Source organism: Astatotilapia calliptera, chromosome 14, assembly GCF_900246225.1.
Source record: "Astatotilapia calliptera chromosome 14, fAstCal1.2, whole genome shotgun sequence".
NCBI lineage: Eukaryota > Metazoa > Chordata > Actinopteri > Cichliformes > Cichlidae > Astatotilapia > Astatotilapia calliptera.
The window spans coordinates 31,914,857-31,986,945 of NC_039315.1; the positions used below are offsets into that span (position 1 = coordinate 31,914,857).

A 72,089-nucleotide genomic window follows, 5' to 3' on the forward strand; every position below is an offset into this window, starting at 1 on the left:
TCACTTTATTACCTTGTGGGCAAGTGCTAATTTATGCACATAAATTATGATGCTCAAATTATTTAAAAAAAAAAAAGTCAAATAAATCTGGCCACGGGTTAACCAACAAGAGAGCAGTACGTAGCATCTGATATGCCAAAATTAATTAAGACCCTGCGTTAGGACCCTCTGGTACCGTGACAACGTGCTGGTGTGTTGGCTCAGAAGAAAGTTAACACCCCAGAGCGCCTCTCTTCGTTCTTGGAAAGTGCCTTGGAGCTCTGCTGGGCTCTGTCAGGCTCAATGGGAGTCAGCCGCTGATAAATTTTTCTCATTAATATGCCAGAGGCATCAGGCCCGCAGACTGATCACAGACCAGTGGCTATTGATCCGCTCTTGCTGCCTGAGGTGGAGCAACCTGCTTGTTAATTAACACGGCTTCTAGAGCTGAGGGGCCAGTGATAGGGGGATCTAATGACTCTCACAGGCACTCTGTGGTTATATTAGAAGCACACTTCGATAATAAAGGGAGCTTTAATCCAATGCCTGTATTTTCTTTTCTTTAATAGAGTTGTTTCTTTGCTAAGTTTTGGTAACAAAATGAAAACAAAAGACTGTCAACTCTCACCTTGATCCTCCATCGTTTTCTTTTTCTTTCTTTGAATATTTCCTGACGCCGATGAATCTTTCTGCATCCCTGTTGCCCCCCGTGTCCGATAACGTCTTGGCAAATTTCTTCATCTCACATTCCGCTTATAAAACCAACTCATGTGGTCCAAATGGGCGTCCGTCAAAAGTGGTGTGGAAGAGTTGGTTGGTCCTGCAGTAGTGATGGGGATGGGACTTCGATCCACGTGGGGAGATGGATGGGAGAATCCGAACTGCGTGTTTATTGAAGGTGTAGCAGGGTGGGATTTTATTTTATTTTTTTGACTGTGTTTTTTTTGTTTTTGTTTTTGTTTTTTTGGGAAGACAGGGGAGTGGAAAGGCTCCTCTGGAAGATCAAAGACATTCTCAGAAATGTCCTGAGGGCAACATAATACAGCGATCTGGGAGAAAAAAAACAGGCCAGAACAGAGCAAAAAACAAAAAAACGCAACACAAATAGCTCCTTAAAATAAGCCCTCCCTGCACAGCCATCTTGACCCCTCCCCCCCCCCCCCCCCGAAGAATCCAACCCCCAGCCTGTCAGAGATTCACTGTTTATATCTGACGGCTAGGATTGTCCATTTTTTCTGGAAGATATCAAACAGTTCCAGCTGAGAGAGAGAACAATGGTGGCCGGGGCAGCCTCTGAGTCCCACAGAAACAATTCATGTACAATAAACACAGAAAATCAAAAAAAAAAAAAAATGCTCTGTGGATTATTCCAGAGAGAAAGTTCCAGAAATAACACTCTCTGCAAAAGGAGGAAGAAAAGGTACGATCCCCCTCCCCCGCTTTTCATTCCAGACCATTAAAGGCACTCCAGATTGGCCTCTCGGAAGCACTTTTCCAGCCGTCCCCTCCATCTATCCATAAATGCTGCAGATAGAAGTGTCCCATTCTCCAAAAACAACTAAAAGGGCAAGGTAAAGGTATGATTTTTGAAAAAAAGGTGCCATTTGCAACACTTTTTCCCTTCTTCATCAATGTCTTCTTTTCTTTTAGATCCAATTTAAAGTGCATGGATGAGGTAAACTATTTCTTCATAGTTGATTTGTCTCTTTTTTTAATATTTAATCTTTTTTTGTTATTTGTTTTTTTTTCATAAGAAACAAAGTCGTTTTGCTTCCTTTTTTCTTTGTTTTAATCTTCTCAGACGGGAACCATTCTGCCTTGCATCTGTTGCATTTGGGATAGCATTCCCTGGACACTGGTCAGGATCTTGTTCTGGTGCGCTGCGGAGGAGATGCCTATGCGTGCCATGTCCCTGAAAAGGATTGGGAGAAGAGGCCTTTTAGGACCGAGGACAACAATAACATGCACACGGAGGCCTGATCCACATGATGAATTTTACAGCCTACCAGTGGAAACTGGTCTGACAGTTTAACTGCTGTATAAGGAATTTCACTTGCCAACACGGCAACTCTAATCGTGTAATCTTAGCAGAAGAAAAATGTGGATATAATAAAGAAGTGACAAATTTAACTCATGTTTTCCTTTCTAAATGTGTCACAGAATACCTTAATAAGGGGATAACAGAAACTGTGTGCTAAAAATGAAGCAGAGACACCGGGGGAACCGCTTAACTTGACTAAAAACTTAAGCAGAGGGAAACAGCCAAAAACATGCTCCAATTACTTGAGCTAACTAGCATAGCTTAGCTTATCCTTAACATCTGAAGCAAAGTTAAGTCGCTAGCAGTGTGCTCAAATTATTTGAGGTGACTGGATTAGATTCATTTAGTTTATTTTAGTTCATATATAACTGAAGCAGAGGTAACATAGTAGCTTAATTCCTTGAATTATTTTTGAAAACTAGCTTTGCTTATTTTAGTGTAAATTCTAAAAGCACAGTTTGCCAGGATTATTTCAGGAAATTAGCTTATTTTTGCCTGACGTAAAACCGAGTGTTTGCGTATGAACACAACATGTTTCTAAGCTGTTACATTTGGAAACAGCAGGTTGGCTGTTTTCATGTTTTATGCTCAGCTTAGCTTTATATTTATGAAGGTGTTTTAATCTGTCTCTCTTTGAAAAGGTTTAATGAGAAAATGTGATTTCACCGTTTTGTCATAAAATAATAGATAAACACAGTTGTTGCTAATCATGTCTCCTAAGATCTCTAGTAATGTCTAAATAGGATCCCAGTGACACCACTTGCCCCAGCCAGTTGGCAACTGTGTTCCCAAACAGCTTTGTAATGCTGCCCTAAAACCTCTTCACAGTTGTTTTGGTTGTGAGGATATTCCTGCAGGCACGGGTAGTTTGCGTGGAAATCACTGACTTGCCTGCAAACTCTCACCAACTACTTGCAAACTGGATGGCAAACTGAAAGGGGAGACCATTCATCTTAAAAGTAGATGTTTCATCTTTTGAAACAACTTTCACTTACTCTGTTTCCGGTTTGTGCCACACTTTTGCAGGTTTTTCTTCTGCTCTGTGGTAGATAAGTGGGTGTTTGCAAACAAGTCACCGTCTGCCATGGAAACTAAGAGCGACCTGTCGACCCACTAGTAACCAAAACAATCACAAGGAGGTGGTGCAGCACCCTCTTTGTAAACTGTTTGTAATGGTTTGTGTGAGCTATTACAAACTCAATAATAGCGTAACAAGTTAAAGAAAAATCATAAAATTGCCTACTTTTACAAAAACTTTCCTATTTCACTGTGATGCTTGGCATTTCCTTTAGTTTTCTGTTTCATTCTCCTCATCCTTCAAAATCACTTGCAGCATGGTAAAAGTATGATTGTGGGCAAAGTGCTTACTCTTGCGTCATGTGGACCACGGCCTCTGGAGTTGTGTAGCCGGCGGCCGTGAAGTTATCGCAGTATCTCTCCATGCCGATGGCCTGCAGCCAGTCCTCCACTGTGCCCACAGCCGCGGACACCTCGGGACTCCCTGGCTCAAGCAGGGTGGTAGTGGGCCTGTAATAGGTGGAGAAAAGTGACGAGGTTATTTCACGAAATCAAACTCCTCGTTGTGTTTAAAGCTACTGCACTGTATGCAGCTGTTTGCATGTAGATGATGAAAGCCAGTTGTTCAAGTGCTTTTTACTTGAAGCATAATCATCTCCATCTTTGATTACCTCCGATTCACCTCAACTGCAGCAACGGCCACATTGCGGGAATTATTCCATAATTCTTAACTATGCTTCTGTGCTGTAGTGTCAAAAATGTGTGACAATTACAAGCTGTAAAAAGCACCGAGCTACACTTCTCCCTAGCTTGTCCTCCCTGATTGAAACACCAAATGTGTCAGCTTAGCAATTTTGTATTTTTTTTGTGTCTGTATTTTGCAGGCTGCACCCAAAAACTGAGCCAAGTCAAACACAGCTCCTCCTCTGGTGTCACCGATACAGTTAGTTAATCCTTATTTCACGGAAAACACACAACCTGGGCACACTTCGGTGAATTTTACAGTGTGCTTGGAGTCCCTCTTCACATTCAGATATTCATCAGCATATTTGTCCTCCCTCTTTTTTCCCTGCCTTTCTCCCTTTCTGTGGCAGCAGCTGTGAAACATTTACACGAGGCCGGTGAGTCTGAGTCACACTTGTCCCGCTTGGGTAAGTCTTGCGCTCTCGGCCTCTTTATCGTTCTCTCCTTTTTAAAAAGGATGTCGAGTAGAGCTGTGAGAACTGGATGTCAGGCTCTTTATTAAGTCGTCACTTCTAAGTAGGTGGAAAAGATTATGCGCAGGGATACCTTCCCACACACACACATACTCTTCTTTCCTTTTTGTAACCGTAGAGCTGCAGTTATAGGATTCAGCTCTGCTAATTACTCTACACAGACTCCACGCTTGCTCTCGCTGTATCCTATTAGGAGTGCGCATCTGTGTGCGATCGCGCAACCCGCTCGTGTGCGCTCGCACACTCGTTAAACTCAAACAGACTCCCGTCGGCCTGCGTCGAGTCTGTAAACACACAAAGGTCATCCTTAACACGTTTGGCTGCTCAAGAGTAATGGTGTTGGAGACGTAGGGTCGTGTTTGTTTTTAACTCGGTGTAACGTTGTAATTCCTCCCCCTGTTAGAGCGCCTAGATTCCTGTGTGTAAAGCACCATTAAAGCTAGTTTGCAGAGAAAGCCATTATGGAGGTTGTTTGCGTTGTAACGAGCCACACGGTGCTGGCAGATAATGTTTAATGGTGAATGTAAATAGCGGTGACAGAGTGGGACGCTGTGTGTGTGCGCGTGTCAGTACGTTGGTGTGGCTTCTCAAATATTATGTGTTATGGAAATTTTGATGCTCTCATACAGAACTGTATGTAGACGAGAAGCAGATGATGAAGAGTATAAAATACAGATGCATTAATTATGAATGTCAACGTGATATCGAGGTTGACAGGTGAACGCACGTGTTACAGCAGGCAGTCACCTCACTCTCAGACTCTGCTCTCACACAGAGCATCTTAACTTGTCTCAGGCCCACTCTCAACATACGGCTCTCATTTTCCTGCAGCTGGCCGGTCCTCGAGAACCATCATAGAGCCCAAACAGAAAATAACCCATTGAAGTATCCAAACAGTATTTGTATTACTTTTATACAATTTGCTGTACTTTGCAAATGTGGCAGTGAATGTGTGACTAGCACATTTCCAGGCTGTTTAATTAAACTAAATGGGAAATTCCTGTAACACAATTGCCAATTTATTTTAAATTAAGTGTAATAAACCTATATAATTGTCAAATTTCCTGATAATGTTAATTAGCTCATTCAGTGGATTCCAGAGCGATCTTCCCTTAACAGCCACAAGGCAGCAAGCTGATTATTAATAATTAATTCCTATTACGCAATCAGAGCAATCTTAGAAGTCTGACAGAGAAAACTGTTTTAAGATGTTGCTTTTTATTTTATCTTCACTCTCCTGCTTTTATGCATATGGACTGATACTGTTTAAGCCCGAGACTGTGTGACCAATATTGGGACTGCTCATTGCTAAGATTAAAATATCCTCTGAAAACACACTCAACACTAACTCAACCATCACCTTATGATATTTCCTGTCATCGTTCATTTTCCAAAGCACAAACGGAACTGAAAACTCTTCCTCTTTTCAGCCCCTTGCGTCATTCTCCTTCCTCTCACCTGACGGTGGTCTCTCCCCCGGTCCTCTTCAGGGTGTTGGGGTTGCGGATCAGTTTGTCCAACATGTTGACTATTTGCCCAAACTTTGGCCGGTCGGCCCTCTCTCTCTGCCAGCAGTCTAGCATGAGTTGGTGGAGTGCCACGGGGCAGTCCATGGGCGGGGGCAGTCGATAGCCCTCATCAATGGCCTTGATCACCTGGATAGCAGATAAATGTGGCTGTAAGACTTTATGACTGAGCAGAAGTGTTATAAAAACTTCAGGCAGTTTGATTACTTTGTCATTTTTATAACTTTTTTCTTAATTACTGTACTTTACACACCTACACAATACATTATCTTTTTTTTTCCCTTTTTCATAATTAGTGGAACCACACATGTGAGCTCACTGCAATAAGGAAGAGGAACGCTCTGCTGGTGTTTCATCACAGCTGCAGGTAATTGTATAACTACGTTAAAATGATGAAGCATTCTTATAAAGTTGTTTGACATTACCCAGCCTTAATATCTCACAGTAATTCACCCTGTGCATTATTCATGACTATCTGCATATGATTACGTTGCTTCTGACTTACATCTTGGTTGCTCATGTCCCAGTATGGCCGCTCGCCGTATGACATCACCTCCCACATGACGATGCCGTAGCTCCACACGTCACTGGCCGAGGTGAACTTCCTATAAGCGATGGCCTCCGGGGCCGTCCAGCGGATGGGGATCTTTCCTCCCTGTAATTGAAAGCTGGGCTGATTAATGAAAGCCGACAAGTGAGGGTACAGACAGCCCGCTGACCCGCTGACTCAGTCAGACAGATGCTCGCCAACACACAAACATGCTTGCACTCACCCTGGTAGTGTATGCGGCCTCGGGGTCGTCCTCCAGGACTCGGGACATGCCGAAGTCGGACACCTTGCACACCAGGTTGCTGTTAACCAGGATGTTGCGAGCGGCCAGGTCACGGTGGACGTAGCTCATGTCTGACAGGTACTTCATGCCGGAAGCGATGCCACGCAGAATGCCGACCAGCTGGATGACAGTGAACCGACCGTCGTTCTTCTGCGGGGGAAAAAAGAGAAACGCTCATCCTTATTACTGTTAAATGTCCACACTGTGACAAAAATGTCTGCTAAGTAAATACAGGGACACTTGTGAAGGGTCACTCCTAATAGCTCATTGGGTATAGTAATAAGTAATAGTCTTAAGGTTTAACTTTATAGCGTAAAGATCCGTAAGATTAGAAAAGACCTATAAAAAGTCCACTCCATTCCACATCTCCCTTTAACTAGCACTGTGCAACTGGTTAAGATGTATAGTGGACCTGTAGTGCTGTGAACCTGAGAAACACAAAGTTTCACCTGTTTCAACCTCATTGTCAGGAGAAAAGCGAGACGATAAATGGGAAGGACAAAGTGTGAATGTTTGTGAACCGACACTTGTAAATTTGGTGGATAACATGGGATCAGCGTTGATGCACAAACACGCATGAACACGTGTGTGTGGAGACAGAAACGCATGACTTACCCTCAGGAATGCATCCAGGGATCCATTTTCCATGTACTCTGTGATAATCATCACCGGTTTACCTAGAAAGAGAGAGAGAGAGTGGGAATAAGAGTGAGAGAAGGAAAGGCAGATGATTATAGAGGTAAACGACGCACATCACAGCTCAACGCAGCAGGAGGGGGCTCTCCAGGGAAAATGCATGTGTGTCTGTGTGTGTGAGGCCATCCATCTCTGTCCCATAGTGATTTAATTAGCTGTGTGTTACCGTTGCCCTGACGTCCCCCGTTTTTCCCTTAACATGCAAAGGCATCTCCACTGAAACAAAACACCACACACACACACACACACACACACACACACACACACACACACACACACACACACACACACACACACACACACACACACACCATCTTGTGTTTATGCAAATATGATCTGACTCTGGGCGTATTATCCAAAGTCTCATCACAGTCACCCACCCAGAATCCCCCTAACTCGCTATTTCTGTCACTCACTGTCCCTTTGCCCTCTTTCTCCTCTGCCAACTTTCGACGCATCTGTCACTCTCCTGCTAGCTCATCTCTGTTGCTCTCTTTTTTCCCCCACTCCTCCCTCGCTCATTCCCTCTCCTCGTTTTTATCCTCCGTGAACCCTGCCAATCCTCTCTGGCCTTTTTTCACCCCATCCCTCTCTGTCTCTCTTGGGGGAGCGTCTGCGTCTTTATCTGAGCCGGGGCAGGCGGCGGGGAGGGTGGACATTCCCTGGTGGGTCTCTGTCTGTCTGTCTTTGTCTCTTAGGACGGAGGGAGGGAGGGGCATATCAGAGGAGAAGAGAGATAAAAAAGGGAAAGGAAGGGCGACCCGCTTGTTTTTGTCCCAAAACTGCAGCAAGCTGGTGCCTAACCAGCCACGGCAACAACACATGCTGAAAAGTGCTGCCACACATTCGCCTCCTAGAACAGCGTCGCTCTTTGTGCTCCATTTCGAGTGGCACAGTTAAGGTGGACTTAAAAGCTTACAGCCTTATAGAAAACTGCTGACTTAAAGCCTCCGCCTTAAGGGGAGCTTGTATGAAGCCTCTCGAGTGCTCCAGCAGAATGTCGAGAGCTGCAGAAGCCCGCTGAGAAGGTGAAGTTCCTCTGCTCTGCTGCGGGTCTCTGGCCGTGCCAAGAGGCCGTCAGTCACTGCCTTACCCGCTGCGTGATTGGCACTCCATTAATTACGGGGCACTCCGGCGATGCCCTAAAAAGAGGAAGTTCGGCGAAAGTTGTATGAGAGCAGAGGGGGCCGTCTTTGTCAGCCATCTTTGTTCCCTTTGTTGCGTGCCTCTGCCTCAGGGCCGCCGGTGATTGACAGCTCCGCAATCAAGTCTGAGGAGAGTCTGACCTGCGACCTTAAACTCTCGCCTTCCCAGCCCCGCCCTCTTCCTTCCAGTCCATTTGCATGCTAATTCCTTGTTTACTGAATACGCCCTGCCGCCTTTGGCAATGAACTCTGGGCGAGGAACCCACCAGTGGGCCGATTATCACCTGCCAACAAAACAGGGAGATGGCAGAGGGGGGAAAAAAAACGTGTCAGGGGGACAATATTGGGGGAACGTTGGGCAAATGTCCTCCGGAGGCCCTGGCGTTAGCAGCAAACAAAGATCTGGGTTTTAAAAGCGGACCTTTTTAAAAAAAAAAACCAGCACGCTCTTACTTCATGTAAATCACCCATTAAGAACATCACGTCTGATTTCAAGCTTTAATGGATGCTCGATTTTTAATTACACACCAACGTGATAGAAACATTAAATATAGCCTTCAAGATGGTGGACCACAGCCAGCAAGTCTTCAGCGAGAGATTTTTGCACATTTATGTATTTTAGTCCCTATTTGGAGTTCCTCCATAATTAATAAGCCTTAATTGGCTCTGTTGGACATGCCAGCAAACTGAGGCCAGATTGAGAATTCCTTTTAACTTGATTGTAATGGAGAGTGGGGCGCAATTCAAATAATGGATTTTTAATAGATTCCACTGACACACTCAAGTGTGAAGGACTAATTTGCCCAAACCTCGTGTCAAGCTCTCAAAAGTAAGAGTGGAAGGAGGTGGAGTGGGAGTTTTCGGACGCCCTTCTTGCGTTTGGTTCGCCGTCCTTTCACTCCAGCTCTCTTGTCACCGCTGCGTCGCTCCTTCCTCCCCCTCATCTTTTTGTTTTCAGCCTCCGGTTGAGTAGCTCGAGCACCCTCTGCTTTCCCTCTCTCTGCGTCGCCCTGTCTTTCCTCTCATCCATCAGCTCCTAACTGTCCGGCATCTCTATTTGCACCTTCCCTGGCAGCAGCTCGTCTCTGGTTTCTCTTCCTTTCTCCATCTGTCCGCCTTTTTTCTCTGTCGTTCTCACGCCGCCGCTGCGAGGTCTGAGAGGTCATTTCCCGCCATGTGAGGTGTGATAGGTGATAAGCAATTCTGCCTGTGCTGCTGTTCACTTTCAGCTCCGGCTGGGCTGCATGTTTGTGTGTGGGTATATCTATACATATATATATATATGTGTGTGTGTGTGTGTGTGTGTGTGTGTGTGTGTGTGTGTGTGTGTGTGTGTGTGTGTGTGTGTGTGTGTGTGTGTGTGTGTGTGTGTGTTCTACAGTGAGAATGGCAGTTTTATCTAGCACAGATAGAGATGAGCAGTATCACGACACATTAAGGCACATGTAGCCGAGGCTACATGGTAACACTCAGGCACACATGCATGCAATCAAAGGTACCGGATGTTGGCATGTGCTGACAAGACACCCACACACACAGCACACACCCACACACACATACCTATAGCCGAACAAATAACATCAGGGGAAGGTGTAAAAGAGGGGGAGAAACGGAGAGAGCACTGAGGGCAGGAGGAGGGAGATTTGGCCAGTGTTTTGTGGCCATGCAGCAGCAGATAGAGAAGGGATAGGGTATCACTCCCTAACCCCAAACACATTTACAGCTGACACCATGATTAATGAGTCTGGTGCCGTGCTACAGGGCCTGTTCCTGGGCCCATTAGACTCCCACACCCACCCCTCTCCCAACTGCCCAGCTACCTCTACAACCACCTCCCCCTCCACGGCAATGCTGGACCCCTTCCATCTGGACAGAAACCCACCTGGGGATAAGCCAGGATGGGACGTGCGGACGATGCTCAAAAATACGCATTTATCTGAGAATATTGTGAAATCTTTGTAAAATGTCCGCACAGAAGCATTAAGATATACACTAGTGCGCAGGCGTGTGAGTAAAAACAGGCTTGTCCCTACGCTCACCTTTCTCCAAAGTCACCCAGAACTGCACTTTGTGATGATTTATTGCTACATTTTTCGAGGGAGACAGCAGAAATGACTGCCCTTTTAGAATATAATAGTAATTGTATGTGTGTGAGCTAAGCATTATTGCAATTTCCAGAAGCAATTTCACCTGCGCAAAACACTTTCCTCCCCTCATTTGAAACACATTCTGTAAAAATGAATCCTTGACATACATTTGGTGACCACGCCCTCCAGGTGAATGATGTTGGGGTGGTCGAACTGGCCCATGATGCTGGCCTCGGACAGGAAGTCCCTCCTCTGCTTGTCTGTATAGCCAGCCTTCAGAGTCTTTATGGCCACGCAGATCTCCCTCTTGCCGGGCATCTTCAGGCGTCCACTGCAGACTTCTCCAAATTCCCCTGAATCAACAGCAAGAACAGCAAAAAAAAAAAAAACCAGATGAAAATGTGAAGCGCTGATACACGACCACTCTGATCCACAGACTATAAATCAAATCAAAAAGAGTGTGCCCCTACACGTCTGTTTGTGTGTGTGTGTGTCTGTAGGTTAGAAAGGTTCCACTTTAAACATTGATCAGGGTCTCTAATCCTTTACTCCCCCTCCTCCCTCCACCCACTGGAGCAGAGAGAGGGGGAAATGGATATTGATTCTTTCTCTTTATTATTTTGTCATTGGATGACTTTTCTCTGGCCCAAGGAATAGCATGGACAACGTATTTAGCCACTGTTGATTTTTTTTTTTAACTTGTTGACCTCTCTAGAGCCAGAAGCCACATGTTAAAGTCTGGGAAAACAATGGATTTTAATCTCAAAGAGGCCACAAAAAGTCCACATATCACAGAGAAAGGTGTGTTTGTATGAAACAAATACAAAATGTGATCTTTTTCCAATAGGTATTCATGCATGTAATGTAGGAAAAAAAAATCTCCTCACCAATGCCAATCACTTTCTCAATCTTGATACAGGAGGCATCGATCTCTTTGGCAAACTCACGGACGGCCTGGTTGGGGTCCTCATAGGTAAAGGGGTCAACATATATTCTCACTCCTGGGGAACGAAGTTTGAAAAAAAAGGAAGCAAAGAGAGAAGGAAGTTAAAAAAAAAAGTGAAGGTTAATTTATTCCGACTACTACTCTCCATCTGTTCTTTATTTCCATCGTGCTGCAGGCTACGCTGCCTTCCTCTATGGATCCTCTCCTCCTCCTCCTCCTCCTTTCTTCTCTCCATACCTCGCTTCACACACTGACTCCAGCGCTTTTCATGTCACTATGGCTGACTCCGATGAAGATGGAGCTCATTAACTTGAAATTTTTGTGGCACACAAATAACAATGCTGATGACTTGATAATGAGGTGTTTGGAGCATGTTGGGTTGCAAGTACATTAACTTCAAAACAGTTTGTTTTTCCTCCCATTTTATGGGCTTCATTTGTGCACACGAGCATACCTGACAGCAATAATGTTTTACAATTATAAGGTCTGTAGGCGGAGTGTTAACTATGAGTTACCTTGATGTAAGTGCTTCTCTTCATCAGAGTCCTGCTTGGCTTTGCTGTATTTACTCCTTCTAGGGGGCAAAGAAAAGCAGAATGATCACTCATGGCAGGGAATCAAGCTTCAAATCTCAGGAAGTTAGAACACAATTATATCTTATACATATAAGATGAGATATGGATATTCCTTTTTTAATATAATTAAACAATGCTCATCACAAGGATTTTAATTGTCTGTGGGTTCTCAATCATCCAGTTCATGTGTCTTTTGCCCCAAGTCCACTTGCCTTCTTTTTTCAAGCTCTCAGGAAAGATGATTTAAAATATCATGTTATGATAAAACCTTTAAAAATAGTTAAAACCTTTTGCAAGCTCATTTTCTTGCTTATGTGTGGCACATTTATGTCTGTAAAGTAAATACATCGAACACATCGGACTACAAACACGCACATTACCAACTCCGGAAGACGATCAAAGCAGCCAAACGTGAGTACAGGGACAGGGTGGAGCAACAGTTTGACAACCCTCGGAGTTTGTGGCAGGGACTAAACACGATCACAGACTTTAGAGGGAAAACCAGCACACCGCAGACCACGGCCTCTCTGTGTGAGGATCTAAACGTATTCTACGCTAGATTCGACGCAGCGAACACCATGAGACCGGACAGTGTGCGCACCGCGGATGACGTCAGTGCGCACACTGTGTCTGAGGACGATGTGCGGAAGTGCTTCAGGAAGGTGAACGCACGCAAAGCTACTGGTCCAGACGGGATTCCCGGCCGCGTCCTCAAGTCATGCGCGGCTCAGCTGGCTGGAGTGTTCACGCACATCTTCAACCTTTCCCTCTCTCTGTCTGTAGTCCCAGCCTGCTTCAAAATGGCCACCGTCGTCCCTGTACCCAAATCCTCCACCATCTCCTCATTGAACGACTGGCGACCTGTAGCCCTGACCCCCATCGTAAGCAAATGCTTCGAGAAGCTGGTCAGGGACTTCTTCTGCTCTGCACTACCCGACTCACTGGACCCTCTACAGTTTGCATACCGCCACAACAGGTCCACTGATGATGCCATAGCCCTGACACTACACACTGCCCTGTCACACCTGGAGAAGAGAGACACGTATGTGAGGATGCTGTTTGTAGATTACAGCTCAGCATTCAATACCATCGTTCCCTCGAAGCTGGACAGGAAACTGCAGGATCTAGGACTGAGCAGCTCCCTCTGCAGCTGGATCCTTAGCTTCCTGTCTGACAGACGCCAGGTGGTCAGACTGGGCAACATCACCTCATCCCCCACCCCTGGTGCTCCACAGGGGTGTGTACTGAGCCCTCTCCTGTACTCACTCTACACCTACGACTGCACAGCCACTAACAACTCCAACATCATTGTGAAGTTTGCGGACGACACTACAGTGGTGGGTCTTATCACCAACGGTGATGAGACGGCTTACAGGGAGGAGGTCAGCGCCCTGACCCACTGGTGTCAAGACAACCATCTCACCCTCAACGTCGCAAAGACAAAGGAGTTGATAGTGGACTTCCGGAGGTGCAGAGAAGTACACACCCCCATCACCATCAACGGCGCTGCTGTGGAGAGAGTGAGCAGCTTCCGGTTCCTTGGAGTACATCTGGCTGAGGATCTTACGTGGTCAGTACACACAAACAAAACAGTGAAGAAGGCGCAGCAGCGCCTCTTCTTTCTCAGGAGACTGAAAAGATTCGGCATGAGCCCCCGCATCCTCAGGACCTTCTATCACTGTGCCATTGAGAGCATCCTCACTGGATGCATCACCACCTGGTATGGCAACAGCACCGCTTACAACCGCAAAGCTCTCCAGCGAGTAGTGCGGTGCTCTGAACGGATAATTGGAGGTGAGCTTCCCTCCCTCCAAGACATCTACAGGAAGCGCTGCCTGAGGAAAGCGGGGAGGATCATCAAGGACTCCAGTCACCCCAGCCATAAACTGTTCAGACTGCTTCCATCAGGAAGGAGGTTCTGCAGCATCCGGTCCCATACCAGCAGACTGAGAGACAGCTTCTTCCATCAGGCCATCAGACTGCTGAACACGTCATAGACACCTCAGCTTCACTACTGGAACTTCAACATTATGCACTCCACACTGTATATAAATGCCACTTGTTTTGCACATATTCAACTCTGTATATTTTATATATTTTATTATTATTATTATTATTTATTTTTTTTTTTTTACTATTTAATTTGTAAAAATGTGTATACACACACACACACACACACACACACACACACACACACACACACACACACACACACACACACACACACACACACGTAGGAAAATATTTAGTATACACATCCAGAAATGCATACACTATTATATATTGTACATATATTTATTAGTTTCAGGTTGGCCATTCTTGTATTTTGCTCGTTTGTGTTGTTGTGTTTGCACATCTCTGTTGCTTGTGGGGCTCGCACACAAGAATTTCACTCACATGTGCTGTGCCAGTGTGCCTGCACATGTGATGTGACAATAAAAGTGATTTGATTTGATTTGATTTGATATTTTGCCCCCAGTTGGCTGGAAAAAGGGGCATGTGTGTGTTTTTGATTGGCTACCAGACTTCCTCAAACAAAAGACGTTACTTCTTAGCTCTTCCTCCATATTTCAGGGAAATTCATCTATAGCTCTCAGAATAAATCTATGGGGCCAACATGAACCTGTGTCCCCATTAAAGGAAGGGTTTCAGGTGACTAGTTACTAAAGAAATCCTCGTGAGGTGACAAAAACAATGCTGGAAACCAAACCCTAATCTTTATGTTCATATTGCACACGTGGACTACTTTTTCCATTTTCTGACCCTGTTACCTGAGATTTTGACCATGCTTAAAGATGATAATCCACAATTGTAGACGTAAATATAGCACAAATATGTACCGATACCCTTTAAGACTGTGTAATAATAATACAGTCTTATTAGTATTATGCAAAAACTAAATGATTACTTCATAAAATACATATCAGTGCAACAATAATAGTAATAATCCAAATAAATACTATAAGTGCCTTTAGTTTAGATGTTTGTTGATAACAGTTTTACTTCGATATATTTTTTGCATCAAAGTCAAGTGAGAAATCTTCCAACATTGAAGCTTCCTGAAGGGCACTGAGCGTATAACAACAACATGGAGCAGAGAAGCTGAACGAATATAAAAGCTATAAATCAATTCTAGAGAAGATGCACTTAAATCCCTGCGAATCCCTCAGGCTGCCTGACACCTGTGCTTATTATTGACGTGTTAAGGTCAGTGGTGGAAATGACCAGATGTGCGAGACATTGTCCTCTTCTACGGCTGTGTAATGATGGTAAACGGCTACGTGATTACAGTCCCTCCCCACAATCACAGGATGAACGCGGCAGCACAATGACAGTGGCCGTCACATGCATATAAAAAAGCCTGAGACAACCACCTGCTTGGCTGCAGAGAGAGGCAATCACATGGAAAAGAGAGCACACACACACACACACACACACACACACACACACACACACACACAATCAACAGCCCCCTTCACTCCCTATCATTCACAACACCAATACACACATGCAAACAGTGATTTGGTCAATTCAAGAATCAACACACAAGCCATTGACACCCCCCTCCCCCCACTGCCACACCACATGCACACAAAACTTTATTTTTTTTCCACAGGATGTACGCACTCGCACCCCTAACACATATGGAAGCGCACACAAACACAAACACATGCAGAGAGTGTGTGTGGTTTTACACCCTGAGGTGAGGCAGCCCCATCTGCATGTAATCCCATCTGTGTGATGGTGCTTTGTCCTGCTCGCTGGTTAACACCCTGAGATTGGGTCACTGCAAATCCACCTGATGCCTCTCAGCCTCGTCCTCGCTCTATTCTATCTCCTACTTTTTCCCGCTTATCTCATTGTCCACCCTCCCGTCGCTCTCTCATTCTCGTCGCGGCGGTCAGCAAGGTGCAGCAGGAGAAAATAACTAGCGGCAGGATTACAGCCACTAGCTGAGAGATAGTGGGAGAGGGACGGGGTGGAGTGGAGGCGGGTGGGACTATGCGAAGGGAGCGGGCTGGATGCAGAGGACAGGGAGCGAAGGGTCGCTGATTGCATCCCTTCAGCTGTCGGAGCTGTCAATCACATCTCCGGTGTGGCGAGTCATCACTCATCCGACGTGAGCGAGTTGCACTAGCTGTCTGGGAGTGTTAGTGTGTGTATGTGTGTGCTCTTTTGAGTGACTTCCATTTCCTGACGGCACTAAGTAAGACATCCCTCATCTGTGTGCCGAGAAAGAGAGATAGACAGAAAGCAGAAGGGACAGAGTTCGATGGAAGGGCGGGGGTGGGTAGCGAAGCTCACCGTCGGCTGATGACGAAAGCACTGATGAGGATGATGAGCAGAACCACGCTGCCCACCACTGACACCAGCAACACTGTGGAGTTGGCCCCGTCGCCGATAATGGGAGCTGGGACTATCGGAGAGAGGAGAGAAAAAAGGTTGACGAGAAACAACAAAAAAAGAGCAAAGTAACTCGATACCCCTCATCCCTCCGCCTCCTCCTGTCCCCACGCAGTGTTTGCTCGCTCTCCCTCCATTTTACTATTCTGATCATAAAGTCCACTGTTTCGCATGCTTCATTGGGAGACAATGACAGCCCATTAGGATGTGAGCTTGACCGTGTCATTATCATGCGCTGCTGTCTCTATCTGCATTACAAAAGGGACACCTGGGCTTCTAGTGGATCTCTCTAGCCCTCTGTGTCATCAGTAACGGGAAACATTATGTGGAAATATATTCACTGGACCAAAAGCTGAATGCTAAGAAAACACAGAAAGCTGAGATTAGATTTAATAGGCCACATATTATTATTGGAGTGATGGTGCTGTTTACCACTACTTACAAGCTACTCGGGTGCATAACAACTGTTTTGTGTGTCACCCGTTGGCACACAGACCATCATCTTAGAGGCCAAGTCCACCATAAACAGAAGCTCTAGCAGGTGGACGGCTGGTGTATGTACCGTGCTGTCAGACTGGAGAGATTACTACTCAGTTATTTATCGTCACAAAGTATGTACGATATGTATTGTTATAGACGTGCCCAACTCGTGCCCCTTTCACCACCACAAATGCAGTCTGATGCCAAATCTTTGCTTCAGAGAGAAATCTGTGTCGTAACTTTAATCAGAGACCCCTCTTAACCCTGCACCAAAACCTTCCACGCCAATGAGAGTCGTTGCAGGCGGGTTGCGTGTAGTTACATTTCTCTGGAGGTGCACGTCAGGTTACGTAGAAGGTTGTGGCCTCAGGGTTAAGAGGGGTTCCCGGTTATGCAGATTTCAAGTTGAAGCACAAGTCGGGCATTAGTCAGTAGTAAAATTCTTCCTGAAAAAACAGACTTTCATTTACATCTTGCACAGTTTTCCTCATTCATTTCCCCTCAAAGGAGTTTTATAAGGTCATGTTATTCCACTCTGTCTTATAGCATTTGATTTATTTTGTAACAGATTTTCCCAAGTTTTTATTTTTTTGCTACTCAGTATCAAATGGAAATCTTTGGAAACTGTGGGATCTCCACTAGAATTTCAAATAAACTTCTCAGGGTCTGAACAAGTTTTGGCTGCACTCTATATCACTGTAGTAAGTAACCCACTAGTGGGTTAGTGAGGTTTGAGAGGCTAATCTGAAATTGTGATCAGAGTCCACCTACACAGGCGCTGTTGCTCCGGTTATCACAGGGTTTGTGTGCCTTAGACTCTGGTAGAGAAATGAATACATTTATTTTGGCTTGAAACTGATTCAATTAAAGAGTTCTGGCGAGCAGTGAGAATTATCTAGCAGCAGCTTCTGACTGAAAACGCCACAAATGGTGCCATTCTTCAAAGCTTCATACAGTTTAAACATCAGCTGGCACGTCTACTGAGGCTGATACTCAGACGTGAATAATGGAAGATATTCAAGTTGCCAGTCAGGTGCCGGAGGACAATATCATTTATCTTTTATAGACAACAGCAATTTTGATTAATGACTCTCCAATGAAAGAGACAAACTTGTAAGAGATGCTATCATTGTAGGAATTTTTCAGACACTGCCGTGGCGGAGCTGGAATCAGGCCTCTCTTGGCTCTGCAGGGAGAAGAAGACGAAGATGAACAGGCAGTGTGACTTAACTCACCCGAGTTGGTCATGAACTCAAACGGGCCGCTGAATTCTCCGTAGCCGGCCGCTGTGCGAGCCCGCACATGGAAAACATAGGAGGTGAGGGGGGTGAGGCCCTTGATGTCGGTGCTCCTTGATGAGGTTTTTATGATGCGGTAGCTTCTTTCATTCTGGTCCTACAGCGGGACAGGAAAAAAAAAAGAAAGAACACAATACAACTTATTCAGAGGCTGCTTTTGCTTTGACGGTTCAGCAGAAACAAAATCTCTCGCACCGTCCCTCACCTTCTCGTAGTACTTGACCTCATACTCCAGAATGACCCCGTTGGCTTTTTCCGGTGGCTGCCAGGCCAGGGAAATGGTGTGTCTTGTGATATCCTTGGCCTGGATGGAAGTCACTGGAGAGGGAGCTGGTGAGACGATCAAAGAAAGAGGAAACAGAAGAGAAAAAATATGTTTAGCTGTTGTTTTCACCCTTGGAGACATTGAGTCTGTTCTGTCCCACGCGTTCTCCTGCTCATGCTGAGAAAGTCAAACAAGCCACGAGGCAATCGCTTCCACTTCTCTTTAGCTTGGCTCTCATTCAGAATCAGGGGTCTTGCGAAACCGTGCGGCCACACAGTTGATTTGACAGAAGGAGCGTGAACTAAACGTTGGCGTCTATAAAACCGATACAAGCTCTCCCGTGACACGAGCGTCTCAGGCACTTTTCTCAACCGCAAAGTATATGAATAAAATCAAATGGGCTCGACACCTTTGCATTTTTTTGTCTTTAAGAGAGCAAATCAATTGGTTTTCATTAAAGCTCCAGAGAGCGATCTTATCTCGAGCCTTTTCTGCAGCAGCTGATAATGAGGCCATATTTCAAGCAGCCGTGCTATCTGTGTTCAGACGCCTTTAACACATGAAGGTTAAAGCACAGATAATGGCTTATGCTCGCCCCTCCCTCCAAGTGCGTCGCCGCTGCACAAATCAAACCTCTATCTCCGGGGAGTGTGACAACACGTAAATTGGGTCATACACGCTCACGACTTTACGAAGAGAAAATCCATAGGTGTAGGAGAGATAGAGTTGTAAACAGAGGAACAACTCGTGTAAGGACTGAGTTTTGGGAGATATAGCAGTGCAGTCACGAGATGATAGAATAAAGCTCCACAGATAAACACAGACAAAAAGACCAAAATAAAACCATGATGGATTTATCATCAGCAAAGTTCCTGTAAAGTAGAGGGAAAAATGCAAATACTTGTGATACTTGTGTCAGTTAAAATGCTTGCTTTTGGTTTTGGCCCCTGATTGCAAAAACCAAACGTCACATATTCTAATAACACGGCGTTAGGGTTAGGACTCAGGGCACAGAGACCACAGAGGGTTAAATAATACTCCCAACAACCTCGCCCACAGAGTCAGAACAAAGCACCACATAGACAAACATTCCCACTAACGCCCAGGTAACACAGTTTTTTTATGGCATCTGCTCTTACGACTCCAAACGGAGCAGATCTTTGACCTCTGCCCCTCGCTGATTACTGTAACCTTACTCGTTCCAGACCATCTGCCTTTTAAAAAATTACAGTGGGGATGATTAATGAGGGGTTCACAGTCCACCGATTATGATTGGATTATCTATGACATTATATACATTCTCATCACTTTGAGCGGGGGCTCCAGGGAGCCTAGCCCACAAGCTAATGCTAACAAAACCCTGCTTTTAGCTGGGGGATTGAGTTCAAACAGGCCTGGAATTCAAGCACCAACCAAGGGATTGAGTTTCATTGGGGTGAAGAAGCGACAGGGGGAGATGGGGGGGGGGAGGGGGAGGCAGAGGGCTTGCGACTGGTGGGGGTCGACTGTGATGGAGAGGGATGGGATTGCAGACATCTCTTAGTAAATAGATTAACCCAAGGTTGTGTCATCCTGTTGGCCTAATGTGTTGCGTCTCCCTTAAACAATTACACGGCGGCCATTTGTAGCCCTCCGATCAATCTTAGCCGGCAGCAAGAGCCAATTTGAAGGCCCTCCTGGGGCCGACTGAGGATGCTCCAACTCCGAAAGGAAAACCCCCGAGGAGGTCACGGGCCTTCATTCCCTGGAGGTAATCCACACATCCATCTTCCCCTCCAAAGATGACAGATATGGCGATTTAATCGTGTTCTGCTGCTCCTGTTGCGTTTTTATTTTCCTCTCGACTAATGTGAGGATAAAGATGACAGATTTTCTGAGTGATCCCTTCTAATGGACACGACCAGGCAGCTCGGCTCACACACAGAAGAAGAGATCCATTAAGGTCTCTTTAAAAAAACTACAAAAACAAAAAACGTGGTAAAAATAAAAAACAAAACAAAACTGTGCACAAATGCATACAGACAAATCGTGCACAGCTAAACTTGAGATCCTAAAATTCAAACATTCACCTGAGGCACAGCGTGCTAGACTTGCTGGCACCTCTGTAGATGAATTTAAATATGTGGGACAGATCTGTAATTTCTTACCGCCCCCCTCTGAACGCGTGGGCTAAACACGCCGGTGGAATAATAAGTGTTAGACGCAATGAATATTCAGATCTTATTTCAGAATTGTGCTCTCTCTCAAAAAAAATGCTTTGCAACACACACAGACACACACACACAGACATACACATCCCAGCAACACAAAGGAACTCATTATACAAACAGAAAGATAGAAATTCACATAGAAAAACACACACCTAGCCCCATTATCTCACACAGCTCAGACAGCAAAAAAAAAAAAAAACTCAATCACTGCGCACATGCATAAATTATAATCGGTAAAAACCTGGCAGAGGCACACAGAGTTCAGGGTTTGGTTTGAAAAATAACCTTCCCGGCAGAAAAGATTTTTATTTTTTATTTTCTTCTTTCTCCTTTTCCAGCTCGTTGAGCGGGCGTGCTCATCACGGAGTATTTGTGCAGCGAGGAGCATCTGCGGTGGAGGATTTGCGCGAATACGCGGCCGATTACAGTTTGACATTAAAACAGACAGGGGCTGCACATGTGGTTGCCAGATTGGAGCCTGGTTGCCAGATTTGAGTCACTCTTTTTTTCTTTTCTTTTTTTTTCTTTGCCTTCGCCGCCAAGGAGAAAGAGTCGAGGAGGGAGCCATTTTTCAGGGTGTTGGGAGAAAATGGCTCCTGCTTACAAGATTCCCTCCTCGCCCCCTCCACCTATCTAGAGTCAGCCTCCACCTCCCGAGAACACATTTCCACATGTATGCCGGCCCATTTGTTGCCAGAACGATGGAAACACACACACGCACTGATGGAAGTGCCCACACACACGCACACACACAATCCTTATGCATGAATTCACTTTTAGCCACCTGAAGTATTTTGTATCAGGACATAAATGGCCCCCTCCCTCTCTCACACACAAACACACATCGACATATAGAGCGCTCGATCTTATAAAAGGGGAAGAAAACATCCATTTACAGCCAGGGGTCAGTTCAAAGCTTGGACATCTCACCCTCCCCATCCCCGTTTCCCCTCGCTTTCCTCCTGTAGCCCGGGTGAAAGGGTTACACCCCGCCTGATTTACGACAGTGGAATTGTTCGTGGCGACACATGGAATCTGACCTTCTTGTACGCGCATAAATACATGCCTGGCCACAGACACACACACGCACATTAAGCGGCACTGCTCATTTTTATCTGACGGCATTCATTTTTCTCCACTGCACCTTCCTACACATTCCTCTCGTGCCGAAAAAAAAAAAAATCCAGATCCTTTCCAACCTGCCTAACTCACTTCTTCCTCCCTAGCCGAAATTTGAACTTTAATGGGGCGGGGAGGTGGCGGGGGTGTCTTTTCCACAGCACTTATAAATCCTAATAAATCTATCATAATAAATGTGTAATCCTCGGTGTCTGGATGAGGGGAGGCGATACAGAGAGAGGGACAGCCACAGATGACTGGCTGGATTACCAGCGGCTGAAACCAGAGCTTCTAAAGCCCCTACCGAGCATTAGCAGGAAGAAATCCAATCAGTCTGGAGCTATTCTCTTTTAACACACACACACACAAATTATAAGAGACACACACACACACGGATACACACAGAGGACATTGTTTAAGAAGCAAATGTAGATCATCTGCATTCATGCAAGCATCTCTGCAAAACATTTTTTTTACTTCTCACCATGCATGCAGTCAGTGCTGCACATGTGCAAGTACACGCACACACACACACACACACACACACACACACACACACACACACACACACACACACTATAATAGAGCTTCCAGCTGCAGCTTCATATAACTAATCCTGGCGAACATTTGTGAAACATGCACCAGTGACGAGCCAAAGGCAGCATCATCTGTATCTTACAACTTCAAGTCAGCACATTAGCCTCCAGCAACCTTAGGGGGCTCTGTGTGTGTGTGTGTGTGTGTGTGTGTGTGTGTGTGTGTGTGTGTGTGTGTGTGTGTGTGTGTGTGTGTGTGTGTGTGTGTGTGTGTGTGTGGGACTGAATCTCTGTAAGAAAAAAAAAATCTGCATTTTTTTGTGCAACTGTGCATCAGCATGGTCACGCTGACATGCTATTATGAGCCTTCAGCCCGGACTCCAGGGTGTGCTGCATTACAGCTCCCACATAGGCCTTTCTGGCAGTACTCGCAGCTCTCCCACAGGCAGTACATCCATTCATCTCTATCTTCCTGACCCCGGCTGATAAATCAAGCCACTGTGTCCTTAAATTGCCAGTCCAAGCCCTATTGAAGATATTCGCTTTTCCCAGGGATGGAAATTAGCGATAAAAGAAGACACAAAAAGGCACTTAGCTTGCCACCCAAGAGCAGAGCAGTAAAGCAGACCAAGGTAATGATCGTCTATAAGCGGAGGATAGACGGGAGGGATGAAGAGAAAAGACCCGGGTCATAAAATCCATTTACACAACAACTGGTCACAAAATGGCTAAATGACGAAATAACGGGAGGCTTTGAATACAGCATGGAAGCTGGAGGGCTCTTCTCCTGCTCAGAAGGGGAGCCTGTGGTTGTATTCTATGACAATAATTACACACACAGGCACCCAGGCACATGTAATCCAGCAGAATTTGTAATGAATCCTCCCCAGATCAATACCACTCATCTAATTCATTAGTTTGGGTGCTAAATATAGCACGGTGCCCCCATCGTCAGCCCTGGCTTCTTATGCCTAATTATGCAAAACTCCAGTGAAATATTGCATAAAATCATTTCCCTCTGCTGAAAATCCATCATCATCCTCCTCAGTAATCACCCAACCTACCCCCCAATTATTCACAACTTTAATAAACATGTTTTTGACATGCCCCCCAAAAAGTACTTTCAAGCATTCAGTCAAATGAACCCGTGCTCTGTATCATACATGAGCCAGCACACTCTGGTAACATAAACTCTCACACAGTGTGAGAGTTTATGTTTTGTGATCTCCTGCAAAACCAGAAGACCCCCCTGAACTCACTAAAGTAAGCAAGCGTAAGGAGGGTTTGGAATATATGTTAATAAGTGATTAAACAGATGTTTGATGATTATGGGGTCACAGGAAACCATGTTAGGATCGGCTGAATCAGCTCCCATCGCCTTACCGGCCTGGTTGGTGGTGACGGTCACTGATGTGGCCTGCTCAGGCCCTGGGCTCTGAGGTGAGACTCCATTCACCGCCCACACCTCAAAGGTGTAGTTGGTGTGGGCCTGTAGCTCGTTGATGGACACCCTGGTTCCCTTCAGGCTCAGCTGCTGTGGGCTGAAGTGGATTCCATTTCCGCAGGGTTGACAGCGCCGGCCGTCAGAACCGCAGCGCTTACACACTACGTTGTATGTCAAGTCCTGGCGACCCCCAGAGCTCCGGGGTGGGCTCCACTCCAGGTTTACGGAGGTTTCGTTCACATTGGAGATGAGATGCACAGGTGCCGACGGAGGGCCTGCAGAGGGAGGGAGGAGAGCTGGCGTTGTAAAAAGCAGCATGCCAAATGCTAAAAAAGCACACAGACGCAATAACATTGACTTGTGGTTACTGAAATTGAGAAGAAATCCATAATACAAGCAGCCACACTTTCACGATTCTGTCTTTTACTGTCCTTTATTCTGTCAGTTACTTTTACAGTAACTGCTAAGCTGTTAGCTACTCATGTGTTAGCGGTGCTTTGTGGTGGAATATGCAGTTTAATTGAGCTTGAGTTTAGCCAGCTTTTGTTTAGAACATATTTTTGTAATGATTTAAACAGCAATCCGTAGGTTTAAGAAGCAGCTTCAGTAATGTGTTAAGTAATTATAAGCTAATTAGCTGTGTGCTCATGTTGCTTATGCTAATAAGCTATCTAAAGCGGCAGTGGTTAGCGTATGGTTTAAAGCAGCGGGGTTTCTGCCAATTTATTGCAAGATGGACACAATTTCAAACCCAACCCCCACCCCCACTACTGACTCTTTTCAAAGACTGTTAAATGAGCTAAACGTAGCACATTCAGCTAGTGTTCCCGTTAACCATTTTTTGTTTTTACACATATTAACAGGCCTGTTCAGCCAGTGTTGCCAACTCCTCAGTAAGTAAAATCGCTATTGGCTGTCCTAAAAGTTGCTAGAAGTCACTAAATGACGTCATCGCCCAGTTTGCATAATTGGTCATGCCTGTGTAATTGTAACAGACCCTGTAGGAGAGAGAAATAACATTGTGAAAGAGACATAGTGAGTAAAAAAAAATCATCCTAAAAGCATTTAGAATATATTTAGAACTAGAAATTAAATTTCTTTTAGCAATTATTGGGGTTTTTTTATGTCACAATTCCAACCCTCCTTCTTTATCTGGACTTGGGACCGGCAAAAGTGACATGAAATAGGCCCTCTGGCAGAGTTAGCTAGTAGGGTAGTAGTTAGTAGGGGTGAATATCTCCTATGTGCTTTCACGTCAAAAAGTCGTCATAAGTCTCCAATAACACCAGAAAAAAGTAGCCAGATTTGTTGCTAGTCACTTTTTAGAAAAAAGTTGTTAAGGGGGTCTGAAAACTTGCTAAATATAGCGACAAAGTCGCTAAGTTGGCAATACTGTGTTCAGTATCCATCTACTAATGTTCACGACACACAAAAAAAGAATTCTTGGAACAACTTAATTATGTTATGTAATAATTATGTCAACTGGTAAAACATGATGAATTAACTTGAGTTAATAAGGCAGACTAAGCCTACAGATTTAAGATACACACAATGCACAATAGGTGAACCTTAACTTGCAAGGTTTTACTTCAGTAAAAATAACACGTTAAAGGAACAGGCTGTCATCATATTCACCAAACCGCAAAAAAACATCAAGGTCTGAAATTAACTGCTGATCTGGACAGTTGTCATAACCCTCATGAATACCTGTGGCAATTAATCCTCTCTATGCATAAGTTGTGAATTTGTAATTGACTGGGTTCTCCGTTTATTGGGAGCTGAGGCTTCTTGAGTTACCTTTTAATGTCCTGTCCATTACAGAATGGGAGGATCCAGTTTCACCTCAGTTAATTCAGAATGCTAACAGAAATCCAATAGGCCAACAGACTTTCTTTCAGATTCCTGTCGAATCAGCTGGAAAGTGGTGGGATGCCTGAGCCCACTGCTAACAGTGGGACTTTATGGCAGTCAGTGAATAACTTTAAACAAAGTTTGCTTTGGAGCCTGTTATTTAGTCCCTGCTTTGATATAAAAAGCCACATGCTGTAGTTTTATATGGAAGCAGCTCTGCAGCTATGTGACAAACTTCCTGGCACATCAATCCCAATTTACATGTCAGCTCCGTTGTAATTAGTGTGTTTTTTTGCGTTGTTTTCAAACATAAGCGGCGGTAATTGACTTTCACTTTCTCTCTCCCCATGTCTCTGTTTTCCCTGTCTCACTGCTCTCCACTCTCTCTCTCCCTCTGACTAATGAAGCGCACGCGAGCTGGCTGGGGGGATCGATGCAGGGTGAAATATGAAAGCTAGTCAGTCCGCAGACGAATCATTTCACAACGGAAATTAATTATCAGTGTTATTTTTGGAGAAGGAGAATGGCAATGAATGATTTCACAGAGACACCAAGAGCAGCAGAGGGAGGACCGCGTGTGGGGCTGTGCACGCACGGTCGCCCGAGGAGGAAGAAGCGCGCTCTGAGTGTCAGCGTATTAATGGAGACGAGTAACTGTGCGCTAGGAAGGCGCTTGGCTGTGCGTGTATGGACACGACTCCAGCGTTATTCTGGCAGATAGCGGTAAATTCGCAAATGCTGAGGGGAGGCAGAGGCTGAGAGGAAGGAGATGGAGAAGACAAACACCGTCTGTTCACCCAGAAAGCAAAAGAAAAAAAACCTGATTAGTATGTAAGGAGCAGGTCTGGAGGGTTGGATACAAGGAGGGAGAGCAAATAATGAGCGTGGCTGGTAAGGAGAGGTATCGGTTTAACTGCCCAGTACATGAGCGTTGAGATGAAAGGATGCAGAATGGACTGCGCTAATAGCACCACCGCTCAGCCTCCCCTTACCAAGTGTAGCCCTCCATGAAAATCTATTAATACATTCCCATTAAAAATCATGATAAAGGACTCATCCACCATCCTTTGCCCCTGCCTTTTCATCTCCTCGCCCACTTTTCCTCATTTGCTCTTTCACCTTATTCCCCACATCTGCTGCCCAGACAATGGGAACAAGTTACAGATGGGATTTCTAATTTAAGGTGCCCACTCAAAGCGTTATCACAATAGCGGCTTTGTCAGTGAGCTAGGTTTAACTCACACCTACTACCTTTACACCAATTCTTGACACACTATCTGAGATACTGGGCTCTTATCTGGACTTCAGGTGTCATAAACGTAACAGGACAAAGGTGGCTGATCATTTGCACAGCAGTGCTACGCTGTTAAATTAATAATTGAAATGTTATGGAAACACAGACGCAGTTCCATTACCTCAAATCTATAAAACTAGACATCCTTATGTTAGCTGAGTTTTCTTTAGCTTTTCATATAAGAGACAGCTAAAAAAAAACAACTCACAAGGAAAAATTTTCCCTTGTGTATGTATTGAACAATTACATATACTGTGCTGATGAAAGGGTGTTAGACAGAACTAATCCATCAAACATGATTCAAACCCCAAAATCAGCTCCCTGGTAAAAATGTATAAACTGAGAAATATAGATCATATTATTATCCAAACTCATTTGTATTTGCTTTGCTTTTTTAAACAAATTTGTGGCATTCATCTTTTTCTATCCAAGCTGGATTTTTCAGATTTTTGAATGAAACAAACAGATCTGACCAATCAGACCACTGCATTTAGGAACAAGCGCACTCGCAGCATTGAATATCCAAATATTAAAATAATCCGGTTTACCTCAGAAACACAATTAGACGCTGTTCCGGTTCAATCGACTCTCTGAAATGATTACTCGGTCTCCTCAGATGTGGTCCCAACTCTGCCAGCAAGAGCTCAAACTGTCCCACTGACTTCCCAATATGTGTACAAAAGCAGTCGGGATACAGTTTCAACTCCTGGATCAAACAATAAAATTCTCCCTGCTGCTGCTTGCGAGAATCGTTTTTTTCCTTTTCTTTTGTAGAAACATCAGTACCAGCTCATCATTGCTTGACGTCAATTCAATTTTTTTCGTAGTGCATTTTCGTAGGACAAATGTTTCGAAAAAATTCAGTTCTTGGTGTGTACGTTATAAAACAAGCTTGCATCCAAAAAGTTTGGAATTTCAATTTTTTGAAAAGTAGCAATTTTTTGGTGTGTAAAGGTCTTTAGGGGGCAGGATGTCCATTGACAGGAGAATGTGTATAATCATCCCATAAAGAATTTTTTGTTCTGCTAATACAAACCTAACAACTGCACTATGTAGCTTTGCTTTTATAAACAAATAAAAATAAAATCTAAATCTTAAATACCATATCAGTATTCTTCCTTGCAAACACACACACACACACACACGCAAACTACATTTGCCTGTACCTGTCGCTCTCCCAGAAGGCACCATTGGGAACAAGGGAGCGTGGGAGAGCCGTCGGCTGTGACTGACACCCGGTAATTAATCCTGGGAGAAAGAATGGCAGGGGGAGACGGGAGCTCATGCTCGCACAACCTTCATACAACGTTAGCTCAACATGGCCTCAAAATTCACGCTCCTTATGGGAGGTATCCAGGGGGACACTTGGAAAGTTTCTCCTAAAGAAAGTTGGTGATTTCTTTTCCCTCCCTTTCTGTTCGTTTATGGCCTAGCAATTTGCTCAGAGCATTACTTCTTTATTTCCTGCTGCTCTTTCACTTCCATACTCCCCCCCCCCTCCCCACCTTAATCTGTGTTTCTCATTTTTACTCCACTCCCATTCTCCATCTTTCCCCACAGCAAGCTCCCACCCTCTCCACCCCTATCTCTGTCTGTCTGTCTCTTTCTATCAGTAATTGTTAGCCTAGTGCAGCACAGGACCAAGTTAAAGAGCCGGGCTAAATTGGCCAGAGCTACGACCCTGCTATTACCATCCGGCTGGGATTCATTCAATGCCCCCCTTGAGTCCTCCACAGTCTGCGTTCATTCCTTACTCCGTACCTCCTTCCTCCACAAAACCACCGCTAAGAAAACTGGGGAAAAATCTGAAAAACACATCAAGGGCCAACAGAAACCCCAAAATGGAGAACAACCCCTCCTTATAACCTGAACACAAGCAGAGCAAGCAGCTCCCACGGGTGTCTGTCGCTGGTCCTCATTACTGCTTTGTGTGTGGGTGTATTTATACCCACTCACATGGGTATTTTACCTAGTTTTAATATTGTGCACTAAATTGTGTTTGGTGATATCTTCTACCTGATTACTTTATTAAAAAAAAAAAAGAAGTGTATGCGTGTATGGATCTCAGTGCTCCAGCTGCAGAGCAAGATCATTTCTATAGAGGTGGCCAGGCTGAGACTATTAGACACTATTACATAGACTGGGGTGGTACAGAAACTGAGGTCCAAATAACCAATTTTTTGGTCACTTTGATCTCTTTTGTCATTTACTTATGAAGGCATGAGTGCTACATATCTCTATATATTATTATGTAATATAAAGTCCTTAAATAATTATTCTTGTTTACGGCTGTAAAGCCTGAAGCATGAAATAATTGCCAGAAAATTCTGGCAATTAGGGTGGCCATAGTAGTGGCCAGTGCCCCCCCTCTGGCAAAACCTTGGTTGCACCCCTGCTGAGAACATAAAAATCTTTCCTAAAACTGAAAACAAAAGTAACCACAGCTAAAACCTGTATCCCAACTATGAAAAAGACTAGAGCTCAAGGTTGATGGAACAAAAAAAAGAAAGAAAAATGAAACCCCAGAATTCTCAAAAAAAATTGTTATAGTACATAAAATCTCCTAAGATGACTATCTGACTAGTAACCAACGTTTCCATTCACATGCAGCGTGCATTAATGGCTGGCCAAAAGAACATCCCAATGAAAAAGGTGTGGGCACTGAGAGCTAGAATACAGCTGGAGTCGTGCAAATGATGAAACTACAACATCCAGTTTTAATCATAATGTTACTTTGCTAGACTGCAAACTAAGAGAGAGGAAAAGTGTTTTCAATAACCCATACACGCGCACACACGCGCACACACGCGCACACACACACAAAGACATGCTCCCCAATTACCAGAGATGCTGGCTCGTTCCCAGCCTGACCTTCAGCAAAGCAAACTGGGAAATGAATTTAAGAGGCTTTTTTTCTTCATCTGCTCTGTTCGTGACTCTGAGTGGGTTTTTAGAGAAACAGAGAGAGGGAGAGAGTGAAAACAAAATGTGGATGAGTAGGGATGTAAGAGTGACAGCTGTAATTACAGAGCTCTAACATGTGGATGAGATGTGCAAAAAACAAAAAAAGAAATGTACGGGGAAGGAAAACAGCAGTCGACAGACAGGGTGAGAGTTCAAAGATCAAATGTTGACCGGCTGACGAGGCAGGGCAAAGGTCGCTGAGAGAGTCGGGCTAATGTTCAGTTCCTAACCGCCAAGTTAGGAATGTAGCTGGAATGACAAAGCAGGGTCCTATAAAATCAGTCGAGTAATGAGCTTCGACAGCTGTTACTTGCAGCCGCCGTTGTGAAATGCCGTACTGACTAACGAGACAATGGGGATGACCTCCCTGCTCGTCCATTAAAAGACGGCTAGTAATCCAGTTTATATGAGATGTTGCTGAACAGTGAGGCAGGAGGGTGGATTAGCAGTCTGTTACTTTCATTTATGAATACTTGGGGATTTATCAATATTTGCACTGCAATTGAAAAACAATTCAAATCAGGTGTAAGTGTATTAAAGAATAAACAGCAGGGAATCCTGTTTTTTGTTTTTTTTCAAAAATATGTTTTGCAGCACAGATTCTTTGTTTTTGAACTATCTTGTTTTTTTCAGTGATTCATAATCAGCAGCACTGCACTTATTTTTCTTCTTCTTGTTTTCAACTTTAATTTCTATTACAGGAAGCTGAACGCCCAGGTGGAGATTGTTTGCTGAAAACATTACATGTCCTTATGCAGCATGAAAAGCATCCAAGCAGAATTCCTGCTAGAATATCAAGCTCTCAAACAGCCTACAGCACAAGATTTAAAACATTTATTTATTTTGCCTCAGGCCTTTATGCATCAAGCTCATTGCCAAAAAAAAATGAAACAAAATTCCGATTTTTTTTAATGCCAATTTCTCATGTAACGTATATACACACTGTAGGTGTTATGTTTTTTGCAAGTAATTTATCCTCACTACGAAAAAAAATTAAGTCGACATGCGACAACGAGCTGGTACTGATGTTTTTGACCAAGAAAAAGAAGGGGGGGGGGGGGGGGGGGTATGACGTCACTAACAGTAGATGAGTCTGAAAAATATTTTTACCACATGAAATATTTGCACAGATTTTACATGTCCAGTAGATATTTAGACTTTACTAGAACAGCCTTCTATCATTCACAGTTCAAAATAACCGTCATTTCTCTTATACTGGGGGCTTTGGTGCACTTGCAAATGCTTGTAACTCCATATGTTTGTACTACAAGTCAGAATTTGGACACCTATCCTTAATGTGTGTATTAAGATGTCTTTCTTCTGATTGGCTGCTTCTCAGAATCAAAAATTAGCATGGCAGGTGGGCGGAGCTTCTGTGCTGACAGCCATATTAGGGATATCTGCTCATGTGACGTCATACAGAGCCCAGAGTAGAAACTGACCCTTTTGGAGCAGTCTGAAGCCTGAGGTTTGGCTCAAGGGATTTATGTGTTTACACGGCGAGCCGATTATTTGAAACCTCGGTCATGTTTAATGAGCATCCACCATTATAACAGTACGTGTACTTCAGAAAAAGAGGAAATGCATAATAGGTCCCCTTTAATGGAGTTTTTTGTTAAAGCTCTACATTGTTGTCTGTCCTTCAAATAAAATACCCATTTCACTCCTTTCTATTGCCACTTTATGTGACACATCCAGCCACTGCATAAAAGCTTTTGTACTCGCTGCTCTGAGTAAATACTTTCCTACTTTCATGTTTAATGACAGTTGGAAAATACGTGTAAACTCTCTAGTACTTTGTAGCAAAGTCGAACATTTCCAATTTTACAAATTGCTCACAGTGGTGTATTGCTTTGGATCCTGTATAGATACTATGCTAGAGGGAAATAATTAGGGCTGGGGGGGGGTACTTCATCCACTCTGATTCAGTGAGCTGATTTGCTGAGTGATGACTCCTCAGGAACTTGACAGAAAGGCGAGCCAACTATGAGCTAAGCACCTTAACAGATGTTTTCGTTGTTAAAATTACTTCATGACACTAAAATTACTCATTCATAACACAAACGGCTCTCAAACGAATGTATCAATCTTATTATTTTCCCGTAAGATGGGAGTGCAGGGATTCGGGTGTTATGTGGCTTTTCCTGTTCTCTTCGTGTTTGTGTGCATTTCTGCCACTATGAACTCCCAGTTCTGTGACTCAGAGTGGGAACGAGGTCTAAAAAAAGGCAAGAGGTATCATTAGGCAGCAGGATTGTTGGCAATATTTGTTATCACAGACGTGGTGAGTTAGTGGGGTAGGCTTGGAAGGACCAGATTCACTAGCAGTTCACTCATACAACCGGAAGGAGGAAAGTGAAGACACACACAGATGAATTTACCACTGAACACCTTCCTCTAGCTTGATTCATTGCTGTCTTCTAGCTTTCTTCCCTTTATCTCCCTGGTCCCCATTGCTTTATTTTACATATATCTTGCCCTTGTTTTCCTTTTTCATCACCTCCCCCAAACAGTTTCATTCCTGTTCACCGTCTGGAAGACTGAATCTGGGATGCAGCGGTTTTTACCCTCATTAGTTCTATGTCACTGTGACCGATGACTAAGTACCACCTGAGATCAAAAGACGCCTATTAAACCAACATGCGCCTTTTTTATGTTTGCACAATTTGCATGATTATCTGTCAGTGTGTGTATACGTGTACGTGTACATGTGTGTGTGGGTGTGAGGGCCTGGCAATGCATGTTTTAGAATCAATGCCCGTGTTTCGGTGGAGGCGGTCTATCTCAGTGTGTGTGTCGGGGTTCCTTTCCAAAACAGTGTTTGGTTACAGCTATCTTTGGCTGTTTAGAAAATCACTGCAAACCACAGCCTGTCACGGCCTACTGGTAACATAACTGCGTGCTGTGTATCGTTATGCTACATGTGGGTGTACTTACGGGTGCAGGGCATGGATGCCGGGTCCGTTTCGGAGCGGAAGTATCCCTTGTCGCAGGCACAGGAGGTGGAGCCTTCTCTGACAGAGTAACTGTGAAGAGGACACTTGGAACAGGCGCCATCGGTGGCCAGAGCACGGTAGTAACCAATCTTACAAGCTGAAAGATAGCAAAAACACAGAGAGGAAGTCGGGTTAGGGTTGCAAATCTGGACAATATGAAATACATGTTTATGACTCAAATGCTTTTGTACTAGAGGGGAAAGTTCTGGAAGAAGCTGGGAGGCTGTAGTTCCCAAGCAGCCCACTAATAAATTAGTGGTGGTTTTAGCTGTATGCTTCTGTCCTTCGACACAGCATTTGCAGCTAAAATTCATTGGAATGTCATTGAAGGGTTTTTGCTCACAAATCAAAGTATGGAACAAAAATTTAGATCTGATTATATAGATTAAGATTAAAAGTCAGCGAAACACCAAAGTTATTACAACAGTCCACAAAATCTTTACCCACTGTATGGACTGCAATGGACCAATTACACTGCAGCAAATGCTATGGCAAGACATCCAATAGTTACTGAGATATTTTAGTCCAAACCAAAGAGGGTGAACACAGCAGAAACACCCACAGTTAATATATGCAGTCGCCTGGGGTTTGTACTCTCTGCAAACTGGAAACAAATGTGGAGAATCTGAAGGCAGTGGTCACGATTTTTAGAACTGGAAGGTTTCTGGTTGTGTAGCTACTTTGTAGTTTTTGATCACACTTGAAAAGGCTTTGGATGAATAATGAAATGCTGACTTTAACTAATTTAATTACGTGCCACTTTTCCATGTAATTTTGTTACATAAGTACAGTGTAAAATTTTAACTAACATCTAATGGAATCTAGTCAAATGAAATGGCCTTGATTTGTCTACACCAAGCACATCTTCCTTAGTGATTAATTATTTGATTTTAGATATTAGTTGGAATTTACTCAAAATTATTGCATCACATTTATTGAGGATGAAGAATCTTTTTTTTAGTGTGTGTGCCAAAAAGGAATTGAATTTGCTGAAATGCAATCTTAAAAGCATCAGCAACATCTCTCTGTTGTAGCTTTTTAAAAATTATGTCAGATTTACCTATATATTCATAAACGACGAATGGACTATTAGATATCACTTGGATACATTTAAAGCCCATAGAAATCGCCTCTTGTTCCCAAAGGCTAAATCAGTAGACTCGCCAGCGTGTCCCTCAACACTAGTTTCAGTAATAAGGATTATTACCTACTCACTGAACTTGAAATTTACCTGTATTTTATCCCTGAAGAGAAGAAGAGAGCAGTGTGGGCTTGACCAATTCCCCCCAATTAGCAACAGAGAACAACATGTTGCAGAGAGGCCCCTGTTCCTTTCACCAGTCCCCCCCCCCCTTTCCTCTCTCTCTTTGTCTTCGTTTTTCTACTTCAGCGCTTTCTCTCTTTTCACCTTTCTCACCAGCCTGCGTTCCATTACCAGAAACAACAGAACTGGAGGAAAGGGTGCTATTTCCTCTGACCAAAAAAAAGGAGAAGATCAAATAACTACCTCTTGTCTCTCTCACAAATTTAGGCTATGCTCTGTTGGCAAGATGTGGAGCTGCAATGAAACCAGAGCCGATGGCATTTCAGACAATTTAACAAACAAATGCCACCACACTTGGCACTCCGGGAGCTCTGTCACTCTCACAAGGCTGTGAGCCCGGGCCTAACACACACACACACACACACCTCACAGCCTGAAATGGTAACCTAAGTGACACTTTTCCTACTTTTGGCGACATTGCTCGCCTTTCCTTTGAGTGACAGTTTGATTGGAGGGCTCGTCTTTCAAGGAGTTTCTCCTTCCTCTATCCATTTCTGTAATGGTCGGAGAAACCTAGCAGGGTTACGTTTCAGCCCCTGAGCGCTGAACCAGAAAGATGAGGACAATAGAACAATTCTCCGAAAGGTGCGGCGCAGACAGTCGCAACACCGATTGGACCGAATAACCTGTCAGTCAGTGAGGCAGCCGTGTGCTTGGCAGTGGGTCAACAAATGGTATGGAGGCCAGAGGGCTGTGGTTTGGGTTTTGTTAGAATGAAATACTTGAGTGTCTGTCTATATTGTTATGGTGTTAAAAAAAAGAACTCCAATGAAGACAGATGGGTAAACTCATACCCAATATAAGTCAGATAATTACACACTCACAGTCTGCAGGGGTAAAGCAATCTCCCCTTTTCTTCAAAAGCTCACGCACAACCCGGATCTCAAAGTACGTTTTGAAAGGCATATGGATTTCAACACCACAGTCATAAATACATCAAGGAAACCTGCATATAGTCGAATAAACAAACTTTTGCATGAGTTACCCACACCAAAAATCAAATCAGAGCCTGTCCACGTTCACCGCACCAAGAGGGAAGCCGGGTCTTCCAACAAAAACACATATTCCGCCACCCGGCTGACACACTTGCACACACAAACAGCAGAGGAAATCCACAAACCCTCTAAAATACTGGGAAATCCCTGTCTTGGAGGCGCAATAAAGTCAGGCTATTTAGCCTGCAGACTCTCCTCCCTAGCTGCTGGATTAGCATAGCGTGGCGTTAACAGAGCCAAAGCTAGCTGCTACCTGCTGAGCCATTCTTTGCCCAGTCCCATTCCCTCAATCAGCTCTAAATCCTTGTCGCTTTGCTCGCTAGCACTAAGCTAAGGGCCTCATTGACTGTAGCCCGCAGGGGTGCGTGAAGCCTCCATTTCTTTTTCTTCACAGTAGCAAAAAAAAAAAAAGTGAGGAGATTAGTAAGGGGGTACTTTGTCTTATCTCCCTGTCTCTAAAGGAATCTTTCAGCGCCCGGTGTCATCATTAGAAACAGGAGGACACTAGGGTTTGTGGGTTTTGTTCGAGAGGTTGTGACCGCTTCAGTCGACAAAACACAAAGTCAGGGTTTGTACATGTGCGCTGACCAGGAAAGTGTCCGGAGCTGAGAGCGGGGTCAAGCAGCTGTTTGAGAAGGTGCCCCCCACCCAACCCCCGAATCCTAAAAGCTGGTGGGAGAGTTAATTGAGTCCCATGCTTCACAGCCTTTGGGTCTGAGCCTCTTAAAAGTCTAAAGACAGTCTAAGAGCAGCCTACCTCAAACTGTGCACGGTTGATGAGGTTTTTTTTTTTTTTTTGCCCGTCAATTATTAAGCTGTCCCAAGCTGACCCTCACAGGCTGTCCCAGAATTCTTTGCAGAACTCCAAATCCCCCCGTTTTGCCATAGACAGGCTCTGGCATCTTCATCTGTGGTTTGAAACTCAGGATTTCAGAACTTGTGTTTGAAAATGTGATGTCAACATATCAGGGCTTGTTTATAGCAGCGACTGCCCTGCAAAGGGAATAACTGGAAGAAAAGAGAGGTTGATATCCAAGTAAAGCTGGGGGAATTTGCTTCCTATTAGGAGCCTTCGTGTGTGTGTGTGAGAGGAAAGAGACCACAATAGTGGGTGGTCCAAGAGACCGTGGCTTCAGAGAGGAATCTCCCTTAAGACTTGCTGGATTTATCACTGTCCGGACCAGCCGTGGCAAACCTATACAGACGCAAATAGAGGCGCACAGGAACACATGTGTATTGAGTTTTAATGGGATCTGAGCTGAGACGCCCTCGTCATATCCTCTCATGCAGCCCTCAAAAGTCTAACCCAATTTTTTCCCCCCACACCATCTTTTTTATACGTCTCTTTTTTCGCTCCCGATGCTCTCTAACTCTTTTTTTCCTTAATTTTTTTTACTCTTTCTGTCTCCCGCTCTCAGAGGCTTTCTCTCAGCAAGCCTCCTTTCAGAGACAGAGAGGGGTTTGTCAGGTGCCAAATCCCTGAGCTGAGAGATCAAAGACAGACAAAGAGACTGGTGACTTACTGTTCTATTCTAGAAAGGCAAAAATGGAATCCCTCATAGACCGGGGACATCACATTCTTCCCCTTTTCTACCCCAGCAGCTCTTTCACTCATTCAATCCTCCTCTCTAGCTTTAGTCTTTTTCCCTCTTTGTCACTCCTTCCCCTGCCCCATCCCTGTTGTCTCTGAGCTAAAGCCCGTTTGGAGAAAAGGAGACTGGAGTGAGTTGCAAGAGTTAATGAGTAGTTTTGTCTGTGCAGTCGGGGACTCTGCTGGCTGATTTAGTTTAATGGAGAGGGGGGGAAATGGGACCATCGATGCGTCCATCTGTAAAAAATAGGAGCACAGAAAAAGCTAACGATACAATGATAGCTACCCACAGGCGAGCCAACTACAAAAAAACACAGCTAAGTTTTCCTCCGAGTGGCAGCAACCCACACACCAGGCTTTGAACAGCGATAGATGCCGCCAAATAAATCCACATCTACCCACACACCCACCTACTGCAGCCCACCTTGAGTGACCCGCATGCTAAGCCTGATAGGCAAGCTATTCTGCAGCCTACACAACAAAGTAACCAATACACTAGGGAATGAAAGCATGAGAGCGAACTTGCACTACAATAAGCATCCGAAAACCCCGGGAATGTAACACCCAGCGCACGGCGCACAATAACCAGGCCTGCCCAGGCAGAACAATTGCCTCTCTTGTAATCAAAAAAAGGGAGAATTAAGTTCAAACTGCTGCCTTTCTCCCCGCTTTCAAAGCCGTGCTTTATCTTCTATAGGTGATGAAAACTCGGTCACTCTTTTTTAGTCATAACAGACAGTGAGCGCTCTTCAGAGGAGCGGTCGGAGGCATCCTCACAAAGCCGCTCTTTCAAAAAACCAAGCGATCGGCTTTCAGGACCTGAGGGCAAGGAGAGTCTCGCCTTCTCCTGCACCTTGAGGAGCCAACGATCTCTATTCAAACTGCCTTTCTGCCTTATCCCCCTGCCTTTGTGTGTTTTCAATCTCTTTTTTTACCCTCTCTGTGGAAGGCAAGTTGCTCAGGTGAGACTCCTGCTAAAAAAGATTACGATTCCAATAATGTTTCTCTTTATCCCCTAGCTATGGAATATACACTCACAAGCTGAACGTATATTCCCCACACGAACATGAATGTATAAAACAAAATAGCCTCCATATCGACACACCTGAGCCAGTGGCATATTATCGGGGCTAACTAGCTGCTGACCGTTAGCGTCTGTCACTGGGACAGCAGGAGAGTGGAGCAGGTTAACTCATTAATTCTGTCACTCTGGTTATTAATTACCTCCAGCCCTGACAGCGACGCAGAGCCACACGGCCAGCGAAACACATCAGCGTGATGGATGAGGGACACACGGCCACCGAAACTGATCACCATGATTGATGACATACACTCGACACACATCTTGACCTTGACCTGGCAGGGGAAAAGGTCCTATATTAGCTGTAGCATCCTTTAAGATGCAAAAGTGAAAAAGTCTGGGAGCGACATCTGGGCCGACATCCTCACTGGTGTTAATGAAGGCTTCAAACAAAAGCCATCGAGGCTAACAACGTTAATAAGACCCAAGCCAACCTTGCTGACAATCACCGATGCTTCGCTACCGGCGGCCGGTGCCAGCAAGCGCGAGGGTTGCCAGCAGTTTGTCTGTCGAAGGCCAGATGATTTATAACTGTATTTTCAGCCACACCAATCCATCACCCGAGAACCACCCAAGACGCTGCCCTAATTAAAATGTCTGTACCTGACATATAGGAGCACCGGCCAATGAACCAGATGAGCAAAGCGTGTTGTAAAAAAGGAGAATTATAACAAAAGAAGGCTCCGAGAACCGAGGTTACGCCCGTAAAACAAACTGTTCCCTCGTGCTGATGCCTTGGCCTTTCATCCAAATTCAACATCAGATCTGAAATGTTCTAACCTGCAGCGTTTCCACAAGTCAGTACTGAATTTTTGCAGACACTGTAAAAGACCTTTGACAGCACTGTTCACCCAAATATAGACTATACCGCAGACTGGATATGAAATATGGACGCAGCCACAGTGACGCCACCTATTGGTTTTGGACTCCGCAAAACCAGTGAAGCCTTGGTGAGTTTGGTTTTTTTGGAGCCAAAAGCGATGAAATTTGGAGCACATGGAGTGCTCAGTTACCAATTCCTGCTAGCTTTTGTCTGCTAATCAGTGCTAAATAACAGACTAATAAAATACGATTAAGTTTATTAGAATTGAAGCACAAACCACTTGGATGGTCGTGTACCACACTGTACCACACAGGTTAGGCCTAGCAACCAACAGCAGCTCACTGTGTGCATATGTCAGACAGGAAGGGTTTTCGTAGCATTTAACTGAATGAGGTATCCATCAGTTAACCCGATGTATAGTGGATATGAACGAAGAAACTAAACCAGTTGTGAACAGAGGTACTTTTGAAGCCAAGCTCAAGTGGTGACATGTTGTCTTCATTTTTCATCCCAAGGGGTTGCTGCTCAAATAATACAAGAGACTAACGAACAGTTTCCTGCTTCATTATGAAGCCGTTTTTGCTAAGAGCACAGTGTGGTGCCATATTGTAAAAAGAAATTGCAATATTGTTCTGAGGACTTCCTGTAGACCAAGGTCTCGGCGTTCTTATTGACACGTAGGCCCCAACTTCCTCCCTAATTCCTCTAAGTTCACCTTAAGAAGGAATATTAGTACAATGGTCATATCGCAGAAATCTAAAGTATTCCACCCAGCCAACTTCACAACATACAATACAATTGCTTAAAGAATGAGAGTCCTGAAAGTAAATGTAAGGAAAAGAATGAGGCACTTCAAAAAAAAAAAAAGACTTCAAGAGAGGAGGGTAGAGAGCAGAAATTGTTAGGACTTTGAAACGAATGGAGAAGAGCTACAGCAACAGGATGGAAAGATGAGGAAGAGGTGCAGGCAAACAGATCCATCTTTGTCTGGTGAAACACTATTTGACTTGGCTGCGTTAGGTGGGAGCCACTCAGATTCCACATTTGCGCCCATGCCAGGTCGGCAAGGGTGGCACCACCCAAAGCCGGGCATCGTGCCAACTGACTAAGGACCTTTTGTGACCTGAGATTCACACAGCAGGTGGGTAATGGGCTATAATTCAAGGCAAACAAGACAAGTGAAACATACACAAACAGAGGCATGCAAACTTCTGTGCACCTGCAGACCCTCAGGTATGAACACAAAAGCCCTTCAAACGTCCTCTGGACTATGCAGATTCACTTTGCAGAGCCATGCATGCATGCAAATACACACAAAGATGCACATATCAGCTGAACAGGCTTTGTGTAAGGAGGTTAAGCACAGGCAGCACAGCAGGGACCAGGGGAGGTAAACAAACACAATCATGGCATTGTCTTGGTCCAATTTCCTCAGGTTCTCTGGGGGGGGTTAGTGTCTCATGTTGGATATGTGTGTGTCTGCATGTGTGTGTGTTTAGCATACTTTCCTGACATTGTTTACAATGAAAAGAGCCGCATTTCAATTCAGTTATGACAAAAAAAATAAATAATAGGTAGATAGGTGTGGGAGGTGGGGTGGTATGCTAATGTTGTTGTGTGAGGGGACACTCGCAGGGGCGCACACGCTGCTAAACAATTGGGGGAGTTTAACTATTCTGCTCGCGGTGAGTCAAGGAGAATGAGGCAGGAAAGGGGAGTATGTGTGAGGAGAACACACACTAAGAATAGGTGAAGAGGAAGTGATAGGGAAGCGGTCTCAATGGGGCCTCGTAGCCAATTCTGTAAACAAGTGTAAACCACTTGTGACATTGCAGTACAAATACACAACAAATCACTGCACAGACTCAAGGTGACACATGCTCAATGCACAGCTTGTTCACTCGCATATCCATTTTTTCTTGCACAGTGCATAATACGTCACACATACGTTCTGAAACTGGGAAATACATCAACATCACGAGCTTTCTGCGCAAAATGGGAGAAAATATCACGACAGCTAAACAAAGGACAATCTAGCTATGCGTCAGCTGAATATATACATCACACACTACGAAGCGAACTTGGTAAGATTAATGCAAGTAACAAACAAAAAATGTGCCTTTGTGATTAATGCATGTGTATGATGATGTTGCTATTTCTCTTGCAGGGTAGCACTGACTGCTTGCTGCTGATTACCACTGAGGCTGGGAAGCACGATTAACAAAAGCTAAACTAAAAACTAAAACTAGATGTGAAAAAATCATTTTTGTTAGTTAGCTGGTTATTTAAAATAATAAGAAAAATTTGACTTTCACCAAAACAGGAAAACTAACTGAAACAATTTTGTGAATTAAAAAAAAATTATTAAAATAAAATGAAAGCATAGACAAAATATCCTGATTTCTAGTGTTTGCTACTTTGCCAAAAAAATAAGTCAATATTAAAAGCCGCCTGCTGAGGCCTTTATGGTGGTGTTTATTGAGACTTTGGATTACTATAAGACTGTGAATCTGCTATTTTCAAAAGGTTCAGTGTTTTTATTCTAATACCTGGAATCATTTTCCTAAATCTTGCCTCTGACACATGCCCTCCCATACATTATTAATTAATAAAGACTAAAGCTAAGACTGAAACTAATAAAAACTAAACTAAAACTAAACATTTTCAAACAATAAACCAAAAAAAACAACAAACCCAAAATACTCTGGTAACTCACTGAAACTAGCCTAAATTAAAAGCAAAAAGTCAAAATGAAACAACCAAAAACTAATTACAAAATACAAAACTATGACAACTTCTTGGTAGTAGTGTGGCCCATGACACATAAGAAAACACCAACATATAGAAAAAAGGTTGCAAAAGCACAAAATAAATAATAAACAAAAGAAAAAGAAAAAAACAGAAGTGTTTCTGGGGACACATTAATGTGACAGACCAGCTGTGACAGAAGCGACAGAGACCAAAACATGTGACGAACTGCTGGAGGATTCACCGGCGCTGTGAGGGAGATGTAAGGTAATGTGTTTTTTAATTGCATCATTCATCTAATACTGTAGTTACATGTTTGCTATTAACCTTTTCCTGTTAGCTTCTTACATTCTGGTTGGTTTGTCACCCTAAAAACACTTTTGTTGTGTTGGGTCAACTTTCGTGTGTTTTTTTCTATTTCTGTTGTTCTGTTGCAGAAAGAAGAGCCTCAATAATTATTAAAAGGTGCTTCAAGATCTAGATATGAGTAGTTTTTAACTAACATAATAATCTCTAAATGTTCCTTCTATCTGCAAACTCGGCGTGGAACCAGCTGCAAAAGAAACTAACTCTAAGCAGCTGGTCTCAATAAATAAATTTAAGGTGATGTGGATTTGGATGAGCACTGTTTGTTTTATGTATGTGTGTAAGACTAATATGTCTTCTTGTGGGTGTTGTTCTGGAACCACTGTTCACTCTCATGTCCATTTTTGCTGGGAAACTCAAACATCTTATGTCCAGATTAAACAAAGCGTAAATTAAATTAATTAAAGTTTTTTTTCCAAAAAAGCCCATAAATCCGCCCTCTCTGGCCTGGTTGCCACAGGTGTGTGACCTCAGGTGGAAACATTGCAGCTGGAAAATTGTTCAAATATGATGTAATTGCTACATTTCTGCAGATAGCTCAAAGCAAAAATAAACCTTAACCTCCATCACATGTATTCTGATATCCAGATAAACATGAAAGCAGAATGGCTAAACCACTGCCTGTAGCTGTGGATTTTCAACATTAATTTCAGTTGTCTTTTCAAACGGAACACATGGTTTATTTAATCTTTAGTTACAGCGGAAGAAAAAGGGCTCCGACTTACACTTGGATCATTAAAAACGACTCCACAGTGACAAATTCACCACGTAAAATATTTACACCGAGCTTACATGTAAGTTTAGATGACTCCACCACGACCCCGTCGTAAATCAAACACGCTCCACCACACGCACACGGGACGTACAGTTTGTCAAATGAAAGTGCGCGCACATCTGTCAGCGCTTAAGCTCGCACATGCAAAAACTTAAATTGCTTCGTTGTCTGCGGTCTCGGGGGCGAGTTTAACATCAACCTTGACGGTTTCTCAGAAGCAGCTCGGTGCAGAGGTTGCAAAGGGTCGACTTATGGGTGAAAAAGGGAGGTATTTTTAGGTTGTTTGTTTAGGTAATCTACTTGTAGCTCCCAGACGACAGGCTGTCTGGGGCCTCAAAACACCTTCTATTGTGCATGTGTGTGCACATGAGGTGTGTGTGTAGCCCTGGGAATGCTGCGCTGCCATTGTGTCTCTGCACTGGGGGACACGTTTTTGATGCTCTGGATGTGTGTGTGTGTGTGAGTGCACACATACACACACACACACACACACAGGTTACATAAAAACTGTCCCGGGTCACTGGCTCTTCAACAGCTCATGTCAGCCCAGTGACGGCCTGCTGGTCTCCACCGCGACTGTCCCTGCCCTGCCCTTTGACCTCACCTGGTGTCACTCAGGCCTCATCAGACCACTTTCCCCCTCTCTCTGTCTCTCTCTCCTCTTGAAACAGAAACGAGTTCACTGCCATCATAGAAATGACACCTCCCATCCTGAGCCTCCCCCCAGTTTGAAACTGTGTTGACTCCTGCTCATGCTGCATGCCTTGACATGATGTGTGTACACTCCTAAGCTGGCAGCGTATATGTGTGTCCAACAGCTGGATGCATACGCTACCTTGCCTAACCCCCAGAATAGTTAAACCTAGCCTTGTGGGCAGAGTGGAGAGGGTGTGTGTGGGGTGAAGGGCGTGCAGGGTTTGTAACAGGAGCCTCGGGTTAATGGCTGCTGCTCTGACAAGGTTACTCTGCTAATGTGTTTTAGCCTTTAGCTTTGATGTGACAGCAGACACACATGCACAAGGATGATATTGGAGGGGGCAAACAAAGGGATATGAGGTAAAATGCACAGCGTGCTTTGAAGTAAGTGTGTGGGCACCACCGTGGTTGAGTTTCTGTGTCGTGTTTTTCACATTCCTCTAACTCTTTACATTCTTCCAACACAAGCATATCTACAGCTCTCTCTGCCTTTCCTTATCTCTTCTTATCGTTGCGATTTATCACCTCTTAAGTTGACGTTCTGCACTTATCAGCTTTGCTGATTGTGAAAGCAAAGAAAAGCGCTCATAACTTCCTTTATTCTCCCGCTTAATGCCGTCAATAATCAAGCGCCAACCTCCAGGCCTGAAAAGTAAAGCCAAGAAGAGTAAAGCCAAAACCTGCAATTCCTAATGTGGCCACTTGAGGCTGAACCAATGCCCATAGATGCCAATGGAAGAATGCTCTAAAAGAAAATCCCAACATGGTGGCAGCCGAAATGCTTAAGCTGAGGTTTCAAAAAGCAGAATCCAAAAATGAAGAAATGCCCTGGTGGCTTGGTCTGTCTGTTACTATATACAGTCTATGATTTCAGCACACTAAAACCCAATACTAATGTAAACACAACATATCAGGACATATAGCTTTGGTTTGAAATTTTTTTCCTTTTTAAAAAAAAAAAAACACAGCAGAAGCTGCTTTTATTGAGGAGGTTTGCTCTGGTGTCTTTCCAACTCAATGCACTCTTTAAAGGGTCAGTTCACTCATGCTCCCTGTAGGCCCAATGAAAACGGTTCAAGATCAGGTGAATCAAGTCTACAATACACACAGCTGATATTGACTGTAATATCTACCGCAGCTGCCAGAGGTCATGACATGACTACACTACGCTTGTTCAAAGAGGGATCACCACCCATACCCCCTCCCCACTTCACCTTTCACATCTCCAGCCATTTATCAGGCCACTAGGAATCAATTCATCTTGCTTTTTCTTTTATTGTCACACACACACACACACACACACACACACACACACACATTCCTTCTGTCAAACAAAGTCACTTTTTGGTGCCCTTGTTTGATTTCAATCGCTGTCTTTTCTCTTAAGCTTGATCCTATCTGTCTGCCTCGCTTTCTCTCCCTTCCTCTTTTTTTCTTCCAGCGATACAAGTCTTCAAGGGAACACGTTACTTTTTTTTTCTTTCCCCTTCTAGCAGTATTTGAAAACTCACTAGATATCAGGAAGGATCAAGGTTTCTAATCCCAGAGATGTGCCCTGCCACGGACATACCTCAGCCTCTGGCTGGAGATCAGCAACTTTGGGTCCACCGGCGCAGCAAGAGCTCCACATCCCCAAATTACATTTCAGCTCTCCTGCACAGAGGTTACACCTCAGAGGCAAGCCCACGGTGTGTTTGATACACATGTACGTTGCCATATTTGTGTGCATACCCATCTCAGCAATGTGTCAGCCACCTGTTCTCAAAATTCTGGGGTGAAATCAAAACTGTAGACGGCAAAAAACGTGTTAACAAAGGTAAGAAAGAAAGCTTTGCTTTTCTTGGAGAAACTGGTGTCACACATTGAATAGAAATATAAAGCTACAGCTAACAGACAGTGAGCTTTGCAGACCTTGAGGATACAGCACATGGGCTAATGTAGTTGTAGGCTGTTTTTTCACCGGAATCATCAACTGTACAAAAATAACAGACGTAGACATGACCGACTGGTTTGTGGACTAACAATCTGAAAGTTTTGTATTTGGTCAATGGTCTATATTTGGTCTATATTGTAAGGTAAAGACCTACAGAGAAATGCAGAGAAAACCCCAACAAGATGGCAGACAGACACAGATACCGGCTAACTGAAACATATAAATTCCAAATTTTCTCACATTAACAAAAAAAAAAAAAAATCTGACTTCACTGACAGCCTGTTTACACAAATAACCACATGGTTTTTGGTTATCATCCCATATCCCATATAATAACTATTACAACACATGCACCAAAAAGCACCAACAGCAAAACAATTCTGTTCAGTTATTCAAGCTAGTGAACGTGAGGTCTAGCAGAGAGCTCACAGCCACAGCTACTTACGTCACCATTAATCTGGCATAACTTTAAGACTTCTTGTTTTTTGTACTGAGTTGAAAACACGTTCATTTGCAGTGTAAAGATGGGAATTCTAACATGGGAAGCTTCCAACAATGACTTGCATTTTTAGCCAGCCTTGAGTGTCATTACAAGCATTTGACACTTGTGTATTTCTTCATTTTTCAGCCGCAGACCTTGCAGGGACTGACTGCAGTGTAAAGGCAAAGAGAATACTCTCCTTGTTCATCATCTACAGTACAGATGTAGCTACGGTCCATTGGTGTGGCAATGTGGATAGCTCTAAATATGGCACTACATATGAGCTTCAACCATTATTAGAACAGAGGCGGTACTCGTCAGAGCAGTTTTACATTTACTTCATGGTTCCAACAGGCAGGAAATCAACATGCTAGAGCTGAATTCTGTTAGAAGTGTCAATTTAAGCAGTCAAACATATGTTTTAAGTTTTAAAAAAATAAACTTTACTATTTATTGTTGGCCCTACATGTCTTAATTTCTGCACTTAAGCCTGTGTTGTAAATGCAACCTGTAAGTTGTAACCAGCTTCTCTGTTTAAGCTTTCTCATTACCAAAAAACAAGCCATAACCTAATGCACCGACTCCTCCGCTGAAGCACCGATTCACACGCAGGCGAGCGTAATGTCTGTTTAGGCTCTCCAAACTCATCTTCCATTGTCTAAGATGAAGGAGGCTTTGGATGCCCAGAATACTTCCTCCCACTTCACATCTTTAATCTGTTTTCCTTGCAACAATCTGCATGTAGTCTTTTATTCTAATCACACATTCTAAGTGTGTGTGTGTGTGTGTGTTTTTCCAGGGAGAATGAAGCACTGTGCCACTTCCTCCTATGCTGTGATTAGAAAAGGGGGATCTCGGCTCATTAGAATGGGCACTGCATCCAGTCTCAGGGCCCATCAGATTACACAGCCGCCCTTTATTGCAAGGCTTTTTGTCATAACCCCTAACTGATTGCTACGGAGCTGCCTTTGATTTGGCCACTGAACTCTTTGCCCTCTGAGGAAAAAAAAAGGATGATGACGAAAGAGAAGAAAAAGACCACCTAGATACTATTGGATGGTGCTGGATTGTGTGTGTGGTGGGAAGGGGGGGTGGGGGGGGATCTTAAGTTGGAAATCAGCAGGAGAAAGAGAGAGGGAGAGATAAAACATTTCAAGGTGTTTGCAATCAGCCTCCCATTGTCAGATACTGAAGGAGAGCCGGCCGTTCATCTGAGGGGCTGCTGAGCTGCTTTGTCTGCAGGCAGAGATCGCGCACTGCGATTCGGGATGTTAATAGAAGTTTCTGATACAGCATGTGATACGCCTGCTGAGACAGATGCACTGAATAAACACGGGCCAGATAACGGTTCAGACACACACACATTTACTCCGCGTCCGTCTGCGCTGGTGATCACTAACACACTGCCCCAGATCGAAGGGATTTCCGTGCGATGGTGAACCGACAGATGAAGTGCAAAAAAAAAAAGAAAGGCAAGGTTGCCAGACTGGAACTAAATCTCTTTCCACTTCACTCCCTCCCGTGTTTTTTGCCTCCTTTTCTCCCTCCCTGTCTCCTCATCTCGGATCTCCTCTGCTGTTCTTGGCGAGTGAGGTCCGCTCTGCCTCTCTTTCAGCACAAAGAAGGTGGCAGAGGCCCTCGTTCTCTTTCATAACCACTCTCTCTCTCTCCATCTCCAAAACAGTTCACCCATGCCCACTTGATGGCTGTCCACTTCTCCCTCTCCGTCGGCCTTTCTCTGCCTATACATCCATCCATCTCCCTCCACAAACGCCACCTCTTCTCTCCGTCTGCCTGCCAGCTCGGGGAGAAAACAGGGCTTTTTTTAGGGGGGGGGGGGTAAGGAAAATCTGAAAAGTGAGCGAAGGAGAAAGAAAAGGGCAAAGGAGCAAGAGGGAGAGTGTGCAGGAAAAAAGGAGGGAGAAGAAGGGGAACAGCCTGAGGAATGGGGGAATGGCAGAGATGCATGGGGGGTGGAGGGGTGGGGGTGAAAGGACTGCAGGGTTGTGTTGGTAGAGAGCTGGGGTATTGATTCAGGGCCTTTTGACATGCTAATTTGCTTGCTGACTGCTTTAATCGCTCCCTCTTCCCATCGCGGGCTTCAAAGAGAGGATGCTTTTCAAAGAGGAGAGGAGAGGAGAGGAGAGGAGAGGAGAGGAGAGGAGAGGAGAGGAGAGGAGAGGAGAGGAGAGGAGAGGAGAAATGTTATCATCCTCATGGCCCATATGTTGTTAATGCCAGCTGACAACCATGTAAGCTGCACTGTTACAAACATAGTGTACTTAAGAAAAGTAGTGTGTCTTCACAATATCGAGTGTATTTCAATGAAATTAAAATGAGCTGAAGGCTTAAATGCTCCATTATAGGTTGAAAAAGCAGATCATTACAAAAAACGGATTATTCAAAAGTTTAAAGCAGGTCCAAGTTCATCAACAGTTGCTGTACAGTGTTAGAGATTTGTGGCCTTAATAGGGAAGCAACGGTATATTCTGTACTCTGTGGATCATTCGTTCCCACTGTGTACCACAGTGTCCAACCAAAAACAGAAGTCCCCAAATTTCCCTAATTAATTTAGCTAAAACAACACCTGTCATTTTTTCCAGTGTGGCTAAACTACCTAATGAAAAACCTAAACAAAGCATCGAATGGAGCCGATTTGACACTTGTTGCTTTTTCAGTCAGACCCACTGTAATCAAAGAAAGATTTCCGTCTGCAGTAACTTGTCTTTGGCAGGAGTGCTCTGTCATGGGAGAGCGGCAGCAAGACAAAAAGCACAGAACAGAGCAAGCCCTGACGATAACAGATATGACACAGATTGAAGCAGCATGACAGGAGGAAGTGGATTGTGAATCTGCTTGCAGATGTGCAGCAGGAGGCTAAAGCAGGATAAAGAGTGGGCTCATAGAGAGTCTGGCCGAAGATATGTGTAGAATGTATTGAGCAGTCAGCTGATGTGGGTTAGCACTGAGATCAGCTGATCTGCCCCCCTGGTAGCTACTTTCCTTTTCATAAAGCTTATAGTTGGGGCTGGATCAGGTGACCCTGAATCCTCCCTTAGTAATAGACTTCTGAGGGCTTCCCATAATGCACTGAGTGTTTCTTCTTCTCTCAACTTTTTTCACCTTAGTGTAATATACACCACTCTGCATTTGATCATTAGTTATTATGATCATTAATTATTATTAATCTCTGGCTCTCTTCCACAGTGTGTCTTTGTCCTGTCGCAGCAGAAGTCCACCACTTTCCGGGAGATTTCTTGGTGACAGTGGGAAGGGAGTTTTTCCTTCCCACTGTCACCAAGTGCTTGCCCTAAGGGACTCAACTGATTGTTGGGGTTTTCTCTGTATAATTGTAGGGTCTTTACTTACAGTATAAAGCCCTTGAGGTAAGTGTTGTTTTGATTTGGTACTGTATAAATAAAAACTGAATGGAGTTTGAATTGCTTGACCTAGTGCTGCGCTCGATTTAAATCTATTCAAAACACTTATATCAATCTGATTCCAATGACAACAACATTTAGTGCGCCTTTAAATAATTTTTTCAGAAAACAGTCCTGGTGATTTATTGAATCCTTTAGCTCATTTTAAATATAGTTACTAGATCTCTCTTCCAGCTGGTGTTAGAAACAGAAATGAGGCCCAACTGTAAATTGTGACAGAGGAGCTTAAGTTGCATAGAAAAAGAAAAAAAAGAAAGAAGGAAAAACATGGATAAACATGGATACTTGTAGCAGCATAGTCATACACCCTGAGGTGTAGCTGGCACTGTGGGAGTACTGCAGCTATCAACCCGGGTCATGCTTGATCACCGGTGGCTTCCCGCCTTAAACAGGGCACGACGAGAAGAAACAGAGAAGGGTGATGAGTGTCGAGCCATGAAGGGAACAAACACAGAGGCAGGACGGCCGCCTGAGCAGGAAAAGCATTTCAGCACCTCGACTAATGATGGCTGTATTACCACCAGCATCCCCGCCCCACCTCCCTCCTCCCCTTCTTTACCATTCAAGTAGAGGGAAGATTTGTGTGAGCTGAGAGGACTGCTTCTTTTTTTTTAATCAGAAGAAAACAACAGCAGAATATTTAAAAATCCCTTAAGCAATTATTTTAGCAGGAACGAGGAAGAAGGGAGGAGGAGTTGAAGGATTCCTCGTGAGACATTTTGTCCTCTCTTTCTGCATCTGTTGTTCTTTGCTGCTCTCCGTTGGTAATAGCCTCCGTTCCTCGTCTCTATTCAGCGGCACAAAATGAGCCTCTCTGGTGGCAGCGAGAGTGATGAGTACATTCACCTCCATTCTGCTGCACTCTGCTCGGAGTGCGGGTCTGTGTGCGCACGAAATTAAAACTAAAGATTGTGAGTGCGCGCGTGCATGCGTCTCACTGCTTCGTCTATTTCCATGCATTTGCCTGGATATATAGAGTTTGTTTGCACGAGCATACGTGTGGCAAATGTTTATCCCAAGATGTAGATGACTGGGGTTTGTGCGCACGCTCTCGGGTGTCACTCGCGCATGTGTGTTCGCTGGGAGAGTGACGGGTGATGATGTTTGGTGTGCCGCCTCCCTCCCCACAGCGAAGGTAATCTCATTATTCAGCCCACTTCCTGCTGCTGCCACCAGAGACAGGCTGACAAACACTAACCACCTCGACGGCCGGAGCAGAGAGAAGAAAAGGGGGGTTAAAAGAAGAAGAGAAAAGGAGGAAAAAAAAGACAGCGTGAATGGGTGAAAATTGCTTACAGAAACTCGGCAGTAAAAATGGAGGGCTATGAAAGGAGAAAGAGACATATGAAAAGAGGAGGAACGCCTGTGAATAGCCGCTGAAGCAACAGGAAATCTGAAGAGACAGAAGACATGGAACAGAAAGAAAAAAAAAAGACAACCAAAAGGAAGATGCAAATGCTTAATTTGTGTATATGTAGAAGAGAAGGAAGAAAGGGAGCAAAACAGGGGTTGGAGGAGTGGTGGTGGGGGGAGAGAACAAGGGACTGAGTTTGTGGATTTAAAGTCACCCGGGACCGGCGGGCTAAATAGAATTACGTGGTGAATTTAGAATGATGCTCCCAAGCGCATATTTAACACTGTCAACAGAGGGAGGGATAGAATGGGAGACCTAGATACACACACACACACGCACACACACACACACACACACACACACACACACACACACACACACACACACACACACACACACACACACATAATGAACGGAGCACAGGAGAGAAACTTCATCCGTAAAACCTCTTAATCCAATACCAATGAGAGTTTCCAGCTCAGCAAAGACTGCTGAAGCAAAAATGCTCCGATCGCACACCGACATCACAATCGGGTCCTGAACACACACACGTGCACAAGCAGGATTTAAAGAGGACACAAATGCACAGATGGAATTTAAAGTGGATTTTACCATGCATTTGCTTATTTTCTGTCTTTTATATGCTGTTACATTAGTGGATGCTCATATTAAACATGGTACAAGTTTTGATTATTCAATTTGATCCAATTCAATTTGATTTACATAGCGCCAAATCACCACAGCAATCGCCTCAAGTTGCTTTATGTTGTGTGGTAAAGACCCTATAATAATACTAAATGATGTGATCAGTGTTTCAGACAGTTTTTCCTACTTTTGGCTCTGTGTGATGTCACATGCAAGATGCATCCAAGCAGGGTTTTGGGGCGATATTACATGTTTGTATTTAAACCTAAATACAAAAAAATAAGGGGTTAGGGTCTTTGGAAAGTAGTGATTATGGTCAGAGTAAGCCTCAGTTCATATAATGTCCTCTCATACACTTTGACAGTTTAAAACATGCAAGGCAGGGCCTTCTGTCTGATCTGTGGGACAGACCACACAGCTGATGAATCGGAATCACGTTAAAACTGGGTTTACAACAGAATTAGACTAAAGGTTGAACATTTAGTTTTGATAGTTAGGATTAGGATAAGGCTCTAGAGAAAGCTCACAAAGAAGTAGAAACTTGTTTGTGTTGTGATGAGAGGCAGTTATGAGTGAAAGCTTCACAGCTCAACTATGTGCAAGCATTCTGCAGTGTCAGAAGCATCTGTCAACTTCACACCTTAAACAAGCTACTCATCCCCAACAAACACACATGACAACAGAAGCAGCTTCGAGGGAAACAACTTAAAATCTGATTCATGAAAAAACAACTGCCAAAAACGTTATTTCGATCAATCTTCTAATCAAGAAAAAAGCGGGCAATTATCATTTCTCCATGATGATACACATGATGGGCCAAAGTGCCCACCAATCTCTTCTTTGCATTACCTCAGAGACACTCCCGCACTTCCAACAGCAGGGACTCCCTCACCAGATGAGGAGTGAGACAACAAGCTGACCCCCGCGCCCTCCCCACAGAGTGGGCGAGGTGGTTAACAGGGAACGAGATCCCAAACACAAACAGACAGTCCCCTCTCCTTAGATCAGGGGGCCCCTTGGCCCACAGTGCCCCGGTTGTCCCTCTTGCCTTGGCCCTGGCTATACACCCTAGTCACCCTAGGTCCACCTAAGGCACAGACACCCATACACACTCCCCCTACCACAGCTGTCAAAACCCTGACATCTTAATCAATCCTGGATCCCCAACCCTGTCATACACTGCAGTAAGATGGATGCGGAAGGGGATGACCCCTGACCTCTGCCAGGGGTAGAGAATACAAGTCCTACATCCCCTGTCAGCTCCCCCTCTAAATCCTTCTCCCCCTCAAACATCACCAGTCTCAGACGGCTCCGCTGCTGCCCCAAACAATGATGGAGGGGAGCCCATTCATCCTGGGCTGGGAACCAGGGGCCAGGGTGCCCTTGTAACCCTGCACGTACACAGGACAAGCACACACACACACCACTCACACAACTGCACCAAAGAAAACCTTTTAAACAAAAACAGTTTGAACTTTATCAAACCACCTCATAGGCTGACACTCTCATACACATTTTCAAAACAGCAAAACAATACTGAAAAAAAAAATCACACCTTAACTCATGTTTCCTTTAATTTCACCCTCACCACAAAGAAACCCCAAACCTCTGCGTAAGTCTGTTTGTCAACACGGGCATAGAAAAGCGGAGGCCCTCCCCCCCAGAGCCTGTCACATGGGGAAATATTAACCAGCTCATCTGTGCACTTGAGGACCAGCACCTTTTAACCCACAAGTCCCTGACCCACAATCAAAATAAAGCCAACACATGTTATCCAGCTGAAAGTGAAATTTAGAAAGAGAGTAGAACTGTAGGTAAAAGTGAATAGAGTGGGCGTACTGGCACTGTAAACTTAAACAAACTCAAGCAGATGCAGTGATATGGGGACTAAATGGATATATTGGCTTGAGCAACAGTGCTGGTGCCAAGCTGGCAAACACTACAATACTGCATTAGTCACATAAAATCAAAGCTTCCAAGTCCTTTATTGCCTTCTATGATGACTATAACAGCTATTTATCTCAACGAGAATTAAAGGGAAGAGATAAGAAGTCATTTCCAATGATGCAACAAAATGGAAGTTATGGTATACAATATGAGATCAGGGTTCTCATACTGAGTCATAAGAGGTTGTTGTGGTAAACTGATTGCAGATTTCTCTCTCTCTGCTTCTCTAAAACTGACTCTGGATATAGAAACCTGGCTGGAGCCATCTGAACCCCGAGGAGGTGGCAACACTCCAGGAGAATTCTTACTGATCGTACAGTGCGCTCAACAAATAAACTCTGAACTATACACACAAACCTCCATCTGTGACTACTTGAACCCCTTTGCCTTTCCCCCACCCCCGAGCAGCCAGTGGTAGCCCTAAATCACCAGACCTGTTTGTCATGCAATTAGTCCTCCGAGATAAAGGCTGCCTCGTAAATTAGGAGAGGTGTAGTAGTCCGCCCCCCTGTTAATCACCCGTGCCCAGCCTCTGACCCCTCACTGCTGCGGCCCACTGCTTTCTGTGTGATGTTGGTGGGTGGTGACGACCGGGGTTTACCAATAAACTTTCCTGGCAGAACTGGCATCCGCTCATCTGGCCAGCTTACAAGTGTGCCCCCAGCTTGGCAAAAGACTGATCAACAAAACAGCTGCTGAATCCTACTAGATGTTATTAACATCACAGTACTGTATACCATAAGCCACAGACCACTGGGTGCAATGAAACAAGGGAGTTAAAGTGGGTCAGAGGCAATCAAAAATGCCATTTATGAAGAGCTTGGAAACTGACAGAAATTTGAAATGATCCATTGGTGGGTTTTTGATTGGCATTCCTAGGATCATTTTAAATTCACCAACAGGCTTCAAGCTCTATCATGATTGTGATTTTAAAAAGTCTGAAGGGGGAAGCACTCTGTGCTGACCTTAAAACCTCATCAAACTGCCTGGTATAGGATCACGGCAAGCCAAGAGTAGAATAATTGTCCACAAAGGGCTATTCCTCTCCTACCAAATAGAACTATTTCAGCCCCATCTCCCAGCTGTGTATTTTTACTCCTCTCATACCTGCTTGGAATTATAAACCCTTTTCTCTCTCTCCTTCTCTTCCTCTAAAGCTGTCTATCTCTTTTCCACAGCTTGGGGCTCTATTGGGAATAAGAGAAAGAACAGTTAGGGGGGGTGAAAGACACAGCGTTAGTGCAAACCAGTTGGGGCACTAGTCTCCTCTCTCCGTGTCACCAATTCTCCTGGGATGCATCCCACTGCACAACACCTCCCAGTGGGCCCACTAATTACTCCATTTACAGTCATCTCCGCTTCTATCACCCAACTAAACACTGGAGAGAAGGCTGTAGAGAGCTAGGGAGCAAGGAGATAAAAACATCCAACGGAGAGGGAAGAACAAAGAGAACAAAACACACGAGATAAAGACAAAAAGACAGAGACAGGATATTGTAAGGGTGGGACGGACTGGAGGAGAGGGGGGACGGTGGTCTATAAATCGAGAAAGGAGCCAAAAAAATGCCATAGACAAATATTAGTTCCTTACCTTGACATTCTGAATTGCGCTCCTCGTATCCAGGGTTGCACAGACAGTTCCCAATGGGCACCAACCACTCGCCGTCTGCCCCGCAGTACATCTTGGGCACCTCCTTCTCCTCTGAGTTATCCACGCATGAACCACGAACTTCCACAAGTGAAGAAGTATCAGCTCCAGTGATAGTATCTGGAAACTGGGCCAAATTACGCACGGCTAAAGGACATTTCTTATAGAAGACCCTGACAGAAACAAGTGCAATGCACGCCCCAACATCCTGGAAAGCCAAATAGAAACCCTTGCGGTTCAGGGCTCCCACATCCCGGACTTCTGTGTTCAACTTCATGATACGATCGCCAATGTCCACCTGAGTGAAGCTCTCATCTGCAGCGATGGTATCGATCTTGCCGAACTGGTTCTCTCGGATGTAGCGCTCTTTGTCGTTGTTGGACTCGTAGTAGTAAAGGTTGAAGGTTTCCTTGCAGGTTCCCATGACACCCGGGAGACTATTGCAGTCTCGGAGAGTGAACTTAATCTCAATGTAGACTCGCTGGGCACCTCCTCTGGGGATCCAGTCAGTGCGGAGCCAGTTGTTTTGATTGGGTTCCATGACATTGCACACCTGGTACGTCCGAATGGGGATGTTCTTTTCATCCATAATACTCACTTCCTCCCACTGGGGAAAGGAAACAAATAATAAAATGTTAAAATCAGAATCAGAGAGACTTTATTAATCCCAGAGGGAAATTCTTAAACTTTATTCATCTCCACCAGGTCACCAGTGACTGGTTTAGAGTTAGTTTCAAATCTACCCCTTTATATGGAATTTTCCTGTATGTAGCTTTCCCAAATTAAAAGTGTTCAACAGAGGGCCAAATGCATAGAAGAGCTAATTGGAAAAGTTAGATCTTCCAGTTTAAACTGTGCTTGTTCAGCAACCTAACCCTAAGTGGTTCCCTAATGACTGGGTGGATGACGAGAGTTTAAACTTTAAATCTGCTTGTGAAAATGGTATTTTCCAAACAGCAGCTAAAAGGAACCTGTAAAGAAAATTTGTTCAACATTAAGAACATCTAGAAAATGCCAGACATAAAAGCTCTCCTAACTGCCAATGTGTAATATGTAACCAATTAAGCACCAAGTACATATTACACGGTGCCAGTTTGCGCCAAGCAATACAGCGCAAAAGAGCATTTTGTTGGTTTAGCCAAGCAGAGCAGTTCATCGATGGCTTAAATTAATGCATATTTTATGAATGACACCTAATAGAGTTGTGCAAAGATATTAATATTTATTGCTTCTCCTCCACTATGAAGGAAATATGTGATTAGGTCTCTGGCTCAGCAATGCCTACAGTTCAATTACTTGGTGAGCTGTACACAAAATCTTCGTCTCACACACACAAACACACACCTAGGCATTAGAAGATTGCTAATGATCTAATGTGCGCCTGCTCTACATCTGCATACATGATTGGCACTGATGTCAGTATGAGCTTGCGCGGGGGGTGCACAGATTACCCGGTGTGGTCTGACTTATTTTTTACCCAGGGAGAATGTTTGTTCAACTCGTAATAAAGTTTCTCTCTCTACACGGCACCATTGAGGAAACGCAAGTATTTCTCGAGAGCCTCGGAGCAGCCCGCTGCCTCTGATTTTTTTTTTTACCGTGTGTTTTAAATAGAGCCTTTGACTGAGCTGGGCTGTAAACAAGAGCAGACAAGCTTTTGGCCGTTGTCGTTTCAGCCATTTAGAAAACTGCACAAAAAAGAAAAAAAAATTGAAACATGTGAGTCAGGCTGCCAGATTTTACTTGACGCCTTATCATAAACAATCTGGATTTAAGCCTTATTTCCCCAAAGCAGAGTGGTACGATAATGCTAAACATAGCTGTGGCTGTAGGATTTAGAAAAATGTCTATCATTTCCCTCCTGCTCTCTGGCTTCAGCCCCGCTTTTGTTGTGGAAATCAAGCACCGCTGAGATAACGCTGCACCTTTCCCCCCGCCGATAGCAAGAAAGAGGGAGAATAAGGCCAATTGGTCATAATGAGAGGGTGAATGCAGGCTTTGCGCGGCTGCCGGGACCCTGTCAATCACTTGCTTGTGATAAAATGGCTGAGGGGAGGACCGGAGCGCAGCACCGATCAAGTTCATTTAGAGAGGCCGACAACAGAGCTCGCAACAGATGCACAAGATGAGATCCTGCTCCCCTGGGTTCATATTCATTAGCTGACATGGCGGTTGCTAATTTGTATTCATTTTCATAAAACATTAAAAGGCTTAATTGTGGTTTTCATCACATTTGTGCAAGCAGGACAACTGGAAGAAGTGACTTCTGACTGACGATCACTAACCTTCTGTCGTTTGAGTGACCCTGACCTCTAAGCTTTGACGATTTGTGATTTTAAAATTTATTTATTTATTTATTGGCCTTTGAAATTTGTTTTTTCCCCCCAGGTTTGGACAATCAGAGGACAAAAAATGAATATTTTATCTAAAACATCAAAACCTACTTTTTTATTTATAAAAGGCTAGTTAGGGTGAGGGTTAGTTCCCAGCATGCATCTGAATACATATTTACCTGTTTCTATACAGTCACGTTTAGGCTAGGTTAAGGCATTGCATGTGCCTTACGTTTAACTAAAATCTAACACTTGTGGCCATCGTGGGGCCCTCTGCGGCCCCTGTTCTTTCTCGTACCAGATCCACTGTAGCCCAATTAGAACCACCAGAGATCACACATTCTGTCGATCCTATTCCCCGTTGCTTTGTAGCTGGTCATACTGCAGGCAAGAGCTGAACCCCACTGCACTTTCCCCCCCTCATTCATCCATTCCAGAGGACCCTCTCTCAGCTGCCAAGTTCCTCTCCCTCTCCCTCTCGCTTTCGCTTCGACTCAATGGTGGAAAGGGATATAAAGTTTCTCCACAAAGGCCGATTCAATCCACGGTCTATTCAGGAAACCCGACGCCCGCTGGAGTATCGGTCCCCGCATCTGACCATTACAGAGTGGTTGGAGAGGAGGGGAGCAGAAGAGAAAGAGGAACAGGGCTTGTGAGGTTACTGGGGTGCTTACACACCCCATGGTTCTCAAAGCAGCTTCCTGAACCCGATGTGGGTCTCGAGGTGGGTTACAGGTGGCCTCTATATAAGATAAAAAATGAATAAATTCATTTTTTTGTGAAATGATCTAATCCTGAGCCCAGATGCACACAAACACACACACACACCAACACACACGCAATACAACAACAAAGATATTCCCATAAAATGCTCTCCAGGACAGAATCTTATCAAAGGGGGCTGTGTATCTATTTGGCGGATCACTCTACAGCTCCTGCCAACAATGGATATCATCTCTCTATTTTTTCCCAATAGGGGACCATGCGTCCTAACAAGGGGACACTTCTTTGCAGCACTTACCCCTCCTTCTGTCGGGTTGGAGACCCATCCCAGCTCCCCCTGTACAGCTCTGGAGTCCAATAACGTGACTGGAAAACAAGAATGAGAGAAGTGAGCATGCAGTCTCAGACCGTCCACACAACATCAGCACTGGCATATAATCCAATTAGGCCTTACACTCTGAGGAGGAGAAATGGCTTCCTTTTTTTTTAAATGATTAAAGCAAACACACACACACACACACACACACACAAAGCTTTAAAGCGATTTATGTAGTTGAGGAAATCTTCTCATGATGATGGTTCAGGAGTAAAAACTGTGGGCCAGCAAGTGTTACAAAGATGTACATGTGAAGGCTTTGTTCTGCGTAATTCCTTGCTGTGCCTAAGAGATGTGGTTTGATTGATTTTCGTTAAGCAAAGGGATCTTCTATCAACGACAAACGCGTTTCCCCCGGAGCCTTTCACATCGTGATTTTATCGGTTGCTCACCGTCGGCTTTACGCGTTTGACTGAATCCTCGTGCGTAAACTTAAAATAAAAATTTAAAAAAAAGAAAAAGCATTTTATAAAAGGGGAAAAAACACAGTGACAGACAGAAAACCGAACACAATACTTTCTCCAAAAAAGTAAAACATCACGCACAAGAAAAATTCACGCATATATTTATAATTTAAAAAGGGATCAAATTTATTTTATATTTGCGGTCCTTTAAATTTTCTTTTAAATTCCCACTGAAAGGAAAAAAGCTTAATCAGCTGCATGTGTTGTAAATAAATAAATAATTAAATAAAAAACCGAGCACGTAAGCACATGAAATACATCATCGTGCACAATGAAGACTCATTTTAAATTTGAATCTTTTGAGTCCCAACTAAACGGCGCTCGGGGTTTCTAACTGTGGACTTGTTGTGTCGGACAGCTTTGCTGTGCCGAGCAGAACAGACGCACACCAAAGAGTCCGTCAGAGAACAGACGTGCAACTAATGGGCTCGTCTTTAATAAAATAAAGTATTGATTTTATTAGTGTTTACAGTAGAAAGTGGGTTTGAGCCTCATCTGTAGCGGACCTAACACGCGGCGCTCCGGGACTCGAGCAGGCGACTGCAGCCCCGAAGACCTCCGAGCGCATGTTTTGAATGAGATACACCACACTTCATTTAAATAGTTCTCATTTTAACACTTGATCCTTTTTAAGTAAACGTGTATCTGACACATCATCGGCAAAAAATCTTGAATGAATCGACGACAAATATTTTGTTGTGTCGGCGTCAATGTAATGCGCCAGGCAGGAAAGCTAAACTTTTAGAATTTATTCGGATTTTTTCCCCTAAATGACGAAGTGACAGCAGGAGACATCGCTGCGGATGCTTCTGAAAATGATGGATTAAGAGCTGCTTTGTCAGTCGGATGTGTGGTTTGCGAGTCTCCAAACTGACTCGTATATTCATTTGGTTTCTCTTTTTCGACACATGTTTGTGCGAAGTGCTTTTTTAAATTGTATTTATTTATTTTTTGGGGGGGGGGGGGGGGGGGGAGCAGATGTCTCCTTCACTGTCCTACAGAAAACAGCACGTATTGCTGGAGGGGAGAGGGGGCAAAAGTATCAGTACTCCCAGGCTTTCCGCTGCTGGCACGATCCAAGTCCGACCCAAAACAACGGATGCGCGCTCGGTCAGGCACTTCTCACTCCAGTTTCGCTCGCATAAAAGCTCCGCAGAAGCCGCTGAGTGCGTAAAGGTGACCCAACTCGTCGCGGCTCCACGCACTCGCAACTACTGGGGCTCGGCGAAGTGAGCCTCCGCGGCGCAAAAGCCGCACAGACGCGGGGGAGCGGGGATGAAGTCCCGCCGCAGTTAATTTTCCTCCCAGCGACCTTACCTTCATTTGGGGGATATATCCGTGACGAAGAAAGAGATGTAGAAATCCCAGAAATAAGAAAAGTGGCCGTGAACAAAATCCCTGCCATGAGTGCCATTTGTGTCGGTGCTGCGTTTTTTCCCCTCTCCTCTTTTTCTTTCGGTGCTCTTCTCCCAGGTCCTGCTGTCTCTCTCTCTCACTCTCTCACACACACACTCTCACTCACTCCCTCGCTCTCTCCTCTCTCTCTCCCAGTGGAATATGGGTCTGAAGCGGACAGAGGGGGAAGAGAAACGCACTGAGCGCTCCACAGCCAGGAGGCGGGTCCACTCCGTGCGCTCTGACGCGGACTCCGTCAATCCATATAGGAAACGAGAAGAACTGGGGGTGGGAAGAGAAGAGACGGGGGGAAATAATCATTAACTACCCCCCAACACACACACACTCACACAAATAGGCACACACCTCTGCACACACCAAACAGTGGTCACTACAGTTCAGACGCATGAGACTGGGAATCATAGCGCACATTTGTCCAACTCACACTGACTGTGAGCTACAAGATACAATCTGCCTGGTGTGTGTGTGTTTTTGGGGTTTAGAAAAAGCAACACCTTAACTAACTGTAGAAAGCGCTCCTGAACTCTCCAGTATGGGAGTGAAATGCACTGCGTCAGTCTCAGTCCTTCGCGCTCGCAGCACTCTCACTGTGCTGATAGTTCGGCTCCAGGTGAGTCCGAGGTGAGCGAGCCGCACCGGACCAAGGTCGCCACCTAGCGGACAACTCGACGCCTGTTCTCCAAAAGAATGAAAGGGGGAAAAATTGGATTAAAGAGCAAGTGTGAGCATGACCTCCCCTAACATTACACAGAATTGCACTTTGTAAAATTGACAATGCACGTTTCAGGATGGGTGGCGAGCTTGTATTGGATTATTGTCACTTACTGTTATTCTGATATTATCACGGCTTTATGGGTATTTACGATGAAACCTATAGGCACAGTGCAGCGTGAGAGAGGCAGACCTGGTTGTCTGTTGAGCTCCTGCTGCTGCTGCAAAAAAGCAAAAAGCAAATGGTTGTTACCCCTGCAGTTTTTCTTGAAACAAAGGCGGCATTGTTCACATCTGAGAAAAGCCAGCTGTGTCCACGTTTAAGATTTTGCCCAGGGTGCTCTCACTCATCTTTGTCCTCCTACACAGGTCTTTCTACTGCTCCCGTGAGATGCGCCCATTGCTGTGGCTGACAGGCGGCCTCTCAACGATCTGCAGAGAAGACTGTCACTGTGTGGGCAGATTAGGGCTTTCTGCATCACCACACACTGCGGCCGGTGACTGCAGCCAGGCTTCCGCAAACCACGACCGGCACCCTTTGAATGTTGTGTCTCCTTTGGAGTGAAATGTGGCCTTTTCACAGATTACGAAGGCAGTGATTCAGCATGCCCTCTGCCTTCATTGTCCTTGGGCTTGTCATTGTATCCCTATCAGCTGTATGGCTGCCTGTTCTTTCTGGGGGTTGGAAAGTCAAAACAGAATTTTTCACGAAGATCAGAAAAGTATTCCAGCGCTGTGTGCAAACTGCTGTTTTAAAAATCCAAAATGCACCTGCATGCATTTTGGATTTAGACTGCTTCATTCACAGCCCAGGTTGCAAAGGCGAGCCAGCAAGGGCGAGAGCCATTAGAAACTTTCCTCACTCTCAGCAGGTGTGTGAGTGCCTTTTTTTCTGGTTGTTAGTTTTTTCTCGTTTCATACATATATGAATGTGTCTGTGTGGATATATTGCCAAGCGCACCAGCTCTTATCTGCTTTTGTAGCTGTCACACCAAACTGAAGCTTCCAAACCGTGGCTATGATATGTTTATATGTGCCCATACAAGGAAACATCCAGGAGTTCCCTCACAGTGGTGATCTCATGGCAAATAGACTTGCCTTTGTCTTGAGTGATTCAACAGACATACTGTGGCTTTGTTTTCCCCCTCATAGATGCCAATAAAAAAAAAGAAAGACATATAGAGTGTTTTTGTGTCTCACATGCTCTGAAAGGGCAGCTCTTGAGTCCTGATCTTGGATTGCAAAAAATGAGGCTGATTTAAGAAAAAGATGGAGAGATGAGTGTGTGGGTTTATGTTGTTCTCGTCGGCCCTGGACACTCTGTCTCATTGTGGCTTTATGGTCTTCCTAGTTTGTCCAGTGTAATGATGCAGACAAAGCATCTGGTGTCCACTGAAATTGGTCAAACAACCCAAAATATACATTATACCTCTTGTTCGTCAGTCAGATGTGGAGCCTGATCGGTGACTGGAGTGGTGCTTTTGATCTTCGTAGACCAACGGTGGCAAAGGTTTGAAGCAATGACGAGGGGCAGCAGTGGTGGTCGGGACAGGCTGCTAGTGGGCGGGTGGTGTCTCTTGTCTCCCTTTATTTGAGCGGCTGTGTTTTTGATTGATTACACTCCCATCGTTTCCTTTATGCTCCTGTCAGACTGGTGGTTTTCTTTTCTGGAGTTGAGGGAGGGTGGGTGGTGGTGGTGGTGAAGGGGGGGGGGGGGGGGGGTAACTCCCCCCCCCACACACACACTACCACCACCACCCCTCTTTCTTCCCTCCACCAGCAAACTCCGCTTTCTCCAGATGGCATCTGCTGCCCACACATCTGCATTGTGTGCCAATCATGCACACCGACTCCAAATCTTTTGCTTGAGTTTGCACACACACACAAACACACTGATATGCTACAAAGTCCAGCTTTAACATTGTGTAAGTTTTGATTTTTAAGTTAAGGTGTACAGAATTCATAGCACACAACAGTAATTAAATTAAGTGAACATCATACCTCATGCAGTAACTAAAAACCATCCTGACAGACAATATTTCATGATTTAGTCCACAGGACTTATACAGCTCGAGGACAATGAAGCTATCTTCCAATAGTGGCTATATCATATCTCATCTCTATCTATACCTCATCCTGATGTGACACATACCGCAGTTTTGTCAGATCCCTGTGTGTGTGTCTCTCCATTATACACGATATGTCTATCGTCACCTCGAGGACCACCATATGGGCCACAGAGAGTTTTAACAGTCCTACAAACTCTGTGTAAAGGTAGTGAGTACTAGAAAGACTGGAGGTAAAATGAGTTGTGTTTTGAACCCTCAAAGTCAGCGTTATGGACACCACTAGTGTGACTTTTTAGGAAGTCAGAAGTGGTCATATTTGGTTTAATGGGTAAAGTGCTGAGCTGTTAGCTAATGCTAGCAACGTTGGTTAGCAAGCGACATTCATCCATCCATAAACTGCACTACAATGCAATAGACGCAAATATGTGTTAATGAGTGATGTGTAACAGACGTATAAAACACTGGAACCTCACTGAACAAAACTGAAGTACAAATACAGCTCAGAGGTCCAATTCAGTGATTCCAGCAGAGATGAGGCCTAGCAGACCGCTATCAGCTACAGCTGTCAGAACACTTGTCAGTCCAATTCAATTCAATTCAATTCAATTCAATTTTATTTATATAGCGCCAAATCACAACAAAAGTCGCCTCAAGGCGCTTCATAGATACAGAGAAAAACCCCACAATCATATGACCCCCTATGAGCAAGCACTTTGGTGACAGTGGGAAGGAAAAACTCCCTTTTAACAGGAAGAAACCTCCGGCAGAACCAGGCTCAGGGAGGGGCGGGGCCATCTGCTGCGACCGGTTGGGCTGAGAGAAGGAAGACAGGATAAAAGACATGCTGTGGAAGAGAGACAGAGGTTAATAACAGATATGATTCAATGCAGAGAGGTCTATTAACACATAGTGAGTGAGAAAGGTGACTGGAAAGGGAAAAACTCAATGCATCATGGGAATCCCCCAGCAGCCTACGTCTATTGCAGCATAACTAAGGGAGGATTCAGGGCCACCTGGTCCGGCCCTAACTATATGCTTTAGCAAAAAGGAAAGTTTTAAGCCTAATCTTAAAAGTAGAGATAGTGTCTGTTTCCCGAATCCAAACTGGAAGCTGGTTCCACAGAAGAGGGGCCTGAAAACTGAAGGCTCTCCCTCCCATTCTACTTTTAAATACTCTAGGAACAACAAGTAGGCCTGCAGAGCGAGAGCGAAGTCCTCTAATAGGGTGATATGGTACTACAAGGTCATTAAGATAAGATGGGGCCTGATTATTTAAGACCTTGTATGTGAGGAGCAGGATTTTGAATTCAATTCTGGATTTAACAGGAAGCCAATGAAGGGAAGCCAAAACAGGAGAAATATGCTCTCTCTTTCTAGTCCCTGTCAGGACTCTTGCTGCAGCATTTTGGATTAGCTGAAGGCTTTTCAGTGAGTTTTTTGGACATCCTGGTGGTGGTCAGAGGGCCCGGTGGCGCCAGTGTCCGGCAGCCTCGCCTCTGTCAGTGCGCCCCAGGGCAGCTGTGGCTACAATGTAGCTTGCCATCACCAGTGTGTGAATGGGTGAATGACTGAATGTAGTGTGAAGCGCTTTGGGGTCCTTAGGGACTAGAAAAGCGCTATACAAATGCAGGCCATTTACCATTTACCACCCTGATAATAATGAATTACAGTCGTCCAGCCTGGAAGTAATAAAAGCATGAACTAGTTTTTCAGCGTCACTCTGAGACAGGATATTTCTAATTTTAGAGATGTTGCGCAAATGGAAGAACGCAGTCTTACATATTTGTTTAATATGTGCGTTGAAGGACATGTCCTGGTCAAAAATGACTCCAAGGTTCCTCACAGCGTTACTGGAGGCCAAGGTAATGCCATCCAGAGTAAGAATCTGGTTAGATACCATATTTCTAAGCTTTTCAGGGCCGAGTACAATAACCTCAGTTTTATCTGAATTAAGAAGCAAAAAGTCCAAGCAGCCACACTCCTACCTTTAAGTCTCAACAGCATCCAGATGGAGGAATTTGTTGTTGTTGTTTTTTTGTTTGTTTGTTTTTAATCCAAACCAGGTCTTTGTAGTAGGTTGTAAACCTGCTTTTTAATGCTGTTTAATTCCACAAGCTGAGCCTGTGGTATATACTATACCAGGGGTCAGCAACCGCATGTGGCTCCGGAGCCGCATGCGGTTTTTTAGTCGTTACAGTGTGGCTCGGGAAGTATTCCGCTGAAGTGTGTTTTATTTATGTTAGTTGTTTTTTAACTTGTAGTTTAAATTGGAAGATGATTGTGATATTGAAATATAAAAATACAATTATATTCTTTTATTTTTTCATCGCTCAAAATAAGCGTCCCACTCGCGGAAGCCGGTGTACCCGCTGAAACGCCGTGAATTTATCGAGACTTTCAACCCCAGGTAGGCCAATTATGGACCTTCGGATCCACATTATGTCAGCAGCGATTCTCCACTGTGAACTATGTTAAAAACAAACACCGCTCACGCCTCACAGACGACAGCTTACAGTCCTGCGTAAAGATGCCCCGATTTGCAGACGCTGTGCGCAGAGGTTCAGGAGCAGAAGTTCCATTGTAAACATATCACGGCAGACCTGACGATGTTTGCATGAGCAGGCTTTTCAGCATGTCTTTATTGACCACTTTTCACACACGGTTGCTGTACGTATACAGCCGGCTGTAGCTTTTCAGCTCACAGCCCCACGCACACCAACACAACAGCATAGATGGCACAGACGTTAAGGCGGTGAGGCGTGATTGCGGGTGCCGCTCAGGTGCGTCCCCTCCCCTGCAGCGACGCTGCAGACCACGCCCCGCCACACACATTAACCAGGTAAAATACATATTTAGGCAGAATTTTGCAAATATCTATTTTTCATTTTTCAGCAGCATAATGCTTTTTTTTTCCCAATTATTTTTTAAAAGTCAGGTCAAGGCTCCAAAAGCCCAAAGGCGATATAAGGGTGGCGGCTCACAACAGTTTTTGTTTGCTACATGGATCATTTTAGTTCAGCGTCTTTCCTTTTGCTATATTTCTTTAAGAGTTCAAAATGTGTTAATTACATAAATAAAATGTAATTTTCTCTGTAGCACTTCATGGATTTCATAAGCAACACACTTTAGTTGTTCACACAAAGCATAAAGGTAAAAAAACAAAAAAACAATATATACAGTGTTATCTTCATTTTACATGTCAAAATGTATTTGCGGCTCCCAGTGTGTTGTTTGCGTGGAAACCGGGTCCAAATGGCTCTTGGGATGTGAAAGGCTGCTGACCCCTGTACTATACCATATATACTGTTTACTCCTGTTTGGAAGCAGCCTCAAGTGGCCACTCCGGGAACTGCATCTTTTGTCACTTTGCTTTTAGCCTCATTTTCAGCCTTAAAGCTTTACCTGCCTTAGTGCAAGATATCAAACCTCTGTATTGCTCACAAAGCATCACATGTGTATTTGCGTGTGTGAATGGATAAATGCGCCTTGTAGTGTTTTGACTGGTAGAAAAAAAATGTAAAATCACTGTATAACTGCAGTCCATTTGACATTTCTGTTTTTATGAAATGTAAAATGATATCAGAGGATGCTGAAGTCAGCTTTGAAGCCTTGAAAACCAGAGACAAAAGTGAACTGAACTGTGCTGTAGATTACTGAATCTTCATTTCCCTGCCTGCTGTTTGGATGTTTCTCACCAAGTCCACTTTGGAAGTCCAAGTCAACGTCTCCCTTCAGCATTTTATGTCCAGAAGCTTGTACCTTCAGCTTTAATTTCATATTAGGGAAGCATATATTTCATAACACAGCGCATGATGGCAGAGACATTATGTTTTAGTCTTGAGTTCATTATAGCAGGAAAATGTTAAATAAAAATTACCAAAGCTAACCTTCAGAAAGTCTCCAAACAAACCCATCACACACTGAGCCAACAAACTTGCCCAATCTTCCACCTTTACAGGAGGTTTACCACATATTTATTGGCCCCCCTTCCCCTTCCTTTTGTCCTCTTCTCCCACTCTCCCCACTACAGTTTGGTTCATTGTTCCATCTAAAGTCCCTCCTGCTGGCCTGCGACCCCCCCTCAGGCTAAAGGCGCAGCCCACCGCCTTCGGATCCCCAGCTTCATGCCGTGTTCCTCGAGACCACAGTCAGGAAGACAGTCCCCGGAGGTCAGAGCGAGTGGGAGTCGGAGAAGACAAGAAGAGAAAAAGGGGAGAGGAGATCAAAGAAGCAGCGGGAGAGAAGCTCTGAACCAGAATGTCAAAGATGAGATAAAATCCACTGGACTGGAAACATTGCTCACACAAACACATGGATACACTCTTACAAGCTCTATACTCTCTAAGCACATTTGTTTTGGGTTCAGTTCAACACATCTTTGCCTGTGATCATCCACATGTCCTAAGGCAATTACTCTGAAAACTCCATTAATTCTAAGCTCATGTCACTATGATTTACTGGGCTCCACATTAAGACATTCCTTACATTAACCGTTTTTATCATCCAGTATTTCTTTTCAATGGACACTCGTTATCCCCATCAAGCAAAGCTCTTAAAACATATTGTATGCCCCACTTCATGCCCATGTTTATCTTCCAAACAGATGCTCAAACAGTCATCTTCCTAGTTGTTTTACTTACATTTGAAGATGCTGTTACCTGAAGCAACTTGCAGACCTGTTCTAAATGGCAAAATATTTTTGATGATTTTAACAGCTCATATAAATTTTAAAGGAGGGGCTTAAAAAGTAACCTGCACCAAGTGGGATACTAGCTGTCTGCCAAGCTTTTCTCACATTTTTGTACTGGTTTATAAGTGTTTTACTTTTATATAATATTTAAAAAATTTTGCATTCTGCCTTACTTTTACAAGAGAACATGTAAAGTAAACACAACCCTGACACGGTGGTCAAGTTTAGCTAGAATTAGCTTCAAATTTGTCTCCCTCATTACAAGAAATTAAAGTTACTTTTTGCTGTGCAAAGTTACACCAGGTAACTCTGCATGTAAAAAAAACTTTCATTATACGTGATCCCAATATGGCTATAAATATTAATAGACTGATGAAATTTTATGTTTCTAATGACACCTGTAATCTCGACCTGCAAACAGTCTCTCAGTTAACAGCAGACCCTCGCCTTTGAAAAATACTGCTTTACTACTGTAGGCAGCAGGATATGCTAACAGTTGTAGCATTAGCATGTGTGTCAATTCAACCTTCTGACAAATTTACAAAAAATATATCTATTAATTTGAATATAGTCGTATTAGTTAGTATCACAATTGCACCAAACAATTTGTTGTTTACTTATTGCTTAAAAATGTATTGTAAATGTAGAAGACTCAAAACCTTCTATATTACATAAAAACCTGTATGTTTATGATACACTAGGTGTTAAAGGGTTAAGGTTTTACATGTGTAGTCCATACTGGTAAAGTCCTGCTAGTGTCACAACTGGGTAAACAGTTCACAGAGAAAGCCACACTTCTGCCTTGCCATGTTAACTCCCTCCACAAGCACTTCACCGTGCAGCATCCATCCGTGTGCTCCACGAAATGTTGACTGGTTGTTCTCTGACCTATTCACGCCCCTGCCACCCAGCTCTCTACCCCCCGACGGCAGTGTGTCAATCAATAAGCATCACGGCAGGTTTGGCAGTCGAGCCCAGCAGGCGCGAGCTCTCTCTGCTGTTGTGGAAAAGCAAGCGACCAGTTAGAGATCCTTTGTGTCATTTCAGATTTACCTGGGGGTTTTCAGAGCTGGGCCGTTATTGTGTCTACCCTGTTGTTTACCACCCTTCATGTTGCAGTCCTGAGTTGTTGTTGTGGGAAATGCCACTGGTTTGAGAGTGAACAGCAGGTGGTATGTGCTCACACAGAGCGTTTCTCCACGCTCTGATATAACCTCTCTGATCAAGACATATCGAAGTCGCATGGCATTTTCTGGAAAGTCTGATATAAATACATACAAAGTATAACAGAATCTTTTATGGATACCTTTATTCTGAAGCTGTGACTAAAATGTGTGATTTACAAGTTGCTGTGTCTTGTTTTATGAGGCGTTAAGCCTGCGAAGTCATATCAAAGTCACAAATTATTCTTTGTAACCCCATGAAAACCTACTTATGCTACTTTTTTGTTGTAGAGGCATCATTTTTGGTTGTTAGGGGGCTGGGTAACGATCCAGCGCATACTCAACTGGCTGCCAGATTAAACCGCTGCCGTTAGATACATTTAGATGTCTGTGGCAGTGCAATCGCTCAGTGCTTAAAGCGTCAACACAAGCTACAAATCACCTCCGATTCTAGGCAGCTTTCGAATTTGTATGTGAAAGATTACACGCGAAATACATTTGGCAGCCGCAAAAGGGAATAAGCACTGAAGGGGAGATGATTTAAGGTGTCTCTAAGTTATTTTATGGCATGGTGTCAGCTGCTTTGGAGCCTCAAAGACAAGGAGGTGGATTGGTGAGTTTATGCATGTGGAAGATAAGCTGTACAAATGCACACGTATAGCTCTTCACATGGATTTCTTTTCAGGCGCACATGTGTCAGTCACATTGCATCCATAAAAGCCATGTACAGACTTTCTCTCCCTCAGTCTGATGCATTGTTTTAATTGCATAGTTAACAATTCGCAGATGCACATGTGCAGACACCATCGTCGCGGTAACAAATGAACTGACACTTGGCTGACCGTCGGAGCTGGTGGCGTGATTTGGTGATGGAGTTCACGTTCCATCTCGCGTCGTCTCCCAACTTAGTGAGAATCAAGAGGCGGCACAGAAGGCGGTGGGAGTTTACGAGCACACAATGAACATTTGGCCCTTCAGCTGTTACTCTCAGACAAATTGGGACAAATGGAAGGTGCTATGTGAAGAATTGTGGTGCCTTCATAACAAGTGAGTTGACAGCCTTTATGGTGTGCTCTTGGCGTTACTGATGTTACAAAAGAAGGGGTCTAAAAAATTGACACTGTATTTTCCAGTGGTTCCCCAGCCACAGTGATTTTTGCTAACCAAGCAAAGCCTCAGATCATCATGTGGCGTAAGGACAGCCCCTTCTTCCTGCTTCCAGCCATAAAACAATCACATTTTACTGCCAAATCCACCTCAGCCTCAAGACGAGCAAGCTGCAAAACCAGCAGAACAAGGCAGCAAATGAATAAGTGATTTACTAATGTTAAATGGTGACACATACTTCACTGCATTTAATTGACTGAATTCATAAATCTGCATATTCATTACATGGATTGGCATCGCTGATGGCATAAAAAATAAATCACGTATTTACGATGACGGACATGTGAGCAGTAGTCTGGCCTCGTCAGTTACAGTAAATGCTATCTATAAACATGATTTTAACAGGAAGTCCAGCTGAAATCAAAATCTCTAGAAGAGCCAAGATTGCAGAAGTACCGACTAACAAAATGTTAAAATGCAACATTAAGAGCAGCATATACAACATGGGACACAATGTCCACAACAAAAACAACAATGGTCTCTCATGAAAACCAAATACATGCCGACTTCAACACTTATAAATTCAAAGCAATGCAACATTAAAGGGAAAACCCCAACAATCAGACAGTCCCCTATATGCAAGCAATTAGCGACAGTGGGAAGGAAGAACTCGTGTTCAACAGGAAGAAACCTGGGCTGAACCAGGCTCAGGGAGGGGCAGCTGGGGATGGAGAGAAAAAAGAGAGAAAAGCATTCAAAAACACAAGGTATGTGTGTATTTTAATGGAGATGTTTTCTCCAGATCAGTCAGAACTGGAGGTACATTGGAAGCCAACTGTATTGTTTCTGTATTGAAACCTTTATTTTTACTTCTTTTAACATGTATATTTGTGATTTGCTGACACAAATAAGCCAATCTGTTGATCTATTTATTTCCATGAACAGAAATGGTCACATGAGTAACATAAATCTATTAAAATTATTTTAATAGGAAGCATATTTTGTGTCAGAGGAACATATTTTATCCAGACAAAGCATCACCATGGAAACCAGTAATGTAAGGCCTTTAGAGTATTTTAAACCAATCCATGTCATTTTCTAAACTCAACTCAGTAGTTTGTAATGCCAAACCTTAACCAAGCTAATACAATACATCTGACCAAATATCATATTTACAATCAATTATGTATTAAAAAAAACTATACAAATGCTCTGTAAAAATATGTGCTGTAACCCTAGTGGGGTATTTTTTGCTTTTTTTTAAAGGTTATGTCTATCTCACAGTGTGTTGTGAGACGACATTAGCTACTGTGTTGAGGAACTCTTAAAGTTTCTGTCTTCTTCTTCAGAATGTTTTAATTGCAGCTGCTTGTGTACCCGGCAGTGTTTTGTGTTACAGCAAACCAGTAACAGTATGAAAAATAGGTGAGGTGTTTCACTAGAGAACACAAACCTCCTTGGGTTTTGCAGTAAGATAAGTACATCATCCTGTCTTGTTTGACAGTAAAGAAAAGGGCTGGCGCATTTTACAGATATTGAATTTCATGCCATGTCTGTATTGCAGCACAGCAAATTAAAGCTTAAGTCAAGTCATATCACATCGTACTAGGTGGGGTAATTCTTGGAAGAATTTTGCATTTCAGGTAATGCCTTTAAAATAAGCCGACTTTAATCTTTAACTAAAAGGTACAGTGTCTACTTTAACTAATGACTGACTTCTTATTGTTTTTATCACTTTAGTTCAAGGGTTCTATGCCTTGAACCATTTCAGCCTGGCATCACAGAACAGTGTATGAATAACACAACAAGTCATTTGTGCATTACCACTAAGCATTTTGTGCTTTTTTTGCTGATAAAGTTTGCAGAACTGTGTATATTTTCCCCATGTGCAGGTAGTCCAAAGTCCACAGTCCAAAGACAGGTTAGGCATGATTATAAATGTAAGTGTGAATGGTTGTCTCTCTCAATGTTATAACTAAACTAAAATAAACTCACTCAACTAACTAAAATAAAAATTAAATCTAGACTTCCTAAAAACAACAAAACTCACTGAAATGAGTTTGTGAAGTTGGAAAAATAACTAAAATATGCAAATTATAGAGCAAATACCCTTAGTCTTAGTCCCTGTTCATTTAGTAAAATTTCTTACCACAACTTGCCCAATTAGGCTTTTTTATTGTATTAGTTGGACTAAGTTTCACTGGCATACACCCTCCATCCAATAATAGTAAAGAAAACTAAAACCCACACTGAAGCAAATAAAAACT

The 72,089-nt window shown here is 44.0% G+C and overlaps 1 protein-coding gene across 2 annotated transcripts; it reads right to left on the reverse strand.

Moving 5' to 3' along the window:
- Nucleotides 1-1,721: 1,721 nt before the first annotated feature.
- Nucleotides 1,722-60,312, reverse strand: epha4l (eph receptor A4, like). 2 transcript variants are annotated; one of them, XM_026191502.1, is made up of 17 exons: nt 59,984-60,312; nt 58,125-58,192; nt 54,714-55,377; nt 32,865-33,020; nt 23,758-24,093; nt 18,450-18,574; nt 18,182-18,341; nt 16,368-16,479; nt 12,003-12,058; nt 11,429-11,542; nt 10,709-10,894; nt 7,229-7,290; nt 6,554-6,763; nt 6,286-6,435; nt 5,713-5,909; nt 3,389-3,547; nt 1,722-1,891 (listed from the first exon to the last, which is right to left on the reverse strand). In XM_026191502.1, exons 1-17 carry the CDS (start codon nt 60,078-60,080, stop codon nt 1,777-1,779), a joined length of 2,967 nt encoding a protein of 988 aa, XP_026047287.1. In that variant the 5' UTR covers nt 60,081-60,312; the 3' UTR covers nt 1,722-1,776. The 2 variants fall into 2 exon arrangements, with proteins under 2 accessions (XP_026047287.1, XP_026047286.1); XM_026191501.1 differs by having other exon boundaries at nt 12,003-12,061.
- Between the last annotated feature and the right edge of the window lie 11,777 nt (nt 60,313-72,089).

Excerpts from the sequence above, each read along its gene's own strand:
- epha4l (XM_026191501.1), bottom strand. The coding sequence starts at position 60,080 with ATGGCACTCATGGCAGGGATTTTGTTCACGGCCACTTTTCTTATTTCT. Across the intron at positions 24,094-32,864 it reads GGCATCCATGCCCTGCACCC|GCCCTCCGTCGGCACCTGTG; the intron begins GTAAGTACACCC and ends CTCCCTCTGCAG. Across the intron at positions 11,543-12,002 it reads AGAGAAGCACTTACATCAAG|GAGTGAGAATATATGTTGAC; the intron begins GTAACTCATAGT and ends TTCGTTCCCCAG.